General features: G+C 39.5%; 2 protein-coding genes across 2 annotated transcripts; one reads left to right on the plus strand and one right to left on the minus strand.

Moving 5' to 3' along the window:
- Nucleotides 1-5,898: 5,898 nt before the first annotated feature.
- Nucleotides 5,899-32,810, minus strand: FBXO15 (F-box protein 15). Its single transcript, XM_050313635.1, has 10 exons — nucleotides 32,713-32,810; nucleotides 29,116-29,235; nucleotides 27,061-27,165; nucleotides 22,652-22,894; nucleotides 22,172-22,381; nucleotides 19,912-20,041; nucleotides 17,531-17,613; nucleotides 16,239-16,384; nucleotides 10,639-10,763; nucleotides 5,899-7,307 (listed from the first exon to the last, which is right to left on the minus strand). Exons 1-10 carry the CDS (start codon nucleotides 32,730-32,732, stop codon nucleotides 7,038-7,040), a joined length of 1,452 nt encoding a protein of 483 aa, XP_050169592.1. The 5' UTR covers nucleotides 32,733-32,810; the 3' UTR covers nucleotides 5,899-7,037.
- A 1,334-nt stretch (nucleotides 32,811-34,144) lies between these two features.
- TIMM21 (translocase of inner mitochondrial membrane 21) lies at nucleotides 34,145-40,110 on the plus strand. The gene is made up of 6 exons (XM_050321310.1): nucleotides 34,145-34,590; nucleotides 35,849-35,911; nucleotides 36,011-36,108; nucleotides 37,544-37,617; nucleotides 39,418-39,523; nucleotides 39,616-40,110. Exons 1-6 carry the CDS (start codon nucleotides 34,317-34,319, stop codon nucleotides 39,706-39,708), a joined length of 708 nt encoding a protein of 235 aa, XP_050177267.1. The 5' UTR covers nucleotides 34,145-34,316; the 3' UTR covers nucleotides 39,709-40,110.
- The last annotated feature ends 31,979 nt before the right edge of the window (nucleotides 40,111-72,089 follow it).

The raw sequence follows: 72,089 nt of genomic DNA on the forward strand, positions 1-72,089 counted from the left end.
ACAAAAGCTTGGCAAAAATATTACACAAATATAATTACTAATTGGGGTAAATCAACTCCTGCTATTCTTATCTCTAAAAGGGAATAAATTATTTTTTCAAAGAAAATTGTCAGAAGAAACCACAATAGCTGCTACAACAGTCAAACGGTGTGCAATATTTTCAGTTGATTAAGCAGTCATAAATTTGGTGCAGTCTCATAATGTCTAAGGATTAGTTTCTATGTAAATTCTGGCACATAAAGTAAGAATCAAGACTTTTTATGTGACTACCCAAGAATTAGTTAGAAATGGGTCTTTTGCTTAAATTGGACTTTTAATAGTCAAGACAAAACCATCAATACAAATCAGAAAATCTAAAGTTCCTTCTTACTCACCGTAATTTTGTCCAGTTTCACTGCTAGATAATTTATTTCAGCTCTCACAGAGATATGAAATTATGGAGAACATCTACATTGGAAATCCTTACTGAATTAGTAGGAATAAACATAAAGAGCTGAGCTAAAGCACCAACTGAAACTCCAGTTCTAATAAATCCTAGAATAAATGTCCCATGTAATACAATTATGGATGTGCAGTCTGACTTGCAGATGGGACTCTCTTTGGAGTTCAAAATTTGCAGGCATTTTCCTCTTTGCAGTGGAATATTACAGTACACAATTTGCACAAAATTACTGCAGGTGCAAAATGAGGGACCAAGGCAGAGCAGAAGAAATAAAAGAGTGCTCTGTGACAGTAAATTAAAATTCCATACGTAAGTGCACTGAGTAGCTTAAATGGAAGGCTCCATGTACCCCAGAGATTAGAGTGTACTTTCAAATAGTGGTTGTGGAGAGATGCCACAACCACAATGGTTGTGAGGAGAAAAAAAGCCTCTATCTCTCAAAAGTGATAAATTTTGTAGGAGATTTTTTTTCCAGTTTGGTTTGCTGGCTAATGAAAATGAGGCAATCCATGAATGTACTTATTGGGAATGGATACATTCTGAATTCATATTTCTGAGGAAGAACCTATTGCAGGTTGAATTTTAATAGAATAGAGCTGCATAGAACAATGCAAACTTTTTCATGTGGTTCTTGGAGATGGCCCTGTGCAGAGCCAGGAGTTGGACTCGATGACCCTTGTGGGTCCCTTCCAACTCGGCATATTCTGTGATTTTGTGATATACAGTTCAACAACAAACAGGTTAATTAGCACTTCAGTTTGAAATAGTGCCCTAAACAGACCCACATGTAGAGATCTCCAACTGCTACTAGGGTCCCAATCCTTGCCTTTTGGTGCTTCAGGCATACTGAGTAAAATGGGCGAGAATACATGTTCTACACAAATTCCTACACAGTTACAAAAATTAATGAAAATTAAAGGCCAAAACAACTGCCTTCTACTCACGCTTCGAATATATAAGTTGTTAAAACTGAAATGCTGAGATTAAAAAAAGGATCAGGCTGTCAGTTACTTCTACTACTTCCTAAAGACAGTGTATTTCCAATTCAGTCTTTACCATATGTCCTACAATATGTGCAAGCAGATGCAGAACTTGAAATTAAAAAATCATTAAGTAATTGGATTATTCCATTAATTGTTCATTAAATGTCTTTTCAGGAACAGCAGAATGCCAGTGATACAAAGTTCTGTCCTTCCTCACACACAAATATTCCACTAAGTACTGTATAAAAGTGCACTTTTGAGATCCTTATATACGTATGTCATTTGAACAAAATACGATGGACATGAGGCATGTTTCCCATGATGAGGTTTTCTTGTCAAAATATTCTTTTACTTACCATTTCATACAGGTAGCACATGGAATAAAATTATTTACTGTCAGAATATTTTTCCTCTTTCAAGGTTTTTGTCAAATGTTTTCCCTAGGTACACACTCTTTGGACATTTTTATCAGAAAAGGTGAAGTTGTGAATCAACTTCAATCAACTGTTGTGTTAAAAAACAAATAAAAATGGTAATCACGAATAAGAATACTTGCTTTATTCATTCTTTCCAGATTTTTCCAAATATGGAGAGTTTTCAGTATACTTTCTAAGTTCTTGGGTTTTTTTTTTTAATCTTTAATCATTATTTCCAGATTTTTCTGAACATCAGGAGGGGTTTTTGCCCTATTTGTAAATATCTATTTTGTATCTTTGGTACAGAAAAGATACTTATGATACTGAACTCTGATGCGCTAAGCATTTATGTTAGTTTAAGGGGTTTGGTGGTGGGTTTTTTAATAGTTAAATACTTTACAATCCCTGCAGATTAAACTGATTTATAGTATTTCAGGGAATAAACAGGACATTACCTAGCTATGACATTCTTCCCTACCTTGCATTTTTTTTTGATAAGTTTTCACCAAAACAGTTGACTTTATGCGTGACTGATTCAGGAGGTAAAAAATCATTAACATGTATTCTAAGCAACCTTTATTCAGAACAAAAGTAATTCCACCTACCAAGAGATGATCAGTGTCTGACTAACACATGCATTTCCCTTCAAAAGGAGAAGTCTCTTCAAAGGAGATAAACAACTTAAACCCAGAAAGAGTACTCCCACTTTAGTTGTCTTTAATATTTTTAAAAGCCTTACAATTTTTAACTTCATTATAAACACTTCTACAACTGAAGCAGCATTAATACTAAGTAGTATTACTCCTTTTTCACAAACATTTTAAGAGCTACAGCATGAGAAATTCTCTTAAATGGCTTAGAATTTGAAGAAAGAACAGAATAAGCAATGCTTTGACATTCAATTCAATAAATTCCTCACCACACCCAACTCACCAGTTATCCTTGTTGCCACCATTTACCCTTCTGATTTATGATGAATGCAAGAGACAGGAAACAAGGACAGGATTTAGCTTTTCGTATTAATGTTCCTACAACTCACTACACACAGGCAGAGATTAAAACCCATAGCTTGTTCTCATTTTAACTTCTTGAAACACTGTTTTATCTGTGCAGTTCCTAATACAGTTATGTTTGAGCTCAGATTCAGTTATCACAACTCAATTAGACAATGTGTATCAGCTGAGCTGTTATAATATGCCAGAAACGCAGAGGAGAAAATGCTTTTACCTAAATCTCCTTCTAATTGTTTGAATATGTTGGAACATCTCATAAATACAAGGTAGGCTACCACATGGCTGCTGCTGGACAGTAACTCATTAAGACATACTGAAGATGTAAAACTTGCTCACTTGTCTAGATTGTTAATCTGAAACAGAATTAATCCATTTCAGCTCATTATATCCTTATACTATACCTATGTTTTTGTTAGGTACTCAATCATTAGTATCAAACAGCTATTTAGCTGAATAAAAAAAGAGGAAAAAATAAAAAAGGAAGACAGTCCTTGTCTCAAAAAGCAAGCACAAGACAATGAGACCAGTTTCAACCAAATCAAGACCACACCTACATATCTAATAGATGAATGCAAATCAAAACATACCTTCTAAATAGACAGAGACCAGACAGGGGAAAAAGAAAAATCTGTGATGAGGCTATACACCATACAACTACATACTGTATTAAACCCCGTGTATAAAAAGCACACTGGAACAGAAATGCATTATGAAAGCAAATGTTCTGCAATAGAGGTGGCTCTGTAATAGAAATTACAAAAAGGGAGGAAAAACCAAAACAACTGAAAGGCCAGTTTGAAGAAAAATACTGTGATTACTCACCTACACTACAAAGACTTCAGAAATATATAGCTGCTATCAGCTCCCCACTAAAGAAAGCCAATTGCAGTAAAGGGCAATGATTCCTCAGTGGCAGTGTTAAAATTAAAGACAATTTTCACATAACATAAACCAACACAGTTCCAGCTTGTATCAATGGAAGATCACATTAAGTGCCCAAAAATACTAATGAATTGCTCATTTATGACGTTCTCCCTTTAGAAATAACTCTTTAAAAAAATAAAAATCAAGAACACAGAATATGGAAGCATTTAGGTACACAGCAGACATCTGGCAAAACAAGGATAAGTGGCAGGATTAACATTTACATGTAGTTCTATTAGAAAGACAACTCCTCCACTGTTGGAATAATCTCATAAAAGCCCTTTCATTAAATCACTCTTTCATACTAACGGATTCCTTTTCAATGCAATTTAAACTCATTATGTTTAATGAGCACTATTATATTTGCAATAAAATAAACATAAGTACTGTTTTTATGCTTGCCTACCAGGTAAATCACCCTTTAAAAATATTACAGTTCTGTCTGTTGCAGACTGCTTAAACATACACATTCAGAAGTTGTTAGAGGCTGCTCTCATTTTAACTGGAGGAGCTGCTACCTGAAGCACACAAATACAAGTAAAACCTTTCATTTTTTTTCCCCCTTACAAGTGCTTATACTTTATCTCACTGAGGCATTAAAGGAAAAATGTGCTGTAAGGTTTAGTGTCACAATCAGTTCTGTATTTTGATGATCAGATTTCAACTGGTACCTCCACTTTTCCTGTTTGTCTTAATAATTGTCTTTTATACATAAGAATCTTTTATTGCAGAATGGGGCATGCAGCTCATCTTACTGCCTTTTGCAATAGGTGTATAAAAGGGGATTTAGAAGATTAGACGAAGATATTACCAAAACATAGCTTTTTGGAACACATCTTTCGTGAAATAGGCCAGTGAGTTACCTAACGTAATCCCTTTTCTTTGTGGAGGTTTAGTGTATCTACTTTTTTATACAAAGAAAGGCAGATGTTGAAGAAATGCAAATTTGAGTGACGGCACATGTAGATATCCAGATTTGATCATACAGGTGATCATTGCTGAGTTTACTTCTGCTGTGCAAGTTAAAAGCAACTGTCAGCTGAAATCAAAGGAGTATTCACATGGCATAAATACTAAAGCAGGTTTAGGTCCATCTAAGGCCTATCTCAAGACATAACCTTCGTATCTTCAGAAAAGACAAGATTACAGTCCTTCCCTTCAGCAAAGATGTGTGAAAACAGCTCTGCAACAGTTGGGTCCATTTCTTAAGGTCTTGGAACAGTTCGTTTGGGTTTACTGCCTACACATGTTGTTTATGAACAGCACAAGCTAACAATAGTCAGGGAACTCTTGCTATGCCTTGTATCACTTTTTAGGTTGATACTGCTGCTAAAGACTTACCCTCTTCCTCATCAATTCAGCTAGTAAACTTTCAGGCTACTACAGTGGCATATCAGGGGTAGGGATAGTATTACTCTCTGTTTCATTTCCAGCAGGGGCTGGTTTCTATAAAACATTCAATTGTATAAAACCATCAATACTTTAGAAACAGCAACTGCTTATTAAAAAAAAGGAAGTACTTTAACTTAAAAAAAAAATCCACAAACACTGGAAATGCAACAAAAATTCAGCTAGAATGAGCAGTGATAGATCTTTCACCATTTTACGGCTGCTGGGTGCCCACTGACTTGGGTAGCTTTACAGCAAGTCAGACAATATACTTGCACACATCGAAGGATCAGTGCAGCCAGAATAATTTTACATCTTCATTTAGAGGCTGAGCAGTGAGGCCAGCAACTGAGAGGCCTTTGGGACTGCACTCCCATTTCTTTGCAAATGGTGGTACCTCAAAGTCTAACTTCAGCCAGAAGAAAATCTTGACTGGCCACTTGTCTGTTCAGATAAATTTCAGTGTCTGTTGTTCTGGCATTCATCATGTCCAGTCCATTTGTCAAAACATTTATATCACTTCAAGGGATCACAGTCACCATCAGCAGTCAGTAAGAAAGGACGCAAAATGCAGCTGATTATGCTTGTTAGATTGGCTAATGACCAAACACAGAATCATTTCCACTTCTTCTTCAGGCAAAATTATACAAGGTGAACTGGAGCTGTACCAGCCTCAGCTTTATTATCTTGGAAAGTTGCAATACAAAACACCTTTACGGCTGTGGCATACACCTCCTGCTGTCTCTGCAGCACAGAACACAAGTATTTAGATATGAACATTGCTTGCACAAACCAATTAATGTATGTAAGCAAACAAAGAAAAGAGAGACTTTATTATTAAGGAAATCAGTACCATAAAAAAATCACAGCAGTCAACAATATAATTGTCCTTTTTTCTTAACAGAATTCTGTGAAACTCAATTTGCTGTGGTTTGTAACACAATAGGTAATGACACTGGAGTTCCAATATCATGTAATTTTTTTTTCTTTTTTAATACAATGAGTAAAAAATTTGGTCTTAAAGTTACTTCAAGGAACTAGAAAGATCAGGTAGACACATTCAATTTTTATATGAATATGTATTGTTAGACAAACAGTATCAGATATGCATTGTTTCCAAAGGACTGAGTGTTACATGCATTCAGTAAGAGCAGGTATCAGCTCACGTGAGCTGATAATTGGGATCCAGTCATAGGCCAACACGTGAGGCAAGTATTTAGGCTCAAGTCAGAGAGAAGGTTAGAATACAGAAAATAGAGCAAACAGGAATGTAAAGAAATGTCATAATGGATATTACAAGTGATTTTCTTGACAAATGTCTTGACTGCCATATTGTTCAGATCTGTGACTTCCTGTTTACCTTTTCAATCCTTTACTAGAATACATTTACATATTTTCTGGGGGAAAAAAAAAAAGAAGGAAATATTTCTGCATTTAACAAAACCTGTCATTTAGCAATAACACTCCAACAAACCTGAAGGCAACAGCACACATGCTGTTTTATTACTGTGCATAAAAGTCAATGTTCTCAAAAACTGCAGCTTACATCACATAAGGCATCTTCAAAGTATGGCTCTCAAAAGAAATTCTTTAACCATAGCAACAAGAGTCTATAAATATTCATAAAAGTAATTTCAACATACCTAGTATCAGAAACAGATTAACCATTTGATGTTCAACAGAGAAGAAAAACTATCATTTATATCGATATATCTCTTCGATGCCTCCAATACCAATTAAAACAAATTATGCAATTGCACTTTTTACTGAAAACCTTGCAGAAACAGTCTTGCTCATTGGTATCAAATGTTTAGTGTGTTTTTTGGTTTATTTTGGTTTTTAAAGCAAGGAAATTAGTGGGCCATTCAAGTCAGTAATTTGTTCCATACCAGTTATTTACTTTTTTGGTGCTTACATAAAGCACTAAATTGACTATAATATACTCCTTGGTTTCTTCCAGCCATATCAACTTAACACAAACTTTACCCTCTGAATCTGCATAGTTTGTGGTATAGATATGGCCCATGTAATCATAAAGGCCAGATGTCCTGGAGGACAGTTCCACGTGGACTGGGGCACTGAAACACCAGAAGGGCTCTCCTATTTCATCCAAGAGAGTAAGATTCATCATGTAGCAGTCCTACAAACACAAACAGAAGAGATTATTTCTTTATGCCATGGCACAGTAAGTAGATCTGTCCCCGATTTCAGGAGAAGTATCAAGGGTTCAGAGAGCAATTTTTTGTATGAAAACTAAAAATTCAAAATATAATTGACAGTGCTCCACTGATTACTGCAAAGCAACAAATACTTATTTAGGTTTCCTACAGAAATCAAGATTACAACATACAGACATCAAAAGCTGTGCTACAGAAGGTAGCACTGTCAACTCAAATCAGACATTATTTCTAGAACAGTTTTAAGCCTTTAACATCTGTGTTTCTCAATTATTAGTAACCTTACCACGCAAACAAATGACAGTCCTTTCAATATGAGAAAGCAACTTAAGTTTCAAATCAAGTTTGGAACTCGTGTGAATGCAACAATGTTTGCAGAGATACTCAGAGACCACCCCAAGGAAGTGTATAGACACTATTACCCTTAACATGTCAGCTGTAAAAGGAAGCTTTACAGCACTTTTTGAATGGCTCCAAGCTTTGGTTCCCAAAAATGTAATACTAATATATCTTTCCACCCTCCACATAATTCCTCCTTTTAAAAATTCTTGAAAATGTTGCTTTACAACATTACACAATTACATAATTTTATAATGCTAATGTCAGGAAGCCACTTCTTCAGCACTTGCAAACTGATAATTTCACATGTCCCTTAAAAGCACAGGAATTGTGTGTCATTGTTAGTATCAGCTGTTACTTATTCTCATGAGCTCTAAATCACTAAATGAATCAATTATCTTAATTATGTAGTACATATGCATTACTTCCAGGAGTAATGCTCCAAAAGTATAAAAAAAAGAAAACAACAACACGTATTCCATGCCAAGAAAAAAATAATTTGGAATGCTTTATTTCTCTGTGCTACATAGTTGTGTTTCTGTTGCTTTAACACTTTTTTTGCGATTACTTTACTTCAATCAAACAATAGAGAGCAGATGGCATAAATACAAGGCAATATGATACATACAATTTTCCTAAGCATTTTACTACAGACTATGCTAGAAATACAGAATTCAAATCAAACCTAATGATGATGTAATAAACTTACATGAGCTATAAAATCAGTTGAAACAAGAAAGAATTACTATTTTCCTGGTCTGACAACTTGCATATATAAAAGGCCCATTCTGAAAAGTAAAGCAGGGTGGTTTGGAGTGTTGGGATGTTTGAGTTCTTCCCATGTATTTCTGTCCTGGTTCCAGCCAGGACAGGGTTAATCTCTGCAGTAGCCAGGAGGGGGAATGGCTAGGACCCAGAGGTTATTCTATATAACCTCACACCATTTCCAGGGAGGGGGAAGAGCACACTTCCAGGTCAGGGCAGCTTGGCATAGTTGGGTCAGGTTCCATGGGAATCACTTGACTCTCTCTTGTACACTATTGTTATTAATACTGTTGCTGTTAGTGTTCGTTTTCTTATCTCATTGCTGTTTCCAGTAAATTGTTCTTATCCCAACCCGTGATGTTTAGCTTTTTTGACTCCAGTTCTCCTCTCCAGCCACTGCAGGGCAGAGGGAGGAGGACAGGCAGGGATGAGTGGGGTGTGGTTTGGAGTGTTTGCAGTGGGAAGACTAAATTTGAGAATACCATTCCTAAATCACAACAATTTCTAAACTATCTGTACTTCAGCAATTAATTTTTTATAAAAAATACCCAGATGTGAAAAAAAAAAAGCTTTTGGTTTGGTTTTTTTTTGTTTGTTTTCTTTAGAGCATTGAGCAAAATTCAAATAAATTCAAAGTAGTGGCACACTCTGCTTCTGTGGCTGTTATTTGGTCTCCACATGTTTTAAGAATTTTAGACATTTATGTTAAAATCTACATGGAATTCTACCCACAGCTTTCTGTTGACCTGTTCCATCTCTCACCACAAAATAGGAGGTTTAAAAAAAATATTGTACTCTTTATTTTTTCCTAAAAACAAATATTCAATATAACTGATGCTGCAAGCACACAGGACAGAGAGTAAAATTAAAAAAACTAAAAACTACAGCCATAGCTCTCTGTTTCCTCTGACAGTTAACTTCCCAAATTCTTTTGTGCTACTCATGAAAAAAAAAAAAAAAAATCTGCCAAGCAGCTGTTAATCCCATTCAATGGTTTGGGTTGGAAGATGCCTTTAATGATTACCTGGTTCCACCTCTACTGCTATGGGCAGGGACACCTTCCGCTACACCAGGTAGCTCCCAGACCCATCCAGCCTGGCCTTGAACTCTTACAGGGATGGGGCATCCACAGCACAGCTTCTCTGGGCAACCTCATCCTGTACCTCACCAACCTCAGTGTAAAAAAAAACCAAAAAATCTTTCTTATGTCCAATGTACATGTTCTTTACATGCTCTTTCAGTTTAAAAACACTGTCCCTTGTTCTGTCACTACAGGCCTTGGTAAACAAGCCTCCCTCAACTACGTTATCAAACAATATTCCACTGCACATTTATGCAGGATTAGCAGAAACAACAGCTTTATTAATTTTTAGGTTTTATTCAAAACAAGTGCCAAAATCAAAACCAAGTGTTGAACTAGATAAATTTTCATTAGTGTTTACATTACATTTATCAGAATTTTTGTAATTTCTGAAATATTCATGCAGCTGAAGTACATTTAAAAATATGTGCCTTCACCACTACTGCAAAATCTAGAGAACTGCTCTCAAACTTTCTTCGAAATAATGCTCTTAGGAATTTTATCCAATAGAATGAGTGAGCATTCCTCTAAAATACATACAGTTAAACCAGTTGACCAATGCACATGACTCAAGCTAGATGCTGACTGTGTGAACGTGGACTCTGCCTGTGTCTATTGGCATTTTAACATTCTCCAGCATTTCCAAACTTCCACTGCATATACATAGTAGCACAGAACTGCATAGTATTTCCCCAGGGGTTCAAGACTTATTGTCAGCAAAAAAACTCCAAACAAACAAACAAACAAAAAAAATCACCAGACCAAACCAAACAAACAAACCCACCAAAAAGTACATCTGCATTACAGTTTTTTTTTTGTCCAGCATTTCCAGGCAGGGCTGGTCAGTCACAGCACCCTGCTGAGTGGAAACCACTGAAGTCATCACTTATGCACAATGGTTCTTATCATGCAATCTAGACTCCAAGACAGAAAGGATAAAACTTTTTTTTCCAAAATTCACACCTTTTTTTGCAATATCTGAATGGAGGTCTTTTTCTAGTTAAAGACCTTTGACAAACAAAAGCATTTTAAAAATTAGCATATTTAGGATGCACAATCTTAATTCTGTTTTGAGATAAGGGTTTCCAGAAACAAAAAATATTTCTGACCTTTACATTGCCTTTAAACACATCTGTTTCCCAGGATAAGCCAAGTGTCCCAATAAGAGGCAAGTGCTTCCTATTATCCTTTAAGCTTACAACTGTGAGCCTCAAGTATCCATTTGCAATGTCACCTGAAAGTACAAACAATATATAACATTTTATCAGTACAAGTCAAGTACACTGTATATGTTCTCTTATTTTCTGTTCATGTCTTTATTTTCTTCCCACTCACCAATAAGGAACCCTGACATACTTCAATAGCTAGATATCATGCACATTATAGAGAAATTAAGCTGCAGTTCAGGGCTTCGAACCTGTGATCCCCAGTAGAAGCAGCAGCTAAATGGTCTTTTGTATTTTTTAGTATAAAAATATGAATGGCACCTAAAGAACTTACACAAGGATGCAATATTTCATTTTCATGCCACCAGTGCCTCCACCACTACCCACTCCCCAAAAGTCAAGCTCAACACATTACACATGAAACAAATTATGATATTTTCCCTGTCCTTTTTTAAAATTATTTAAATCTCTCAGCTCTGACTGGTAACTCAAATAACACAATGCAACAGGGTATAAGGATAACTATCAATCGTCCTTGGAAAGGATATTGCATCATTTAAATTGACACACAGTATGCTTTGATTTGAATCAAGTTTTTAAATTATGGATTTGTTCATTTTATAAACGGCTTTCCAAAGCCTCACTTTCATTTTTTTGACAGAATTATTATGATTAATGATTTTTTTATTACTACATATAACCACATTTCTTTGGTATCTCTTCCTCTCTTTTCCGAAGAGATCAACTGTTTTTAATTGTTCTTTTTCCCTTGTTATCAGAGAAGGAAAGTTAACCAGGGAGTCCAATGGTCTAACTATAACTTGGGGCACATCATAATGAACATGATCTCTGACTACAAAAAAAAAGTAAAAATAAAAGCATCACATCATGACACAAGCAGATTTCTCAGTAGGGCATCCCTTAAACAAATTTCCTTGAACAAGAGAGACTCTCTTAAAAGAGCAAACAAAAGTAGTAGAAACCTCAATATAAAAAAAGGAAGTAAGTATCTAGCACTTGGAGGAGGCAGATAGGAAGGTAAAGAAGGAATTCCTAAGAACATACTGCTTGTTCAGGATCCTGTAGCAGGTCCTGGATGTTAAGATAATAACTGAAGGGGCTTCTAGAGGTTTAAGATACAAGTGATGAAAGTGAAAAAGAGAAGCATTTTGCCTGGGATTCACCTTCAATCCAGCCCAAGTAGCAGCACGAGGCTGCAGACAGAAGAAGCAACATCAGAAAGGCGGGTTGTGAGTTAAACAGCTGTAGCCTGTGTGTAGAGGCAGCAAAACCTTTGTCTGGTGGCTGCTTTAAGCAGATAGCTGGAGGCAGTGACAGAGAAAGCCAGTCTAACAGAGAAGCCAGAAACTCCTCTGTATTGGTTCTGTGGGACCAAGCAACTCCCAAGAGATGCCTGGCCACAAACCAATGCAGGAAAGGCATCACTCACAAGTGAGCAGTCCAAAGAATATTTACTCTGGGGAGAAAGCAGCCCAGCATGACAGAGGACAGAAGCTGCAGGTTTTCAGGTATAGACACTATCAAGAATAGGAGCGTGAATACAGTAAAACCAACATGACTTTGTCCAGGAGATATTTTGTATTGTTGAAGGAATATGCAATGCTCCAGACAGTGACACCCACTGTCCTCGCAGAGAAGTCCCCAAAAACTCAGTGAGAAAAACATAAGCAGAGTTCATTTCCAGGATCTAGCTCAAAGTGTAAAAAAGATATTGATACCTACCCAAATAGTTCAGTTCCAAACCTCAATAAATCAAATCCAATTACATGATTTCATTCAAAGTAAAAATATCTTAGATAAACACTTTACCGAGTGAACACTTAAAGTTCACATTTAAAATTGAGCTTTTAGACAAGAGACTTGAAAACATCGGTTGACAAGCATTTCTTTCAAAGTTATCTGCAATTCTGATTTGAATGGAAACAGCTATTTCTCTTACTCATTCAAAACAAATTAAAATTTGAATGGAATAAAAACAGGCTGTAAAAAGCATACTGCTAATAAATTCGTGAAGTCCAGGACATCACTACTATAGCATGGCATTAATACAGCATTGCTAGATGGGTCACCTGGTTAAGGTTATAAAGCCTCGACTGCAGTTACTTCTTAATTTTAGCCAGAACAGAAATAGGCAACAGATCAGGAATCCGAAGGCTAATTATTCAAGGGTTAGTTAATCCAATCTTTGGATAATATTTTTTTAATATAAAAGCTTCATTGAAGTCCTCAAAACAAGAAAAAAGTCTGTCTAGAAATGAGCAAGAAGCTCAAGGCCAAGTACTAAAATCTCCCCTTCCTCACCCCAGTCAGATGAGAAAAGGAAATTAAGGGACAGAACAAGCTATGCTAAACATACCAAGAGAAACACAGAAGAAGCAAACTGGACAGGGCTTTCTTCAGCCTGATCTATACTTTGTTTCATTGCCTCCTTGTAATATCTAAAATCCAGGGTTTATGCAAGACATGTATAGCAGCAAAGCAGCAAAACAAGTTATAGGGAACAAATATTTTGAGATAAAGGTAATACCAATAAAAAGAACATATATCATGTAGACAAACCGCAAGGGAAAGAAATAAACAACCCAACAGTTCCAAGGCACTTATTTAAGCTAAAAGCCAAGAAAGTTTGTTTTGCTAACCAAGCCTTCAGTGCAAGTTGTAATTTGATTGGCATTTTCAGAGGAAAGGCTGTGCTTAACACTACTTCTGGTGCCAACAACCAGCCTTACCACACTGCAGTGGTCATTTAAACTTGCAAATCAATCTTCAAGGTCAAGCAAAACATTTCAAATACGTGATATGAAATTTTACAAACAAATCTTAACAGCTATCTAAACAAACCAAAATCACCCCTTATATTTTGCAAACACAAGACATCAATCTACATCACAACAAGAAATAACATTGAAAAGTCAAAGCTTAAACTACCATGTGGCTACAAAGCTCTGCTTAAAAGGTTGAAAATCTAGGGAAATACATTTCAAGAATGTTTATTAAGAAGCTAGATTCATGGCCCATCATATGAAAAGCCTGTCATAGCTTCCTGAAAACAAGGTAAGTTTTCTACATATTTTCAATTCAATTTTTAAGTACTTAGCCATATTCACTCTACAGTATCTGATAACAAGACCATATTACCAATGCTGTTTACATGAAAGGGAGTATAAAATAAAATGCTAAAACCTAACCAAAACAGAGTGACAAAACAGGTAGTCACTGCAGTGTAAGTATTAATAACAGAAAAAAAAATCTGAAGCCATATAAACTCCATTTGCTTGGTTTAATGAAGTGTGATATAATTTTTAAAATTTAATAGTAAGAATTCTGAAAAAGTAACTGAAAATAGAGCAGAAAAATGAAGCAAAACATTAATAAGCATTAACAAAAAGCAGACATAAAACTAAACTCAAATTAGTTATTTTGCAGAATAGAAATGGGTATTCTCTGGTAGCCTAGGAACGTACAGATTCCTGTTGGAAACCAATAAAAAGGAAAACACCAGTATAATAACTGACAACTGTGTCTCACGTTGTGGAAACTGCCATTGGCATGTCACATCCATAATTTAAAATAAATCTGGACTGAGCAGAGAATTTAAAGAAATAGCAAGACTTCTCAGCATGTCTGAGACCTCCATGCTTCAGAGTCCTCCCAGAGAATGGGACAAAGGGTATTATTAGAATGGAGCCTACAAACAAAGCACAAATCCTCAAATACAACCAGCTTGGACGAACCTACACTGTCAGCCACATTCAGAAACACCATGTTTACCAGAAAGAGCAAAACGAACTACAAATCACAATGAAAATACGTGAAAGCAGACAGCCCTAAGCTGCCTCACTACGTTTTTGTAGAAAGTCAAGCATTTTAAAAAAGTAATTATTGTGCAAGCACGGGGAAGGGACTAGATGACAAATAAGCTTTTTGTCTGCAGAACCACAGGTTCAAATGAGACCAGAACCTAGTGGCTGTCACACTGCTGAAGGTCACAAACCCAAAACAGTTCAGAAAACACTAGTGATCATAAAACAGATTCTGTAACATGCAAAACTATAGCTCATAGACATTTGCTACAATTTGCATAAACATCACCAGAATCTTTTAAGGAAGTAGATTCTAAGCAGCAAAAAAGTGAATTGTGCCACAATACTCCTTCTTTTTGTGCAACTGTATAAAATTTTAACTTCATAAAATAAAACATGATATTTGCCTCAAAAATTAAAACCAGAAACTAAACAGAAACCCAAAACCCCAACCATATGGCCAATTTAAAAACAGAATTTTCTCTTGTGGGTATAAAGAGGACTCCTGTATTGTACAACATTCAGGTAAGATTTCTTGCTACATGGATAGACTTTCACTGAAGTTTTAGCCTTAGAAATATTCCTTTATTTCAAGCTTGAAGCTTTTCTGGAATTTGAAAACATACATATTTCAGATTCAAGGACTACAACACTTCACACTATGCACAAGGTTGAAGGTTGAAGTCTAAATGACAGTTTTTGGAGTGACCAAGTGATCAAATACAAATTGGAAAAAAAAACAAAAACAAAAACAAAAACAAAAACAAAACAAAAACAAACAAGCAAACAAAAAAATACCTGAATCACAGGAAACTTGTTTTAACTCCATAAATGCACTGGAGCCTGACAACATCGCCCTCTACTGTCTCCAAAACGGCTCAGTAGTAACGTCATCACATAAAATACTGAGGAGCAATAATTAACTTTCTGTATTTAATTTTTAATTGCTCAATTTTAATATTTTAATCTGTATCTGCTGACAGAAAGACAGCCGTGTAGCTGTAGGAAGGGTTGTGCTAAAGTTCAGTCAAAGGAGAGATCACCTATATGTATGTGCAAAACCATAGTACAATTCTGAAGTTGGGCTGTACAAAAACAACACGTGTCTCATGAAAGAAAATACTGAGAACCAAAAGAAGCAGCAAAGTTAAAAACAATCACTGAAATTGTTTACTACACAATGAAAGGATGTCAGAGGAATCTGAACAACTTTAAACTGACTGAGATAAAAACTATACGTTTTAAAAGTTCACAGTAACTTCTACAAACGTATTTAAATATTTAATCTGTCAATGTACCTAAAGTATACTCAAACAGAATTCTATAGAAATAGGCCTCCAAAATGTGTGAGGACAAACCGTCTCTCCTTTATAGTATCCGAATGGAAGGAACAACAACATGTACCAATAGCTGTGCCACTGCATTATTAACACAGCACTGTTCCAAATGAAAACACCCTGACAATCTGCAGAACTTGTGTCTCAGGCCTGACACTGTGTCAGTGTAACAGCAGGCAGAGTTCACACAGAGCAGGCTTACTTATGATGCCACACAACACCCCATGTAGATATAAAGAAATCACACAAAGAACAGAAAGACAACTTGCTCTTAAAAATCCATCTCAGTTTCTGCCCTTAAAACAGAGACAACTGGATACAAGAAGGAAAGACATAACAGGGATTATTTTAAAACCAGACATTGCTGTTCTGTCAGCTATACCTTTTCTGCAGAAGAGGTTCCTGAATGTTCCACGCAGGTAGGTGCAGCTTCTACCATGCATTTCCAGATGCAGACTGTAGTCATGCAGTCCATATTCTGGGTCAATATCATCGAATGCAGGTTTATTAAGTGGAGGGGCATATTGACTTAAATAATAAAATAATAACAGTATGATTAAGCAAGGGGAAATTACTTAACAGAAGGAGATATAATACATAGCCCTACATTTAGACTATCATCTTCAGAGAGTTTTGAAATCAAACATCTCTAGTTTATCACACTTCTTTTAAGCTACCTTCTACAGCATCTAATACTTCTAATCAGCTGTTCAGCAAAGGCAGAAAATAATGGCAGTCAGCTTTAAAAGGTGAATCTGTTGAACTCCAAAATATGGACTTGTCTCCAGAAAAGAAAAAAGCATCAGCTTAAATGCAAATCTAAAAGCCCACATACTAGAGAGTTCTCTAAAAGAGCAATTACTGGGATAATGTTGTCTGTGCCTAATCAAAAGAAAAACTACTCCACACAAATTACCTGAAGAGACCAAATGCCAGAGGCAACTAAACTTCTACTTAGGATCCTATTTAGTACTATGGGAGATGGTGTTAAATCTTACCTTCTGTGCTAAAAAGAGCCACACTAAGTTACAGGGAGCACAGACTACCAGCAGATACAACAGTATCTGAACAGAAAGCTGAGGGGAAAATAAATTCTCCAAATATTGTTGTAAAGCTAACAAATTCCATCCTTTTAAACAGTTTACAGTGTATAAACAGGTATTGTATTATATTATACGCTACAATACACACATATACATAAATACCTCATAAGAAATCCAGCTAATTTCCCAAGAGGACTGAAAGATAAATGCAGGCACCTTACCAATTTATCAGAATTTTTTTCTCCCCTCTTACACAGCTAAAGATTACTTTCCTACTTCCTAAAATGTCTCTCTCTTTTCTCAGTCTTTTAGATTGGAAGAGGGAATAGAAAGACTGCTTGTGAAAAGGGAGGAAGTATTGGTAGTGTATTTCTAACCTTCTCAATACAGCAAGTACTAGCACACTTGTAAAATTAACTTATCTCCTTAGTAGTATAACAATTGCAACATTTTAGTATGAAAATGCTTCTACAGTCTTGTATATAGTTACTGTAACTTGTTTATATTAAACAAGAATAGTTAAATACTGCCTAAATATAAACCTCCTACCAGCAGCCCATTTTAACTGTAACAGTCAAAGCTTTATTCAAAAGGTTATCTTTATTACCCACAAAGAAGAAACCAAACTTACACAGTAGCAGAACCCAGAATGCTTCTCTCAAGAAGTTGATGATAATGAAGACTCACCATAACGAAAGCAATTTCATTTTTCTCCTGAAAAGTTAATTAAAGTAGATGTATTTTCATCTGAAAATGCTTTTTTTCCACAAGTCTTTCTGAGCATTAAAATTCATAGATAAATGCTGCTGCTTATTACTCTGCCTTTTACTGTAATAATGTTAATAATGGCTTGCTTTAACACTTGGCCTCCTACAACTGCTAGCGTCTTTTCACAAGAGCACAGAATATATGTAAAAGATTACAGCATTTCTATATTAGGGGGGAAGAGAGGGAAACTAGCTATATTAGGGCAAAAGTTATCAGAGAAATCCATGAATTGTACTCCTCTAGCCTCTACTTACCATTTCAAAATGGATACCTAAACAGAATCAAACAGGACTTACCCCCAGCTACTGAATACCTAAGCATCAAGTTTATTTTCATATGTAAGGAACTACTTGCAAAGAGAGCTAACATCACTGAGGAATATAGAATTATTCAACAGAAATAGTAAATTTCAAAGTAAAACCTCAGGTGTCTTCACCAGATTACATACTCCTGGGAGAATGTTAAGACATAACTCTCTATTGGGCTAACATTGCTCAAAGAAAACATCACAGCTCAATGTGAGAACTAAATACAGACAAAGGTATCTATTTACTCCGAGAATATAGAATGCTAGGATTTCAGCTCTTTCCTTTTTTTTGAAGTCCCACATTTGCAAACACCTAAGTCAATAGCAAAACTATTCAGAGCCAGCAGTCCATTACTGTCCTGAAATGTGGGTAACTATTATTTTTATCTCTGGGTTACCAGAAAATGACATCCTCTGTTTGAGCTTTTGGGTTCTTAACTACTTCTGTACTTTCGTAGGGCAAAATTACAGCTCTAAAAGATACAACAACTGAGATTTATCAGTAACAGTGTCTCTCACTCTTTCTCTATCCAAATATCAGAAGGCGCACATAACCTGTCCTAGGTTGCCAAAACTGCCAGCATCAACAGTTTCGGTGATGCAGCTGAGCTATGTGTGAAACGCTCAAGACATGAGGCCTCAAGACATGAGGCATTTGCAATTCCTACACCCATTTACAGTTAACCACCTACACAGAGGATAAGAACTGCTGTTCAGAAAAACTCCTGGAGTGAGGCACTTGAGGCTTAACAACTGTGTGGAACTTAGTTATGATTGAACCATTTCCAGGTGCTGAAAGAGTTGTCTTTCCAAGCATGGGAGGGGGCAATGCACTAGCAAGACTACAGGGACAACGACATGGGGACAACAGCCTAGTAAAGTTCTGAAGATACAAAAGAAATTGTTGTTCGCTTATCGGAGCTCTCCATAGATCAAGACAACCTGTAACAGGCTTATGCAGGTCAGCCAGTCTCAAGTTTTCTAGGAAATGGACTTCCACTCCTATCTCTATGTAAAAGAAATATTCCTACTCTGGTTTTAAATGCCTCTGGTGATTGTGCATATTTGAGGTAGCACATTTCCAGCTGGAAATTAGACACAGCTTTGAGCAACTGCTCACAGGTTCCCTTAGGGAATTTCCTTGCCAGTGCCAAGTAACATAAGTCCATGTCAGTAACATGGCTGAGGGAGGAAGAAAGGGCTGCCACCACTGAAATCAGACCAAGAGCAGAACCCCTGAGATAGGATTCCACAGCACCTAGCCCGATGCAACTTCAGTCACCAAGGTCCCAGCGTATTCTCTGCAGAGATACAGATTCCTTTCATGTACAAGTCTACTTCAGATGTTCTGCACTGCTCTCTAAAGACATTGATCTCTACACACAGCCTACAGAGACCAACTGCTTAACTTAGACCCTTAATAGCAAGAATTTAATACCCCCAAAAGGGCATGATTTACAGCATTCCTACTGCTGGTGCAGGATATGGCTACTTGGTGATGTAGATTAAAGCTAAGTTGCCTTGTGGGGACTCATCACTTTGAGTGATGGGGACAGGGCATGGCATGAATCAGGGGAAGAAGCACATCTCTCCTCAAATCATTCTATTTAAAATGACTCCAGGATACCAAACTTTGGCGTGTGAAGACTGCAAAGTAAATAAAACTGAACACAGTATCTAACAGAGTATGATACATAATTGATCTTTTAATTAGAGGTGGATTTTTTAAAAAATACAGATATTCCTGTGACAGCTCTTTAGAAAACAATAAATAATCAACTAGCTGTCCCTACCTGCATTTTGTTGTTACTACGTTAGACAAGATCTTCCAAAATGCAAAGGAAAAAACCCTAGAAATCTCCCCAAAACTACAAGGCAAAAATATATATTCCTTCAAGTCATAATATAATACTGAAACAAATGTAATGTTATCTTACCTTCCAAATTCCTACTAAGAGTCCTGGATTCAGACTGAAGAGCTGAACAAGGCTGTCACCACCAACTGCTACACTGCTTTCAGTCAGGTTAGCAAGATGGTATTCAGCAATTAAGGAACGTCTTCGAGGTCTTTGAACAGAACATAAATGTAGCAAAAAGGCTATGTCTCCTTATTTATGTTAAAGTTCAATCTAATTTCATTTTTAACTCTGAAATCTGACCAACAGCATACAATGAAAATGGTTTCAGCATACAGTCATAAACTGTATGTTCGAACAGCTACAGTGTAGTAGCAAGATCTCAACCCCTAACAGGAAAACAAACAAAAACACCACAAGATATTCTAATATCCTCTTAAAAATGAAGAAAAACTTAAGTGCTAGCCTGGTTTTACAAAATACCCAGAGAATTACTTTATAATTTGTTTTTAATACTATGATGGTAGTAAATGGAATCACTGAAGTTTTGTCAGTATGAAGACAGCTACTCATGCAAATTCTTCTTCCACAGAAGCAAAATTCAAAGGAAAGGATCAAACTGTACATATAACAAATTAAAAGCTTTTGTTAGAGCAAGCTTTTCTTTTTAAGCATTTTTTCTACATCTTTCCTGTAATTAAAGATATTTTACATATCTTTTTAAGTCTTCACTTCATATAAAATCTGTAACACCCTTTAACTAAAGCTCAGACTTCACAGACATTAACTAATGATGCACTAAAAAAAAAAAAAAGACCAGAAAGCAGAGTCTGTGTTACCTACTCAGAAAGGAGAAAAAAAGTCTTTCTAAAACCCTTTGTAGACTTGGGCTCTTATTATATTCAAAACAGTTCTTAGATTTACTAATAGAATCACTGTAGTATCACCTACCACACACTGCTGGGAAGACAGCAACCAACAGGAACTTCATCACATTACCTTGAACTGTAGTATCCGGGGCAGTGACAGGACATCACAGAATCACAGACAGAATGTTAAGGTGTTGGAATGGCCCTTAAAGATCATCTAGTCCCAAGCCTCCTGCAGTGGGTAAGGACACCTCCCACTAGACCAGGTCACCCAAGGCCTTATCCAGCCTGGCTTTGAACAGTGCCAGGGTTGAGGCATCCACAACTTCCCTGGGCAACCTCTCCCAGTGTCTTGCCACCCTCAGAGTAAATAATTTCTTCCTAATCAACATCAACACTTTTCATCTCTAAGTCAATCAGGCTCCTGCCGAAACAGGAACATTCCCAAAGTCCCTGTACTAGCTCCTTACAGTCTTAACACTGACATTCTGAAATTGGTAAAACCATTATCTTCATGTATATTCACAAGTTCTAAAAACTTAACCTGTGAAATAAATACACCAACTGCCTGCAAGTTTTCTTTTACTATTTTCTACATATGAATCACCATATTGGTAAATCAACTATATTTCCTGTATAATTTGACTGCAAGACTTGTTCAGTTGACGTTAAACAAAAGGTTTCTCTTCATTTATTTATTTCTTAAGCAAATACTTTGCTGTTGCTTGAGGAACTAGGTTTTTTGTGGGTGAACAATTCTCTCTTTTCAAAGCTCTTTTCATGGCAAGGGGCTTTCTGTAAGAGGCATGTAGCTGATACTGCACATACAATACACACAGACCCAGACATGTTCAAAACTCCTTGACAGCAAGCAAATACCTCAAATACTTTTCATTTAAATATCTTTTCTCAGAATATAATTCCAGAAAAACATTGTACAACTTAAGTTACAAAATAACAGGTATGCTGTGGACTGTTTTTTTAAAAGCATGTACTTAGATTGCACTCACAGTTACACACCAAGTTCCCTAAATTCACACACCTATCAGACAGAAAATAAATGTTAACATAGATTACCTGACTGTAGCCCTATAAATACTGATGAGCTGTTCCAAGCTAAAGGTCGCACATTAAATTCTTCTAGATTTACATGTTTCTTTCACACCCATTTGTATCTATGCCACAGATTCAGCTTTCCAAGGCAGGACCTATCAGTCTATATAACACGTGCCAATAGCTGCATTAACCTATGAATTAATGTCATAGCTTGTTGGATTATACTGTCTCTTGTTAAAAAGCTCTACTAATAAAGAAGAACATAGGCTTTGGAAGAAATGATACAGAGAGGTTTTCTAACAAAGAACTAACTTGTTGAGTCCAACCAAGGTCAGATAGCTCCTACAATATGTTATCAATTGGTTACACAAACAAAACAAAAAAAAAAAAATCACAAATCCTATGTTAAAACTCACCCATTCTTGTTGGGAGGTCTGCTTTGGTCAAGAAGCAGTGGTGTAACTCCAAATAGTTTTAGGGTTGACACGACATCTAAGCATGGCCAGTTTGTACTATACCAAAGTATGGTAACAGATGTGTCCTTAAATGACAGGCTTGCCTTCTCCACTATATGTTCTTTTCCATTTTTTTCCTTTAGAACAATTATCCAACTCAAGCCCGAGACTCTGTTATTTAGGTATTCAAAGGGGAGAGGGATATAAAAAAAAATAATAAGATTCCCCAAACTTAAACTATGCTTTCAAGAGAATTTTCAAATTTCTACTAGCTGCTGCTGCTTATGTTTCTCAGGCTTAGTAATTTATAGGCTATGATATCTTCTCATTATAACACATGTTATAGCCCTCTTTCCATACCCCCTCCCAGCATTTCCAAAGCCATTAATATTCTGTACACTGTTCTTGAGTAAACCACTTCTGTGACAAGGAATTGCTTACTTCATAGCTTCTTTGTTTTTAAATGGAAGACCTGTATAAGGATCTAGAGGTTTAGCAAGTCGCATTACTCTAGTTTTGACAGCAGCTGTTTGTTTCAAGATATATTCTTTCTTCCAGTACCCAGGCTTTTTATCATGCAGAGCAGCACAGCCCAAGGGAACAGCTTCTGTTTGTTCAGACTTCATTTTCCAAATTGTCCTTTTTGGCTGCAAACAACTGGAATAGATTTTCAGCCAAATTCCACTGAAAATAAAAATAGAATAAGAGGAAAACCACATACATTTCAAGAATAGTCAATTTTTTATACTCACATCTCGGCTATGCTTGAGCATAATGTTAGCAGAAAAACATGAAGTCCCAGATTATCAGCAAACTATATTCGATCTAAATCTAAGTTTCTAGAAGAGCAGAAACTGGAGCCTCCTAGCTATGAGTCAAAATACAAGGTCATGGTTGTACATTTTTTCCCATTTTGACCTTCCAAAAGCCCGTATAAGGTCAGGTTCCCAGGTGCAAACATGAAGGCTCAGGAACCCAAGGATGCTAAATGTCAGCATTTCTCATGGGCTTACTAGGCTACCTAAAAGACTGGAATCTCAGAACACATTTCTTGTTCTAGATTATACATACCAAATGAAATCCACTTAAAGCTTTCTGCTCTACCATAGAGGGAAAAAAAGAAAAAGTTATTCAGTTAATTCTTACTATGCTTCAATCAGGTTGATAAACATCTCAACTACATACACAGAAAATGTCTGACTAGTGCTCTAGAAAGCAGACTAATTGGATATTGAGAACTTCCCACTGGTTTACATCTCTCAGTAGCACACCAGAGCATGTGGTTTTCAAAAAGCCTTCCTTCCCCTTATGCTGCTACTTCCTTCACAGATACTCACTGAACAGATTTAAAAATAAAAATAAAAAAATTATAACACAAACAACAGCAAAATAAACAGATCTGAGATAAAGCTATCATAAGGAAACTATGAAAAGGTAAGTCTTGTTTGTCTTCCTGAAAATACAGGATCCAGGATGAAGCTCAGACTCAGCAACTGAGGGGAGAACTGATAAGGGTTAAGCAGTTACTTTTGAAAATTCCTCCACAAAACAACAATGCATCCTCCTCACACAGAATCAGCTAGTGGAAAAAGTGGTTTAATACCTCTTACTCAACAAAGATAACCTGTACCCCTCAAGTTTCTCACACAACTGAAAGTGGGGTGGAGGGGGGTAAGTAGAATCACCTATGTTTGGTGGTACCAGTGTCACATCAATCCCTTTTGCACTCTGTTTGGAAAACCTGAGAGAAGACATGACCTTCTGAAGACAAAGAAACATGTGACAGGAATAATGGCTTCATCTCTTCCACGTCAGAAAAACTCTGAGGTAACATTTTCAACCCTCATATCCCAGAATCTCTAGGACAATTCATGGAATATTGAGTACAAGAAGTTACAAGAATTCAAACAACAATCTGTGACTAAAGGTTTCCAACAAGTTTTCTAATTTTGAAGTGCTAGACACACAGTTTACATAACTGCACTAAAGAAAATTAATAGCAAGAGAAACAAATTCTCAAAAGACATTTTCTACCATTTATCAGCAAGATTACCTTTACCAGTCCTCACTTATCCCCAGGCAAACTTACATTAACGTGCTTTGTAATGCATTTTCCCCTCTCCTTAAAACATTAAAGCATTCAAGGACTGAATCCATCCCACACTGCCTCCTACCCATCAAAATCATTCTTAATTGATCAGCTGCTAAGAATAAGCCCCTACAACATGTTGAGAGTCAGGCTCTGGTTATTGATGCAAACATACTATGGAATTTTGTAAAAACCTTCCAGCCTGTTGCTGTACAGATATACACAGAATGCTTCACTGTCATTTTTTCAGACAAAGCTGTTCAAAACACACAGACCATGACTGGTAAAGGTGGGTTCACAGCCAACATGACCATCTGACTTTCATTTCTATGAAGTAGGGGCAGGGGAACATGAAGGACAATTCCACAAGTAAAATAAACATTTAAGATACTTCTTTTTTAAGACCAGAGAAAGCAACCAGGTTATTATATAGCATAAAATATTTCCAATAGAGGGAGAACCTTTTTATTTAATTCCAAAGCAGTTTAGAATTGTGGGGTAATGAAAACAGCGGAGAGAAGTCCCTGACATATCATCATCAGAGGAAACTGAGCTGTGTATCATCTGACTGGTCTTAATCACTCCAAATACTCCTCTTGCAACACTCTCCTGTTAACCAGAAACCCCTTCCCAAGAGAGACATCCTTTCTTTTACGGGGAGAGATACTCTACATCTGACTGCATGATGCTGAAAAGACAGGGCTTAGTAGTAGGCATTTCCGGCATTTTGAAGGTTCAGGCTCAGGCAATATAGGTGACAAAAGACAGACCTGCCACCAATACCTAGCAGACTTGTCCTCACTCTCAGTTACGTGTTGCTTCTTCCTTTTCCAAGAAAAGTGTTGTGCAAGCAGATGAGAAATCAGTTCAAGAAGCTCAAAAATTCAGTTTGGGCAGGGAGGTAGAGAAGAAAAAGAAGGACTTGGAATCACAAGTGTTTAGGAAGGTATCGCTGCCCCTTCATCCTCAAATTCTGAAGAAGTCAGGGCAGATATATCAAAAAGGCATCCTTTGCCTCTTTCACATGCACTTTTTGCCTCAAATATGAAGCTAATCTCAAGACCTCTTATTGGATGTTACTACCAGCCAAACAAAGCTCTTACTGCTAATTCAAGTGCCAGAATCAGACACAGTTCATCATCAATCATCACCTGACCACAAGATCAAAAAGATTCTTACCCCGTGCTCTGGCTATTCACTTCCTCTTCTGTGTGTACAACCTGCGGGTGATCAAAGTCCTCAGGGTTTCAGACAGACCATCTATGTGAGCTTCCCACATGGCACGACAAGAAGGCTGGAATAACACCACATGGGGCAAGGAGGGTGCAGAAAGAGGACTCAGAAACATTTCCTTGTCTTCAACAGTTATACTGAGTCACCAGTGCCAAGGAACTGTACAAGCGCAGACATAATTTGAAAAGCCCAAAGACAAAGCACTGCATTAGGCAGCACAGACACATCATAATGAAAAACTGATGGTCCTGTTGCACCAAGGACAGCACCCTGTACATCCAGGAAAGAAGAAAAAACCTAAAATAGATATTCTGCCTAAAGTACAAGATCAGATTTGTCAGAGAAATATGCAGGGACTTCAATTAAAACTTCAAAACAAGACTTGGGGTCTCAAGAAGGTCCATGAAAATCCAAGAGGAAAATGACGTGGTCCCACTGAACCAGTCAATCTCCTAGATAAGAGAAGTATCTGTTCCCCGAATCCCATTTGTTCAGATATAGTAATCTCTGTCGAGATTAGAAAATGGAATCAGACATTGCTGAGATGGAGACAGATGAATCAACCTTCCCTGTAGAGCCACAATGATTTTATCCTATCTTACTACCCTAAAGTGGAAAACACATACTAAGATATATAATTTGTCACCTATGCAATTTTTATCTACACTTACCTGCTGACACCTTCAAAACATAAATCTGGATTACAGTCTTCCCTTTAGATTAATCAGTTCTGAAGGTGCCAATGCCAATGTAAACCAATTCACTGCACAAGTTTTGGCAAATAAGGGAGAAATGGATTCATACCAGATGCAGCAACTTCCTATACAGGAAGACATTTTCTCACTCAAACAACACTAATGTAGCAGATTCCTAGAAAAAAAGGGATACCCAGACATCCCAATTATCACGTACCAAACCGGGTCTCTCCACTCTATACTTTCACAAAATTATCATGATATTGGTAGGAGCCACTCGTGAACTCTGTACAAGCAATCGCTTACAAAAAATGTGTCAGTATTTATCTTCATCTCTTTTGTTTTCATGCAGAAGTCACCAAAATTTGACAGAAAGAGCAACAGATAAAACCTACTAGTGGATCATTTGATTAAATCAATCCCTTTGCAAAATCCTGATGAAAGACTTGATAAGTAGAACTTCAAAATTATGAAAGCCACTGGCTACACATCACTGAGGATTGCCTGGTCCAAAAGGCTTGTGCAGGTGCATGAGAATACAAACAAACACATGCAAATTTTACAAGAAAACAAATGTAAATAGCAACATTTCAAAGCATTGTATTTAGTTTTCACCTCTTAACTCCCATTAAACAACAGGGCTTGCACAGCTAGAATTCCATACAATACATTGTACTGTGGGCTATGAAGTATACTGGCAGCAGAGTAACTGCTCATAGGTTCATGCATCAGTGCTCTGGCACCAGAGAAACTAAATTAAAAAGACTCATAACTCTGGTAAACTCAACAGCTGCCCAACTGAGACCAGCACTTACACCTTCCCTCTTCCTTACTTGTCATTAGCCAGATCATAGAAGAGTTTATTCACACAACCGACAGACAACAGGGACACAGCATCCAAATACGAAAATATCTTCAGCAGCATTTCTGATGGCATGCTGGAAAACAGGAGAAAGAGGAACATTGTTAGACTTGCCTGCAAACTCCAGAAATTACACAGGCAAAGAATTTGAAATCCAAACCAGAGTAAAACAAAAGAAGTGGAAACTATCAACTTGTAAACACACAAATCAAAAAAATCACCTGAAAAGTTAACCCAGAGTTTGGGTTCTGATTTAACTCTCTGATATATGGCATTTGAATAAAACAATTCATCACAGCTTTTTAAAGTGGTACAGAACAATTACATGAAAAGTTATGGTTTTGCATTTTCACTAACTTTGTAACTTTAATAGAGTTTGAAATTACACTACCTCATTCAATCTCAGTTTCTTACTGCTTGTACCACGACTTTAACATTTAGTCCATAACCACCAGTATTTGCCAAAACTGCAGATATCTTTCCTCCTGACTGTGGCATCAGGTCTCAGGATGCACCAGGACAGAAATGCCCTAGTCAAACAGTAAGATCATGCTCTACTTCATCATAATCTTCAAACTACATGCGCTCAGGGTTCTCACACAGTTTTCAACAGAAAAACATGAACATAAGAGCCAAGTGGCATCTTGCGATCATTAAAGTTTCTGTGCATCTGGAAGGCTGCCTGAAATGCAGGTGCCAGTCTAAGCATGATAAGCCCAAGATACCCTGGAGATAAGCCACCATGATTTTATTATTAACAGACAGAAACCTCATACCCTTCAAGTAGCGCCTCATAACTGCACAGAGTTTAAAATAGATGCATTTTATACCTTAAGTTTTTGGAGCATAGAGAATGGTCACATCAAAATCACCACTGAAAATACAAGGTGCTGTGAAAGTCAGTGCCCTAGCTGTGCCTTATCCTTTTACTACTGTGTCATTTACAACAGTTGTTGATTTATAATACTTTACTCCAAAAGCACAGGGTTGTCAAGGGGAGCATTATAATGCCAATACTCCAATGTTTGTATTAAAACTCAGAATCTTTGCTGTAATAACATTGAGGCAATGTGCCAAAACTTGCAACATGCCAAAACTTGCAACATGCCAAAACTTGCACGGTTATTATGCAAAATAACCCATAAACTGAAAGCCCATAGTAGTGCATTTATTCCAGAGAGAATTTAGAAATGATCCCTTAAAAATATGCAAATTAAATAAAATAATACACTTGATCCAGAATTCTCAACAGCAGTTTTCACAACCACATTACTTTTTATTTGCAGGAAGCTGAAAGGATTTTTTTTCCTTTTTTCTCTCATCTTTCACACCAGACTAGCAGCATAAAGGTATCGACCTGGCATTCCAGTGTAAAACAGAAATCATTACACAGGAAGCTACCAAATGAATAAACCAAGGAAAATTATTAATCTTTCAGGTAACATATTCTTAGATGGAGTTCTCTGTAAAAATGTAACTAATTTTCAAAAAGAAAACTCAGGTTTATATTGAAAGTGCCTTTTCACTCAGGATTATATTGAAAGTGTCTTTTAACTGTCAAACAGTAAGGGAAACATCTACCTTTCAGCAAATATGCAACAGTCATTTATTCCTCCCCCCTCATCTCACTCCACCATCCTCAGCCTCTCTATACAAAATAAAAACCAAGAATCAAGAGAAAAATACAAAGTTTGATTCCGAACTGGCTTTTATTGAAGTAATAAAATAATCATTTTTATTCTCAAGGAAGAACACTGCCCATGACATGCAAAGGAGTTGCTGAAGGCTTCACATGGCTTGGAAAAGCTACTTACTTCATATGAACTTAGAAAAGGAGGCAAAGGACAACCAAAGCAGTAAACATTAGAAGGTGAATACAGGATCACAAAGTAGGCCAGGAAAGTAAATCTTTTCAACTCAAAACATCTGACATAGAAATTTCTAGTATATGAACATAACGACTGTAAGCAGTCAAAAGATGGCTTAGAGTCTGCAAGGGGTCTTCCTAAACCAAGGACACACTCACCTCTCAATGCACACCCTTGGTTTCCATTTTACAGCAGGAGTCAAATGCAGACTTTTAATTCCAGCATTTACAGTTTCAGAGCACTCCCCAGGCCTGGCAGCAAAGGTCCTTAACCTATTTCTAAGAAAGAAAAGCTGTTAGGAGTCACATCTTCAAAAAATGAAGAAATATGCGTATTGCGCACACCTAGACACAACATTTCAATTGAGGTAGGATTCAAGGAATACATCATATGGCAACTCATTATTATCTGCTCACAGATTTGAAAAATTATCACCAAGTTAAAATACCTGATGCCAGGAAGATGTCAGATTTAAACTCATAGCTGTCTCTCGTGTGATTAATCCCTCACAGTAGTCAGAAGGGAGTAGTGTCACTCCACCAAACCAGTTTGAATTCAGTAGAGATTTATTAGGGTTATACAGCTGCATCACTGTGGTCACCACAACCAAGCCCCACAGAGGTCTCTGCAGTGAGTCGAACTCACTGATTAATCTTCTGGTTTGCAACATTACTCCAGAGACATTTTTGAGCCATCCAACTTTGGTAAGCTATTAAAAGACACTAAATAAAACAATTCCTTGAACCTTTCTCAAAAACTTTTGAGGTTCAAAAATAATTTCCCTGAACATACAACAGAATCAAATTTGAAAAAAAAAAATTATAGTCTTATTTCAGACCTTCTCGTGCTAAAATATTCACAAATCTGAGAGATAAGTGCTAGTTCAACAGGTAAGATGGGTATCAATGTTTTTATAGCTCATCAGTACATCACAATTTGGATAGAAATTAGTTTATTTTATTAAAGAAAGCAAATATGCATATGCAAATATGCAAATAAATTCTTAAAATCCAACTGGCTGCATATTTTTCCAAGTTTTCTGATAGCAAGGACTTTGTAAGCTGTAATTAATAAACTGAGATTGAAACTCTATCTTAATCAAGTCCTTGCACTTTATACCCACTAATGCCACCAAGCAGGCAGAGCTCCCCATTCACTGCATTAGTGATGTTTTAAATTCCCAGATGACTTTCTAACATGTCATCAAACCAGCTCTGGGTTTCTAGGCAACCAATTGATACTGGGGAAAAAAAATTTTAAGTATATGGGTACCATGTGCATTTCACACACGCTGTTCCTGATTTAGCATTGGTTTATGCTCAAAGAAAAATAAAAATAGAAAGTAAAGAACAATTCCACATTGTCAACTGGGCTACATGGAAAAAAAATCCAAGACATTTTACTGAGAATTGTTATAACACAAAAAGACATGCACATTTTAGCTTGGGTGCCAATCACTAACAGACCATCTACAACTATAACAGACAACTATAAAGAAATAACCAGGTAACAAATATGACCTGGAGGTCAAGCAAAGGTTTTACTCATGTATCAGGATCAAGAAGTACATTTGGATGATAAGCCACTAACAAACTCAATTTTTCAAGAGCCATTAAAGGGATTTAGGGACACAAGTCATGTTCAACAGCAGCAAAGCTATCACTTCTGTATGTTCCACGACAGCATGGCCCAGGCTATTCTGCCCTGAATCCAAGCTGAAAGCATGGACATAATTAGTTTGGGTATACTCTACAGAGACCCAAGTTCATAAACTCCAGGTACAGGAGTAATTCAGATAAGAAGCTAGGTCCTGGATTTTAAAACACACTTTTGTACAGCCATAACCTGAACTGCCTGTATTCAGTCCTTCCTGCTCATTTTAACCACTCCTTGCACCCCCCTCTTCTTCACCCTCTCTTATCTGAGAAATGTTGCCTACACATGCCTTGAAAACTTCAATGTAATATATACGCCTTTTGAAAGCTTCAGTTTAAAAATAATACAAATATGAACTTTGTTGAGTCTTCCAAAACAAAAATACTCTTAAGGCGTGAACAACAGCAAATCCAATCCATAAACTATTTTTCAAGTATTGTGCGTGCTAAGATTTTAAATTAATATTGACAAAACACTTTTACACCACATTGACAAAGCTTGGGCAGATAAGCACAAGTCAATGATGGCTGTTACGTCCCCTCTTTAGAGACTTCCAGAACAGCTGAGATGCTCTTACTTAGAGGTACAATAACTTCAACTGCTTTTTCATTAGCTTTCAACTTGTGGGACTTGGTTTTGTACCAGTATTTTCACTTTCATACCCTACAGTACTTGCAGTGTGACTTGGTTTTTTGATGGTCAGCAAACAAGTCCCTTTCAAGTAATGTATATTAAATGTTAAGTAATGAAAAACACCTGTCTCCTTCTCCAAATTTTAAAGCATAGCTGGGGATAAACAGAAATTAGCGCAATCATAGAATTAACTGGGTTGGAAGAGACCTCCGAGATCATCAAGTCCAACCCTTGATCCAACCCCACTGTGATTACTAGATCATGGCACTCAGTGCCACATCCAGCCTCGTCTTAAAAACCTCCAGGGACGGTGAATCCACCACCTCTCTGGGCAGGCCATTCCAATGCCTGATCACTCTCTCTATAAAGAACTTCTTTCTAATATCCAACCTAAACCTCCCCTGGCAGAGCTTAAGCCCATGCCCTCTTGTCCTACTGCTGATCGCCTGGGAGAAGAGACCGAACCCCCCCCTGGCTACAACCTCCTTTCAGGGAGTTGGAGAGAGTGATGAGGTTACCCCTGAGCCTCCTCTTCTCCAGACTAAACAATCCCAGCTCCCTCAGCCTCTCCTCACAGGACTTGTGTTCAAGTCCCTTCACCAGCCTGGTTGCTCTTCTCTGGACCTGCTCCAGCACCTCAATGTCTTTCCTGAACTGAGGGGCCCAGAGCTGAACACAATACTCAAGGTGTGGTCTCACCAGTGCTGAGTACAGGGGAAGGATCACTTCCCTCGTCCTGCTGGCAAAACGTTTTGACTTTTTTCTCTTCATCTAACAATTATGAAGTCTTTTTACAAGGTGGATATTATCCCACTCCATTTACAGGTTAAAGAGGAAACAAAAAGAAAAGAAACAACAGGGGAAATAAAACTGCTAATAAAATTCAAGGTTGCACAAATGGGGGAGCAGAAAAATCTGCTTTCTCAACATTGTTTCTAAAATTTAAATTCTTGGAGGCTGAACGTGTACTATAAAAATTAGGCTAATCACACCTTCCACAGTGAAAACTGCACATTTATTAGAAAGGCCTATCTACCCCGACTATATTATACGTTAGCCACTAGGATAACCAGTAGTTTGTAGCTAGGCTACTGCTTATTATAGTAGCTCCTCCAAACTCAAGGACACACCCAATCTTAAGCCCCCCTTCCCAGGCAGAAAAAAGGTGCATTAAACCCAGGACTCCGCGCACCTGGCAACACCTGCGTTTTCCCACTTCAAGGGGCAAGGAGGGGAGGGCACCATGGCCGTGAGGGCGTACATGGCCACAGCCCTGGCCGTGACAATTTCAGAGCTGTAAACCAGAGCCGTGAGACAGACAGGTGGAAAGGGTTTCCCAGAGGAGCAACGGGTGTCGAGGTTAAAACAACTACTCTGGCCGGGCAAGGTGACGGCGGCCAAACAGGCAGACCTGGGCCGGCAGAGCCCCGGGCCGGCAGAGCCCCGCTCGCCACGCCCCTCGTTACCTGACGCGGCCCGTCGCCATGGCCGCTCAGCAGCGCCACAGCGCCCCGGCTTCGCGCCGCCAGCGGGGAAGCAAGGAGGGAAGGAAGAGCGCTGCCTCCTCCCGCGGGCCGCCGCAGGGCGGGACGGCGCTCGCCCGAGGGAGGAGGAGCCCAGGCGTGCGGCCTCAGGGGAGGCGGCGCTGGTTTCCGAGCAGTCTCGTGTGGGGCACACGGAAAGCGTTGAAACCCCGGGGAGGGGCAGCGCCTGCCGCCCTGTCGCCGCCCCCTCCCCACGCCCCACAGTGAGCTCCGCGCCGGGCTCGGGAAGCCTGAGCGCGGTGTACTTGGCGGTCAGAATCACAGAATCGAGCGATTCCAACCTATGGCCAAACACCACCATGTCAATTAGACCACGGCACTAAGTGCAACATCCAGTCTTTTCTCGAAGACTTGCGGGGACGGTGACTCCACCACCTCCCTGGGGAGTCCCGTTTCAATGTCTAATAATCCTTTCTGTGAAGAACTTTTTTCTGATGTCCAACCTAAACCTCCCCTTGCACAGCTGGAGACTCTGTCTTCTTGTCCTATCACTGGTTGCCTGTGGGAGAAGAGGTCAATTTCACCTGGCTACAACCTCCTGTCAGGTAGTTGTGGAGAGCAATAGAGTTCCCCCCCACGGAGCCTTCCCTTCTACAGGCTGAATTACCCAGCTCCCTCAGCCACTCCTCATAGAACACGTACTCCAGACCCTTCACCAGCTCTGTTGCCCTTCTCTGCACACACTCCAGCACCCCAATGTCCTTCCTGAACTAGGGGGCCCAGAACTGGACACAGTACTCTACGTGAGGCTCATCGGTGCCAACTACAGAGGGGAAAAATCATTTCCCTAGTCCTGCTGGCCGCACTGTTTCTGATTCAAGCCAGGTGCTATTGGACACATGGCACACTGTTGGCTCATTTCAGTTGCCTGTTGACCAGCAATCCCCAATCATTTTCCGCTGGGCCGCTTTCCAGCTCACCCTGCCCTCAAACTCTAGCCCTGCCTGGGGTTGTTGTGACCCGGGCACTTGTTGTAGGACCCTGCACTTGGTCTTGAGGAACCACATAACGTCGGTCTCCTCCGGCCTCCATTCGTGCAAACGTCAACTGCAGCGCTTTTACACACTAGTATGTGCCAGACCAAGCAAAACATACACAAAAAGAACAGCTTTAAAAGGGTGACCGGGACAGCAGGTGCAGTGCGCTCCGAGCGGCGCCCCGCGCCCCCTTAAGCGAGACGGTGGGTCCCCGCCCCCGAGTGCGGGATGTGCTGTGGCCGCGGCGGCGCTGGGCATGGCGGGCGCTGTAGTGACCTCGCTGGGAGCCGCTCCCGGCGGCGGGCGGGAGAGGGAGCCCGCTCAAACTACCGCTCCCAGGGCTCGCCGCTGCCGCTCCCCGTCCCAAACATTTCCGCCGGGGCAATGGCGAGCGGCGGCTGTTGGCGGTAAAGGGTCAGTGGGGCTCCCGACCTGCCTGCTCGGGGCGGGAAGCTGCCCTGGCTCTTTCCCGAGGGTCCCCCGGGAGAGCGTGGCGAGCGGCACGAACTTTCCTTTCGGCCGTGAGGCCGGCGGGGAGCCGTGCCCGGGATGCTGCCCGCCTCCCTGGGGCGGACATGCCTGGGGAGGTGGCTGCTCGCCCCCCGCGGATGGGCGCTGCTGGGGACGGGGGCCGCGGCGGGAACGGGGGCCGGGTCCTGCCTGAGGTGGCGGCACCAGCCCCCGCTGCTGCTCCGGCCCGCCCGGCAGAGCATCGGGACGCAGGCGGGAGGGCTGAGAGCTGAAAAATCTGGCCATGATAGCAAAGATGTGTCCGTGCAAGGGGCGCGGAACGACGAAACGGTGCTGTCGGCTACTCAGAAAGGTAAGGCGGGCAGCAGTCACAGTGAGGGGGATGCTGTGTGCTGCTCAGAGAGGCTGCCGCGGAGACAGTTCGTGCTGCAGCTCTGGTTTTTTTTGTCACAAAACACAAGTGTTTGAAAAAAAAAACCACCACACACCGAATCTCTGAAAACTACCAAGCCAGTTGCTTTTACGTCGTACTATTTGAGCAATTGGTACGTTTCAATGTATGCATAGCGCAAGCAGAATAAACTTTGTGGCTTCTTCCAAACAGACTGTTGATTCAGTGTTCAAGTCAGATCAGGGACAAGGTGAAGTAACCTCTCGTATTCCTTTTCAAAAGGGAAACCTGTCGGTCGCAGTCTGTCTCACGGATTCTGAAACAAATTAACCTCCAGCAAAACTGTGGAAACTATGTGTGATACTAGTTTCTTCACGGGATTGCCGTCACTTTGGGCGGTCTCATTCACCTCAGTGAAAAGTGATTACTATGTAATTAGACTCAGAAATTCTAAGTGCTTTGAAATGGTTTATGAAAAATGCCTTCAACTGCGTAGGAGACTGCAGGAGAAATGGTTATTAAAGTTTCCTCGGTAACTTGTACTTAACTGAAAAGTACACTTTATCACTTTAAAAGGTTAGTAGTCTCTTTCCAAGTTCTCACAAATACTTTGAAACCGAGAATCTCTTATGACTTTTTGGATGTCTGTTTAGTTTTGCTAATGCTTTAGATCAAATCTGATAGATAAAAACTAATCGGATAAACAGCAGTTAACAATGTTAATAAATAAAACACATATTTTGGTCTAATATTCCTCCTTTTTATTGTTCTCTTGATTAGTAATTAATAAAATCAGTTATTTTCAGTGTGTGCAATTTATAAGCTTTTTAATTTTTACTTTTCCCTTTTTGTGTATAAGAATTGCAATAATTGTGGGTTTAGGGGCTAAATAACTCATTAGTTGTTAAAAGATCTAGCTCTCATGTGCCCAAAAAAATAGCAGTAAGTGATTTTTTTGGATCTTGAAGTCATCCAGTAGGAAAACAGAAAATAGTAAGGCTTAACACAGAGATATAAACATGCCTTGTAGCATATAAGAGATGTTCCATGGTCTTTTGTTTATAGTGATGAGACATTATGGAAACTGTTACTGGAATTTTTTCTCCTGCCGAAATGTTATTTGAGCTGCAGACTAATAGAAAAGTATTTACATAAGAAAGCTATGCAAGTTTTATTATCCAACGTTGTAACTTCTGTGTTGTTTTCTGTTTTATTTCAGTGAAAGAAGCTGGAAGAGACTTTACCTATTTTATTGTGGTGCTTGTTGGAATTAGTGTTACAGGTTATTTTTCATGATTACATTCTTTATCAGAAGACACTTTTTATAAACTTCGTCAGGTTTGGTAAGTTTTCATTTCATTTGCTGTTATTTCTTTTACAGGTGGTTTGTTCTACGTGATTTTTAAAGAGCTATTCTCTTCTTCTAGTCCAAATAAGATCTATGGAGATGCCTTGGAGAAATGCAGATCTCACCCTCAGGTTGGTTTGTGGGCTTTTAGTTGTAAGTTTATGTTTCTCAGTAGTTACTGTCTCTTTTCAAGTCAAAAGTTTGCGCAAGGAATGTCACAAGCCAAGCTACGGGAAAAGCCATGTGGTGCTTAGAAGATCTGCCAGTGCTTTTAGCTGGCCAGAGGTGGGTCAGCTCCAAACTGGAGCCTGTGTTAGGACAGGTCAGTGCAAGCATTGAGCCTGTGTGAATTAGCCTGCTGGAAGCCAAGTGTGTGTGCCACAGCACAAAACCTGATGCAAAAACAGTCTGCCCTTCAGAGCATGTACTTGTGCCTACATACAGAAAGTCTTACCAACATACCTGAGTTCCTGCTAAATGTAGTACTTAAGGAGTTCTGCAGGCCAGAGAGGCAACTGGTCCCACTTAAGTTTTGTAGATCTAGCCTGCTACCTTTTCTCAGCACAGTTATTGTGTTGTGACACTTCACTACGCTTCTGTCACTCTGTGAAACACTGAATAGATACCCAGAAATTTAAACTCTTCCTTTGCAACATGGTTAGCCTTCCTGTGGCTAACAGGAAAAGAGATGCAGAACAGTCGTGGGATCACACAGTCATCACAGCTAGGTGTAAACAAAAATCAATCTAAAATTAGATTCTAAAAACCACTACTTCAGGCAAAACAAGAAATGCATGCGAAAGATTTCAAGCAAGGTTGCCTCAGATGCCACCAAGGATAACCTAGAAATGAAGTGACAAGTTGTCACTAGAAAAATGATGACTGTTTTGGAACAAGTTTGTAGAATTAAAACTTCTCTCCAATACTTGCACAGTAAAACCTACCCTCCCTTTCTAACCAACTTTAAAATAAGTTTAAAACTAGGTTAATCTGCTATGGTTTTATGGATTTGAAAAAAAATACTGAATTTCTTCAACAGTAGTGTTTTTTAGATAATGTGAAGGGGAATGCATTTGCATTTTAAACTTTGAAATATTCTCTTGGAGGAGACATGAACAAGTATTTCATGCTTTTTTTTTCCTTTTTACCCAAATGTTGGTTTACACGTCTTCATCTCAGAGGACAGTAAAAGATCAGCTCAATTGCTTAGAGCATAGTGCTGATAACACCAAGGTCACGGATTTGATACCCATAATGGGCCATTCACTTAAGAATTGGACTCAATGATCCTTGTGTGTCCCTTTCAACTCAGAATAGTTTGTGAAATAGAAGATATTAGTAGGATTTATTTTAAATGTTCAATATTTGACTGTAAAGAAGAGGACTGGAATACAGAGGAATTTCCTTTAACAGTTTTCTTTCATAAACTCTTCTATTCTTGGACACACTAGACTCACAAAGGGCATTTTGTTAAAAAAAATGCATTCCCAGCAGGGGTGTGAGCTGATACTGGAATATTTGTTTGTATGTGGTACCTTCTGACAATTCTAGCCTCTTCTTTTGTAGATAATTGGTGCTTTCGGTGACTCTATTAAAGGTTATGGGGAGGCAACAAGAAGAGGAAGACGACAGCATGTCAGGTACCCTTTGGTGTTTACCCATTACAGACAGTAGTTTTTGCACAGTAAGGACGTTTTGGGTCACGAATTAGATCTAGATTGAAGAACTGTATGTGACATACCCTGTCACTTCTGACTGAACATACAAGTTTTTTGCATTACCTTTTGTGTGGCATATACCACTAAGTAGAATAAAATGCCAATTTTGAGTGCCTCAAAACAAGCAACGATCATCATAGTAAACGTAGAGCTGGTCTCTCCAAAAACCAGGAGGAGTCTGAAGAGAGTAGTAAAGAGGCCTAGACATGCATGTGGGGAACAGGAATCTGACTGAAATTTACAGTCTGAAACTGTTCTGAGCTGATACTCAGAACTGGCTACCCATTTCTTATATTGCTTTTTTGTACTTGAGGCCACATCTCTACTGTGTATTTAACAGAACATCTTTCACCTAAACCTTTAATCAGTGTGTCTATTTATTACACTCCTTTTGAGAAAAACAACAGAACTATTTCTTACAAAACATTAATCCTCAGTGCTTTGCCTTTTTTGAGTTCTTTGACTGGAATATGTTCAATGAGGTTTCATATAGGATGAGACATATAACCCCCAATACACAACTTGAATCATGACATTGAGGTTGGGGTTTTTTGACTTTTACTAGTTGAAGTTTTATCTCTTCACCAGACTCTGTGAAAAAGTGTTTAAAGCGGAGCTTCTAAATGAAATGAATATGCACAGACATTTTAAGCACCACTCTGTAAAATGAACTATGTAGATAAGTAAATGTATTATGAATCAGCTTTCCTGGTATTTCATTTCCATAATTTTGAATGTCTAGTATTTTAAGTAAATTTTTCAGCTGAGAACTGCATAAGATTGTAGACTTTGCACCTCCAGTATAAGGATGACCTTAAATGTCTCCAAAACGTACAGGGGTTTTTTTTGTGTGTGAACACTTTGAATGTGAATTTACCACAGTAAGGCTCTTCATTCATCTTTATTCTCTCTAACCCATCATGTCACCTTAACTGTATTTGCAGTGTGTACCTGGGTATGAGTGATGGAAATAAGAGCTTGGTAGTATGCAGCAGTTATTAATTTCAGTAAGAAACATAACTTGGCATCAGAACTCTCATTTGACCATTAGTTTCTGAAAGTGGTCACTTCAAAAGGAATGGGACCTTTCTATTTATCTAATATATGCACATAAACCAACTCCAGTCTAAATATCAGCATTTAGGCTGTAGATCTGATATCAGTACCAGTTATACAATTTCAACAGAATAAAATTATTGCCAAAGTAAGTAAAGCACATAATTAACTGTTTTGATGTGATTTAATCAGCCTAATAATGAAGTAAACAAGCATGCTTTGTGTATTTTGGCTTGTTAACTTAGTTTAAGTGCCTAAAAAAACCCCTGGTAGTCTTGGTGATGTGGGCATCACTTTCTAGATGTTGGGCTCCAAATCTCGGAGTTCTTTAGAAGAAATGCAAGGAAATTCCAGAGTCTTCAGCTACTGGATTGCTTTTGTGGTTTTAGGAGAGGATTGGGGTGAGGACATTTAAGCATTTCGTCTCTTAATCCTCAACAGCTAATTAGCTCTTCTAACTCCGCTAGTCCTTAGGCACTCAGAGTAAAGCTTGGGAAGAGCAGTAGAGAAGGAACCCATGGTAGCATAAGGACTCCATCGGAATACAATTTCTTACAAAATGAGTGAGCAACTCCTCTAAGTAAGTTTAAATTTGAAGTCTTAACTGGCATATAATATGTATCCTTGCTGGGTGGTTGGGTTTTTGTTGTGTTTTGCTGTTTTTAGTCACATTGAATACGTGAAGGACGGATTGAAACATAAGCGTTTGAAGTTCTATATTGAGGGCACTGAATCAGGGAAACAGGGAACAGTCCATGTGGAAGTCAAAGAGGTATGTACAATTGCTAGATATAGCTGACAAGCCTAATCTCGAACTTAAACTACCAAAGAGAAAAAAACAGCCTGAAATTGTTTTCCTTGCAGAATCCTGAAACAGGAAGATTTGAGGTCCGCTACATATTTGTGGACGTTGACACCTATCCGAGAAGAACCATTGTCATAGAAGACAACAGATAACCAACGATCAAAATCGTTGCTGCCTTGTCTCATTGAGTGTTGGATAATACTGGTGTAGCCAGTCTACGCATGAATTGTTTGATGTTCTCGATTGTGTCTCCCAGATTTGGGGGTGTGTTGCAGGAAGTAGCCTCTCAGGGCATCCATTAAGGACTTGGATAATAACTGATAACAGGATTTAAAGTGAAACCAATGAAATATAGTAGAGCTATGATTTATGGCAGATACTCTTGACATAGGAAAGCAATGGCTCATAATAAAGAGTTTAATGATGGATAATAGTTCTGCTTACCCAAATACTGAGTCTTCCAAGTTTTTAGGTTTCTATGGGGAGTTGTCTTCCTTGCTTGGATTTCCCACTACCACTGCAATAAAGAAAGTGGTATTTTAACTGTGGACAAACTCTACTGTTTTCATTCTGGATGCCTTTGTAGGTAAGAAGGTAAAATAAGAACGTTAGTGATGCAAAACAGATCTAGCCCAAAAGCATGTAATGACCCCCACAGAGAATAGAGAGAAAGACCCCAGTATCTATAACTTCTGATATTCACATACTTATAATTGATGACATGGGCTGTGCCCCTGGATGAATTGTGTAACACAGATCGTCTTTTTACCATGCAGTGCTCGTTACTCTCCTGTTGGCAATAAGCCACACTTATGGAAGTAACTTCTGTCTCTAAAAGAGTTCTCTTGTAATTTCAGGAGAACATTTGGTATTTGCTATAAAGCTGGCTTTTCTGTAGAGTAACTAATGTACTCAGGAAGTCGTGTACTTCACCATGCTTTGTTTTCAAGCCCTGAAACCAAAATGTAACACTAAGAGATAGAGGCACACACATATAAAATGTTCATGAAGCTAAATGGTAGTCAAGATCTTCACTGGTGTCTCTTTAGCAAAACTATCAAGCTCTAAGTACTGTTACCTTCAAAATGTTTTGAAAAACACAACATTCCATTTAAACTTCTCTCTTTCCCACCTTGTCTTGTGTCTAGAAGTGTCATTTATCAGGGTGTGTCCTTCATCCATGAGGGGCTGCTCATTATTTTCTTTTGCTGCTTGCATCACCTCACTAGCTAAGCAGATACACCAGGATGCTTTTCTTCTTATTTCTTGGATGGGGGACATGACTCTGAAGGACATCACTTGTCCTGCATCGTGAAAAAGCTGACAATATACTTGATAAAATGATGACAAAAGTAGCAGAAGAAATCCACTTTTACCCGAGATTAGATATATTAGTGTTCTTAATTTGAACAAATGAAAAATACAAGGCTTAAATGCTTTCCTATCTCACTGAAGGGAAGCTTTTGCTAATCCTTTTTCTAGGAACATCTCTTCAGTAAAGAAAAAAAAAGAACTTCATAACTTGATTTATTATTCTCCTTCTAGCTAGATACCTATCACCAGCAAGATTATTTAAGCCCCACGAGATTTTCAAGAGTATTAAATTTTTATACCTATGTAGTTCAGCTGCAGAAAAAGAAGTTAAACAGTTTTTGCTAACAGAATTCCTATGGGAACTTGTTACTTCTTTCCATATTCCTTCTGAGGCTGAAGTTCTCTTGGTCCCTATGAATCAGGCTGGCACCCATGCTTAAAATATTTCCTTAAATCCTGTTTCATGCAAGCAAATATATGGGGACATCATAATCAAAATTAGGTGAAGATGAGTCCAACAAGACATCTGAAATACAAAACATTGATCTCTTCTGCAGTACCAGTTTACCTGGTAGTTGTTTGCACTGGAGGGGAACAGCTACATTCACTGAGTTTAAACACCCGTCCTAATTCTCAAAACAGCCTCAATTGTTCCTTATAAAGCTACCCCTGCTTCAGTGGATTGCTGTGCTACCAGTAAGCCATGCAGAGATCCTTCTGTGTGGTAAGCAGGTCAGTGTTCCATCCTCTTGCTGGATGATGGAACAGGAGACAAGCAAAGTAACTGGAAGGTTCATCTTCACTTGTCAGTAAACACAAGCAGTAACCCTTTCAGTGTTTCCTTTTTAAAACTCTTTCTTCTTTTTCTCTGGGAAAACACAAAATTACAGTGTATGGTAGTTATTTCTGATGTAGAAGTGTCATGTTATTGTTACTAAAGTGGTGGGAAAAAAAAAATCACTTCCAGTAAATCAGAGCCAAAGCAATGACATTTTCATGGAAATTAAACACATTTTCCAGAGTTCAGTTTTGATTGTTGCAGAATTATTAAAAATATGTGTGCTCAAAACCCCCTTCTCCTTTAGGAAATGAAAATATGTCACTCATCAGTGAAATGTTGTTTTTCCAGAAATTGTGGCAGATTACTCAAAATGTATTTAAGGCATATGTACAATTTGGTCTTAACTTTCACATCTCTGCACTCATTTTTTTGGATACCAAAACTTGTGTATATATCATAGGAAGCCAACATCCTTAGAGCTGGTTTGTGAGAATAATAATATTACTATACCATCTATGTGACCTCTTTTTGAGTCTAGGTCCTGTACATACTTGCTGTATAGTGACAAAAAGAAATATCCCTTCAGGAGATTATTTTAATGAAAACTTTAAAATATCAAAAATTATTACTCTTTCACTAAGCTTCAGTAAACAGAAGATCTTGCAAAGAAAACGTAATCTTAGACTGGGAAGGAAAAGTGGTGTTGTGCACAACTGAGTTTAAAAATTACCTGAATACCTAAATATTTCCAGCATGGAATTCAAGTTAAACGATTGATTTAGCCAATAGAGTCATGATCTTGGAAATGGTTGCAAATAAATGCATGTCTGATAACAAGAAACTTCGACAAACTCACTTAACAAGCAGAGAAGACAAGAATGTGAGTAAGGCAATTATTCTATTGCATGCCAACTGAAGAAATAAAAAGCCAGAGAAGGTGTGCTGGGGGTTTTCGCAATTTCATTTCACTTTGCTCTCAGTCTCATTCACTATCACAAGGGGTGCTATCCATCCTAATACTCGTGGGATTGTTCCAGAGCGTAAATTATCAGCAACCTAACCTGTTACAGATTACACCAAAAAAACATTGAAGACGCATTTTGAGTCAAAGCCCACTTTTAGGATTCGTTGAGGCCTGTAAGCTGATGGAAATACATAAGGCAAGCACAGAGATTGAGGAAAAAGTTTAAAGGGAAAAAAGGTTGAAGGAGCAAGCTTAGACATGACAGTAAGGGCTCATAACTGGCCTCTGTATATCAGGTTGTGAAGTCTCCTTGGAGATCTGGAATACAATTGGCACTGGAAAAACGGAAATTTGAAAACAGAAAGATCTTTCCCCTCTTTTCGAGGGGGAAAAAGAAAAAGCTTAGTCCCTAGAGAGATGTTCACTTGCTCAGAATGCAGCATAATAGAACACTAGTAGAAATTCTCTTTAGGCAGCTGGGAATGGATATCATTATGATATACAGTTATTTGAAGCTGTACTATAAATAATTGAACAGCAGAAGTATTTTATTTTATAGTTCTTCTTCTGAAGTTTTCAGGGGTTTTTATTCTGTATGTGTTATGTAAAGTAATCTATAGGAATTATAGAAAACTGTGAATTAATACCATCCTGTATTCAAATTCAGTATATATTCAAAATTAACTGAAGTCTTTGCCTCTTGCTGCCATTGTTGCCCTGTGCAGCAGCATGGGCACTGTCCCACAGTGGTGGAGCACCTACTGGGGCTGGCAGCACTGGTATCTGTACTTCCAGATTATGCACAGGCTTCTCCCTCCACATCTTAAAACCTCCTGGTACTGTCCCGGGAAACCTTTCCAGGATAATCGTGTCTATCCAACCTCTGTTTAATTACAGTTCCCCGTTATCAGAATCACAATTACGTTCCCTAGCATGAGTTGCTGCCTTGTATTACTCCCCACAATTAACTCTATTAACCTTTTATCTAAGCACATTTTCACTCTTTATAGGAACAGGGTTGTTTTTTCAATTTCAATCCTGATTCTTTTTTTCCATTAAAAACATAACGATCTCTGCCATAACAACATTTTATTGGAGTTATATGCATAATAAATCATGGCTATATTCCCTGAGATGTGATTTGCTTCATTAGTACTACAACCTTCGTAGAGGAGCTGGAAGTGAATTGCTATATTGTACTCTGCCTGGGTCCATGCATTATCCTGTGTTTTAATAACATGAAGTCAAATCCCAGTGTTGGAGTGAAGATTTGCAGAATGCCACCAGTTGATTTTACTGTGATACCTGGCAAGATCTAGGTGTCCTCTCCTCCTCTGTCTGGCTGCAAAGCTACCCTGAATATGGTAGCTTCGTGCTAATTTTTTGTATTCTTCGCATCTATTTTCCCTAAATGTCTCTTAACACCTTCTGAGGGGTGGTGCCACTAGCCTCTGCATATATTTCTCTTTCCCTTCAAAATGTTAGGCCTAACTTCCATGTCTGCATGTCCCTTCTTTACCCATATTTAATTTTGCAGAATAAAAGTTAAACTCCCACAACCACTCATCTTTTCTGGACCCTTCACCAGCTTCATTGCCCTTATACATATATATGCCTATGCATAAAAATACTGTAAATATATAAAGTAGAGCATATACGTTTTATATTATGTATACATAATAATACCTATCTATGTACTTCACCTTGAAAACTTTTTATGTAACATCAAAATAAGTTAGCTTCTGAGGCCATTCAAAAGCAGACACCTACCATTACTGACCAAGTCATATTGCAGAGCTGATCTCCAGTGATGTTCCTGAAATCCCTGTGATCCACATAAGCCACATGGACCTAACAAGTGTTGAATTCTGGGTGGTGGGTCCGATTGACACCGTCATTTTTAACTGATATCCTGCACCCCATCCAAACCTTCAATGACTGACATGTATAAAAACTCCAGGCATGTCTCAGTAGCAAATATTTCAAGGTGAATTAAAAAGAAGAAATCAGATAAGCAAAAGGATGTGACTTGTGCTAACATTAGAACCAAGTTAACTCTAATCTCTTCTGTACTGAGTGAATCATAATGGCAGTTTTCTTCTTGATAATCTCTTGCTCCATCCTGCATTGCAATGTTAAAGGCCAGAAAAATAGTGGTGCATTCACTGGTGGTTGTCAGTCTTTGGGATGAGAACTGAAAGTGGAAGTGTGTGAATATGGGTTTTGTGGTTTTGTAAAAATATGCATTTTTCATGTTGAAAGCATTAATTGTAAACCAACTGCCAGTGTCACAGTCAGCCCCATTTACCCATAGGCTGGCCATCATGCTGTACCACCCACATAAGGGATGACAGAGTGACTTTCTCTTCCTGAAGGACTGGCTCCGTGCTTCCTAAGCAAAGTGTTCCTACATGACATCTCCAAAATAATTATCCACCACAACATAAATATCAACACATACACACACAATATCAAAGAAAAACTAATACTCTGAAAAATGGAGCTGTCCTAATGTCAAGAAAATTAGTATATATTCCATGGACTGAAGTCAATGCTTTTAGATTTAGCACACTTCAATGTACATTGGCAGGTAAAGCTATAACCAGTGAGCAATCTTGCTGTGTGAGAGCATTACATTCTTTTGTTGTGTGCCCAGTCGAATGGGGTTACATTGCTGTACCTTGTGATAGAGTTCAGGAGCAACCAGCACATAGAAATCCATGTTGAGGTCGTTGTGATGATTTATAAAGGGTTCTGCTGCTGTGCCTGCTTGTGTAGCAGTCAGGAGTCTCCACCTTTCAAATGCAGACATCTGATGGCTTTCTAAAAATACATGCTACTCAGTCTTAGAGCCCAGGGGAAGGTTGCTATCTCCAAATCAAGGGTCATTCATCTCTTCCCTGGGAATAAGAGGCTGTTTGCTGGAGGCCAGCTGCAGGCAGGTCTTTTAGACCTCTGCATACCTCACATGTTCCTCAGGCCATGCTTTCTGCAGCAACTCTGTGCAGATCTCACTGGTATTTTAAAGACAAGAAATAACATGGGTATTTTTGAAACTGCCTGTACATCACTGCCACATCATACAGGGTTACATGAAAAGCACACTTTGACACTGAAATAATCCTTAGTAGAAATAAGGACATGTTAGTAATGGTATAGATATTTTCTTCATCACAGAAATGGGTAACAAGCACAGGGCTGGGACTTAGGAAATACAGAATATGTGATAAATTCTATCACCCTTCTCTGGACCTGGAGTGAGAATTTTGTGTTTCTCTTTACAGTTATAATCACCTGTCCCAAATGAACATTGTGAGAATCAAATAAGGAACTGAAGCTGCAGACAGCCTGGGCAGGTAGGCAGGAGCCCTCAGAACAAAACAGTTTGTGGAATCCAGAGAGTTAGATTTTCAGAAACCCTTGGGCACATTTCCTAAATGCATTTCAAATCAGTACTCAAAAGCATTTTTCCAGGAAAAATATTTTATCACTTCTGTCTATTAAAGTGATGAGTAAAAAATTATTACATAATATGTCACGACATTAATGAAACAGACACTATTAACCTTTCTCTCAGGCCATTCCTCAAATCCATGATTATACAGGAAGTTTCATAGGAAACTGATAATATTAGCACTGATATAGAAGGGTAAAAGTATCCAAAGTAGCCCAAGCCTGGTAGCCAAAGGGCCAGAGTAGCCCAAGCCTGGCATTCCTACATATCCCACATGCCTGCACTGCAATTAACTTCTGGTTTTAGTGAAAAGATCTTCAGACTTGAAAAAGAATGTGCCAAGAAGCAGTAGCTCACTTTTAAGCTCTGATTAAAAAACAACAAACCAAAGAGTTTTATGCATAACAGAACAAAACCCATCCCCTGAGAACAGTATGAAATTATTTATGCATATAAAGAATAAAATACATTTCTCTGAGCTGGATGCAGCTTTTTATGATGCAAACAGCAGCCGAAGCACATCACAGTGTAGTGGGCTGTGTGGCTAAAAGCCACAAAGTGAAGAGCACATCTTGATTCTCCTCGCATGACAAAAGTAAGAGATGATACAGAAAGGAGGAACTTTATCAGGAGATGATAACAATACTATCCTAAACCTATTCACCATCTTTTTTGGCTCCCTACAGCATTCGTTCTACAGTCTTTGCAGATTTTAAGAGAAGCTAATAACCATCAGCAAGCCCTTAAGCTGCAGCAAATGCACACTCCCGAAGCTTTTACCATAGTTTGTAGTTTAGCACCACCTTCCTAGACAACAAAGAATGGCAGCTTTGCGCTGCCAGAACGTTTGGCTTGAAAGCCTTCGAACAAAAAGGAAACTGCAAAGAAAGGTGATTATTTCCCTATCTGTTTTACTTACTAGACATTTTTAATAAAAAGATGGCATTCTCTGTCCTTAGCAATTTTTTCCTCATCAGTTTTTAGAAACTGTCCCACAGACTAGTACTCCCTGTAGCACTTTGGTTACAGCTCTATAGCTGTGGATCTGTGCTGTCACAGTTTCAGGATGCATTGCTCATGTTTCCATGTCATGAAAACTGAAGTTTCTAATGTAAACTGTATATTGTGCTGAATATACTAAATTTTAGCATTTTAAAGGGAACCTGTGAATGGCTGATATGAACATGGTACTTTTACTCAACGTTCGTAGGTAACAAATTTCAAACTATTTTCTACACGTCATCTTAAGAGTTTCAGCTCCTTGTTGAAGAACAAACAGAACTGGCAATGATAGCCAGTACCCTCACAGTCCTAAAAATAAATATATTCTTCCATAATTCAAAGAATTGTTAAGAAAAATAGTAAAGGTGACAAACGTATGGGTAACTGACCTGCATTAGCATCACAGTAAACCCATACTTCGAAGAAAATTCAAGTGAAGCATGTAGATTTTTTTAATTAATTCTTCCTTTTTCCTCTTCTGTTTGTTCCCCAGCATGCCCTCACTTGTGTGGGGCCTGTCCAGGATCAGCTACCCAAGAATAAGCTTAATCACAAAATTACCTTACAGCCACTCTCTGCAAAACCTGCTTCCAGGCTGAGCTCCTTATCTTGTGACCCAGAAGCTGCAAATAGCCCCCATGACATGACCTGTTTTACAAAATTCTCACAAGCTGATACCTGAAGAAACCAAAGAGGTCGGTGTACTTGGGTGCTTGGCTTGGTGCTTCCCATCAGCACTGTATGAGGGAGTTCCAGGAGATGCTCCATAAGATGTGGTCACAAAATTCTGGTTGACACATGGCCATCCTGCCCATGTTTCTTATGACAATCTGGTGGCTAAGCCGCTCACTGCCATGTTGGATACTGAAGCTGCATTCCCTCTTGAGTCTTTGCTTCCTTCTCTGGTTGTGAAATTATTCTCCAGAATAGAAATCACTTTTAATATGGGGGAAACCTCTTAGGCATTTTGTTCCTTAATTTATTTGCCTATGAAATTACTCAAGTGTAGTCTGACTGCAAATATAAAACAACCCTTCATTTTTGTCTCTTGGGGGGAAGGAAAAAAAAAAGTCATATTGCATGCTAAGCAACCACTATTTTCTCTGCTGGATACCCACCCTTCTATCATATACTTCCTGCAAATCAGTATCTCAGTGACAAACGATGGCACTTTTAATTATGGTAGTGAGTTGAGGAATGGATACAAATTTTTTACATCTGCTAACTCTGGGCAGCAACAAAGAGAGAAAAGGTGGTGATAAAAAAAAAAGAAAAAAAGGAGCTGTAGGTGTCAGCCTTTAAAATCTTCCCTGAATTCCAAATGTGAATTAGGCATGGTTTCTGGAGTCAGCCTCAAGCAAATGCATGTGAATGAGTTCTTTTAAGGTGTATATTTAATTTCTTTACACTTTTGTCTGGATATTCTTATTCAGAATTAAAAAAACTAAAGTTGCCTTAATTTAATTTATTTAATTTCCAGGGAGAACTAAAGCAGACTGAATTAAGGACACTGACATTCTGGTTAAGAGTGGCCACATAATACTGTTTAATGCAGTTTAATTCTTGCCTTTTCAATTCACATCTTTAGGTTTTTCAGGCTGCTTTTCCAGTGTGGCCCTGAGAAGGCAAATATCAAATGCATTACTGTTTGAAGAATGCCATGACCGTGTGCAATGCTAAACAAATACATACTATTTTTCTGGTCCCAGTTAATCAATCATGCACATATTTCCATAGATATTGCTACTCAACAGAGGCAACTGCATAAATGCATGCAACTGCATGGTCACATGGCACGTATTTTTGATGCTTCTGTTAAAATTTGAATTCTACTAGAATTACACCTGGAGTTTGCATGGAAGACTTTTTATATCAGAGCATTCTTTCAACTGTATATGATATTTACCATTGCAGAAATTACAAACATGCCCAAACATGTTTGGAGATAAGCAGATTATCTCCTATTTAACAGGAGATGTCTCTCCTTCCTTGGCTCTCCAGACCTTCTCAGACACCAATCATTATCTCTTAAAACCTCTCTGAGATTCCCCAGTATCAGATCCAGACCAGCCACAGGGTAGGACAGGTAACTTAGTCAGAAAAGCCACAGGGAGGCCTCAATCACCATGGTATATTCCAGTCATAATGTTTATATCCCCAGTTCATTACAATGATTTTGGTAGGCCCTGATTTCTCTTTGTAAAACATTAGCCCTGCAAGTGAGCCAGCAGGTACCTCAGAGATGTTAGTACTGGTTTGCAAGCCCCTTACAGCTGTGGTCCATCAAAAGTTGCAGTCCTGGCAAGCACAGCGGGCTGAGCAGGCAGCTGCCCTGGGCTGGCAGTATTTCTCTGTCTTCATCCCCATCACCCATGGCATTGCTGGCAGTGGCAGAGGCCACACAACAGCAGTACCTGGGGACCCTGGGATACTATGAAAAAGGAGCCTGGAGAAGGATCTGTGGGCTGCCCACAAGCAGGAGTTATAGATTCAAGTCGCTTCAATGTAATGCTTTTCTGCAGTATAATCCATCTTCCCTCATGAATGGCAGATGAGTAAGTCAAAGTATTGTGGGCAGTGAGATATTTCTACCTCAAATGACTGGCCTGGTGAAGATGTTTGTTGGACAAGCGAGTTTTCAATCTTTCAGGTAAGTGAATTCCACGATTAGCTCCCAAGCATGGTATTTGCATTAAAATCTTTCCATTAACGGCATTCTCTTTGTCTCCAGATGCTGCACTTCAAATTCGATGGCATTGCTGTGTTGTTAGAAATTTGAACAGAACAAAGAGCATACAGAGAGAACAGAAGGCACACAGAATTAGCAATTATTGTTTGATGAATACAAAGTGATAGCACCAGCTATAAAAGCTGAAAAAGTTCTGCTTACAGTTCTTTAACAACTTGGAATTAAATTTTACACAATGAGCATCTGTTATCAGTTGATTGCCCCCACACACACACACTCCTTCACCAAAATCTTCAGTCAAGATAGTTTGCCCATTTCTGGGGCCAAGGCTGAACGAAAAATGCCTGTGGTTATTCCCCCAGCAACTGGGACAGGGCAGCCATGAAATGCCGTGGGATGCCCAAGCCCAGGCACTCCAGAGCGACCGTGCCAACGCAGCCATGACTGGGGCATATCCATGTGGGCATCCTGCTGGGCAGCAGGAGATCCCCTGGAGCCTTGCAAACAGCCTTTTCCCAGCATCTCACTCCTTCCTACAGCATTTATAGCAATCAATGGGGAACAGCTTTCTTGGGAAACTTTTTCATCTTATTTTTAAAAGCTAACATCTTACTTATTGGGTACCCGAGGGATGACTCCTGATTAAGCAGAGCTGTGAGATTCTGCTAATAGAGAAGAATACCTGTAAGTGAAAAAAAAAAAAAGCACAAAACCTTATTTAGAAAATTAATCTGACATGGATTTGTTCTTTTTTTATCATCCTGTATGTTGAGGGCACCAGCCACTTACTGTCCATACTGACAGCAGCCCTACCAGATGTCCCTGGCAGGAGCAGGAACAGATCTGGTTTAATTAGCACATCCCACCTCACTCTGGGGACCAGTGGCTCCTTTAGCTACCATGTCTCAGTTACACCCTGTCATATCCATAAGTCCTTAAGTTTTTCCTATTGCCATGGGAAAGATGATAAGCAGAGGCTGGAGCAGAGGACTGTAGAAAAACAAGGATGTTCTTCCCAAGGCATTTAGTAAGAGGTTATATAGAATGTTTGCAAACAACCATGCACTGTTGATTGAAAAGTTGAAAAAAATTATCAAATTGTCCTAGGTCACCTCTATAAACAGTTTAATTTCTACAAACTTCATTCTGTTGGTATGCTGGGGAGGAGGCTGCCAGTAGACAGCAGTGAGGACCCACTGGCATCCATCATCTCTTCCTTTGATACACTTGGGTCAGGAAAGGATTTATTTCCATGGGCTACTGACTGAAACTTCTTCCTTTTAAGCCCAGCTCAGACTCATTAAATCCACTCTTGATGCCTTTAACAAGTCTCTCTTTACACTTCAGAGTTCCCAATGTGGTAGCTGGATTAATCCGTGTTTACACAGAGCTTTGTGATGGAAAGTCTTGGTAAAATGTGGTCTGTAGATTTAGCACTTTTCAGACTACAGATTCAGAAATATGCAGTACAAAGTTATTTAAGGATCTGCATTCAGCAAAATACTTAAAAGCTTTTTAAAGTATTTGTGTTAAGAACTCCACTAATTTGAAGTCTAACTTTCTTAGTTTCTTGCACAAAATGAGCAGTTTTCGATGTTGGTATGTATGCCATATTTCAGTGATGTTTTATTTAAAGGTGTAAGCAAATCACATTTTTGTCAGACATCTGTAAATTATACTGAAAATTTATCTGAGTTATTTTGCATAAATAATTTATAAATGTATATTGGGAGATTTTAAGTGTTTGGAAACAGATGCCTCTTCTACAGATCCCTGAAGAAAAAGTGAGAATAAAAGTGCCTTGAATGTTTAGAACAGATTGTAGGGCTGTAAAAGTGCTAAACAACCATAAAGCAAGCATCAGAAAATTACATACTTCATGCTGTAAAAAGCATTATACGCATCTGCTGACATGTGGTGAGTGGTGGCAGAAAGTAGGATTATACTGTGGCTACACTGAACTAAACATTCATTTCAGAGTGATTCTAGGGACAGGAATAAGATGCCATAGTATTTCTAGGATACCTGACTAGACCTGATTCTTGCCTTAGTGTCATCTTTAACTCCATGACGTTCTGTGTCCACAGCAATTAGAGACAATATACGAATATTGCAAGATACACAATATCCCATTCCCCAAAGTGGAGCTAAATAAAGAAGAGAAGAACCCAAGGAATGCTGCATCTATTTGAATGCAGGGGACCCCAGAAGAGAGGACCCACAGTGATCCATTTCCCCTCAGTGAATGACTCCTTTAAGGAATTCAAGGAATCAGGTAAGTTCAGTCACCAGAACTACACACTGTGCTCTCCCCTGCTATGTTTCCACTGATGGCAGGCAGAAGAGCAACTTTCCTACTCCTAATGGTCATTCTCCACTTGCAAAGCATGCAGGATACAGTCTGGGGCAGCTCCCTGCCACACAGCATTGGAAAGCATTGCCTGGAGTGGATGGGCCTTTGGTTTTGGGGAACAAAAAAAACCCCAACCCCTGGAAAGCATCTGAATGTTTTCTGAAGGCAGGCTCACTGCAGCGCTCCCAGGCTGCAGCTGGGGCTGGGCCTCCTCTGTGCGCCTGGTGCTGTGGCAGTGGTCAGACGAGGGGGCCATGTACTCCTTGTAGTGGTTTCCCGCTTGCAGAGAGCACAGGAGCAGGTGGAAAGGCTGCTTGCAGAGTTGGCACTTGGCGCTCTCTCTGGCCCAGTGCTCCATGCAGGCAGAGAGGATTCCATGGAAGTAGAAGAATTTCCTTGACATCCCCCAGGCAGGTGGGGCATTGTGCTGCCTCCTCCAGCCCTGCCTGCAGCAGCTGGCTCGTGCTGCTGTCCTTTGCAGCAGAGCTGCTCTCCTGGAGGTCAGGCTCGATGGTGCCCAATGCCATGTCCTGCCAAGAGAGACTTGCAAAGTGCTGGAGATTTCCTGGCACAGGGAGGGAAAGAGCAGAGAAAGGCCCAGAGAGCTGTGGGAGCGGGAAGATAAGGTTATCCTGAAGGATCTGCCAATGGGCTGGAAAACAGCAGCAGGAGTGGACCTGTGGGTTGGCCAGCCCCAGGGTCTGCCCTGTGCTCAAGCCTGCCTTCCCCCGGGGCCTGGGCAGGAGCTTCCCTCGGCACCTCTCCAAGGTACAGCCTGCCTGGGGAAGGTAGGGGTGCAGGGCCATGGTGAGAGAGGCTCTGTGTAGTGCTTGGCAGGATCTGGGGCAGAGCAGAGAGATGTGGGGCCAGCCCAGGTTGTGCAGCTCTCTCTGTACCCCCTTGGAGGTGGGCTTCAGGGAGGGAGGGATGGAGAGCAGGAGAGGAAGCCCACTCAGACCTGGGAAAACAGGGAGCCCCTCAATGCAGTGGGGAAGGCCTGGTGTGCTGCTAAGTGCCAGTGAAGGGAGTATCCCAACTCATCTCCTGCAAGGACTCCTCTCAGGAGAAAAGTTCCTTCCCTTTCTCACTGGAGAGAGTGGCTCTGAGATGACAGCTGAGGTTGGAAGGGACCTCTGGAGGTCAGCATGTCCAAGGTCCCCACTTGGGCATGGGGACAAGATGCAAAAGTACAGATATTAGAGAGAAGTTACTTAAGAGTAGAGAATGAGACCTTTTTATCCCACATGTCATATTCTGTCAGGCTTTGTCTTTTTGGTCCTCCTGAGGCCAGTCTGCAGTTGAGTGATGAACAAAAAATGCGGTTAATTGCTTTACTAGAAACAGTCACAGCTATACTCAGCATTTATCCTTCATTAGCAGCAGCAGTTGTATGCTGTATGTTAACTGAATTCTTCACCCACCAATGCTGAAAGCCATTAAGATTTTCAGTGTAAATTTGAAGTAGCCTATCACACACCCTGAGAAACTGGTTTTCCCACTCTTCACTGTCTTCTGCTCTGACTTACCCTTTTACCACTTCCACACAGAACTGGAAAGAGACAACTCTGACTGGTTGGTCACTGGCAATATTCAGCACCTGATGTACACACATACATGTTCATTAATGATTTTGGTGATACAACTGTTTGTCTTTCTGCTACTGCCTGACCTTCTGTGTCCTGTGACAACTTATTTTCAGACTTCTGTAAATAGTATTCTGAGTAGCTATTAAAATGATTAATAATTACATTATTATTTTTAAAGCTATTACCTCTAGCACCTCCAGCTTAGTGAAGAGCTGTGAAATATAACACTTCTGAACTTTTCTATTATGTTTCTACTCTGAAAGACAAGTAATTCAGTAACCTGTTTGAAAAAGTAAATGGTTTCAGGATCTCTTATTATCTGCTGTCCTCAGACTTTGAAAGTGTCAGTAGAATCCTTAGGTCAAGCCTTATCTATTCTAAAAAAGCCATGTGTTCCTGTATGTCTTCCCGTGTTCTTTGGGGCTTTGGTGTGTCTTCAAGTTCCTCATGATGCACATAAGAACTCTTCTTCAGTTATTTCACTGAAAACTCCAAAAAAGGAAGATTCTCCTTGAGGAGTAAATGTTATATTTCAAAGAACATTTCTAGATTTTGCAACCCTAGAATTTAGGACTTTGAAAAAATATTATACTTTTAAGAAAATGGAGCTTTATCAGCCATAGCTTTTATGAAGTGGTTGCTTTGTTTTTTCACAACCAAACACTGCCTATTCACACATCATGAATCAAGCACCTTGAAAAACATTTCTTATCCTTTTATTTTCCTTATTTATCTCCTTGGGCTTTGAACTACATGTCAATATGCTTTGATTTTCATCACAGTCACAGAGCCTACAAACCCATAAATTGAGAATCTTGGATAAATCAGTTGACTCCAGGAATTAAAAATTTATGCACATCTGTTCAAAAAAAGAGTCACAATGCAAGTAAAAGCCTATAAACTAAAGGGAAAGAAAAGTTCATTTTTTTTACCCATTCTTAATCAAATTCAAGGACTATACAAGAAAATAAAATAGGTAAACTAGATTAGATACTTTAAGCTGTTATTTTTGCTCTACGACCTCTTGGTAGGTAAGATGAGGATTATTTTTAACTGAAAATGTAATTTAATTATTTAGTCTTCTTCTCTAGAAATGGGAAAAAAATCTCTCTAAGGTTTCTTTAGAATTTATGACATGTGGAAGAAGGCTTGAAGTTTATTGACAGCAGGAGGAATCACATCAACTCTAAACATTGATGTCTGCTGCCTCAGATCTGCTGATGTTCCAGTTTTGGGGGGATTGATCACCACATAAAAATCAGACCTGTGAATTATGTCTTTGCTTCAAAACTTTTTTGTGATTATCTAATGTATCCCACTACATTGCAGTGTTGCAATGACAGGCATTTTATCCTGAATAAAAAATAGATGAAAGGTAGCTGGAAATGTAGTTTCTTTGGGGTTTTTTTCTGAACAAGACCAGAGTTCTTCTCTGTTCATAACCTAACTTGTTCATCTGACCTTTAAAAAGAGCAGGTATAGAATTTCATAGTGTGCTTTTGTCTACATCATGCACTGTCACTTTTTACATAGCTACAATGGCATACTATAAAATGGGAGAACAGCTTCCAAACAATGCTTACAAGTTTACAAACTTTTCCTGAAAACCAGCCAACTTGGCTCGACCTTTAGTGATTTTCTTTTCATGATGTATGTCAGCAAACTATGACTCATACCAAATTCACATAGCCCCTAAGAGGATATGCAGTGATCCATTTTTTCAACTATTTAATACTTTATTAAAGCTAGAGTATTTTTACCAGCACAATTCTATTTCTCACCCACAGGTTTTACTGTTATTATTTCCCACAATGGAGCCACACAGTCAGCAGTCACTTGCCCTTACCTGTGATGCTGTGTACCTCTGTGTGGAAGAGGGGAGAGGGAGTTTGCACACAGGCAAGTGAAGTGTTTGTTTTACTGCTACTGTTTATGTTGCCCCTGGCACCGGTATCATTGGAGGCTGACCGGTGTGTACAGCTCAATCCTCTTCCTTCTTTCAAAATAAAGAGCAAAGGAAAATGATTAAATTCAAACTCCTATTGTCCTCTTAGATGGACATTGCATAAATACATAGGGATTGAGGGTTATTAGATTGCAGCCTTATAAGAAAGAATATTGTAATGAGGGTTGATTACTAAGGGGCTCACTCAGATAAACCTTTTCACCTCAGCTCCTGCCTGGCAGTCATAATAAATGAAAGCACTACACTACCACTTGCTGAACAGGCATCTGGTGAGTTTTATACCATAAAGCTCAATATTTTATTTACAATTGTGGCTCATGTGCTGTGCCTGTTTTCCAAAGCATTAGCTGGGAATACCCTACCCCTCTATGATTAAATGCTTGTAAAAATTGCTTAGCTTTGCTACTAGAACACAGGAGCAAAGTGTTTGGCAAATGTAAATTGATGTTTCACTGAAACTTTTGTGCAGAAAGTTGCAGCAAGCAGGTACTGGAACCAGTCAGCCCCACTGCTGTGCATCCAAATGGGTTTAGAAAAAACAGAAGACAGAGATATGCTGAAGGCCTAAACCTCCAGGAGTATTGTGGCAGCATGAAAACCTAAGAATATATCTTCAGTGTACAACACTGAAGTTGTGCACAACACAGTGTACAACTGAGGAGGTATCTGCAACACCTGAGACAGCTGAAGCAGTGTGTTAGCATCATGTTGATTCATACTGTGGTTTGGGCCAGATATCACGCTTTCTCAGCCCACAAACATTTTGTATGGTATAGACAAAGCCTCTGATAAAATCAAAATTGGCTTTAGTTTAAGAAGTCATCAGCACCCACAGAAACTATGTTCAGCAGCTTTTCTCCAGCTTTGCCCAGAAGCCCATGCTGACCCATGTGTGCGACCTGTCACTTTTGTGTGGTACAGGGAGGACACCTGGCAATGTTTTCTGAATACATAGGCCAGATGACCTGAATGTCCGTGATTCAAATCCCCACAGTTACAACCTCTCTTTGTTTCACTGAATACTTTTGCTGGACTGTGTTGTTCATACTGCTTTTGACCTTAATGCTTAGACCGCCATTTGCTAAACTCATAGGTAAAGTACCCATAGGACAGCACAAGGTCAGTGCAACAGAACTGTGTCAGAGAAACATATGCAAAACTACCCGACAGTCTTTGCACTCACTGGGATATGTAGCCCCACCACAAAACCTGGAAATGCATTTAACCTACCCACTCATACATCAGGTTATCATAGACTGTGCAGTGCCCCAGGAAGGTAACAGTGATGTCCTTGCCCCTGCCACCTCACTAAGGTTTTCCTTCTGCTTTGCAGGTAGCAGCCACATCAATTACTCAGTCTCTTCTGAGCAGTTGTTCTCAATGTGTATTTAGCTTCACAAGTCACCAAGAATTTAAAATCCAGAGACCTTTTGCTGCACTTGCACAACGGAGTTTTTGTTGTGGAAAGCCTTTGCGTGCATACCCACCCTTTCAGCTTCAACTGTACCCTGTGATTGCAAACTGTGCTTTTGGACCTGAGAAGTCACGGAAGAGACAGACTACTCTTATGAAAGTAATCTGGAGCTAACAGATCTCACACCCATGGCCAATACCAAACAAATGGTAAATGGCGATAAATTAAAGGGAAACATGTTTTAACTGAAATATTCGCAGGCTGTTTATAAACAACAGCCAGGGACTTTCCAGAAATGCAAAACAGGTCATCTTTTTCCTGAAGAAACTAATAAACAGGGTCATAGAAAGGCTAGGGGATTCTTATGCACAAGATACAGTAGAAAGTCACCAGAAGTTATTTAATTATAATTTAAAGAAAAATTATTTTTTATAAGCAGAGGGAAAGTTCTTGAACAACCTCTGAATACAAGTGAATTATCTTTCACCCAAAGTTACCCTTACAAAAGTTTTCGTCACAGACCATAACTTTGAAAAAATGGCTGAACAGTACTGTCACAAAAAAAAAATAATAAAAAAAAAAAGCGCCATGTTACTGTCACAAAAAAGTAAAAAAAAAAAATAATAAAAAAGTCATGTAGGATCACAGCATAATTCCAGCTGGATGAGAGCTCAGGGCACCTCAGTGGAACCTTGTACTCACAGCGGGACCAGTTCTGAGGTCAGACTTGGTTGCTCAAGGCTTTGTCCTCTTCATGTGCTTGTTACCATCATGGATTTTTTTCCCCTTCAAAGTAAGGGAAAGAAAAACAAGAGAAGAAGCTGTACTGATTCAAACAGAGGAACCATCTAGGCCAGGATCCTGTCTCCAGCAGCACTCCACCAGCTGGAGCATCAAGAGCTGCCTTCATTGATATCCTTCATGCAGGGTCCCAGACATCATCACCTGATGCCCCAGTGCTGTACTGGGAGAGAGAGGGATCAGTCCCTCTGTAACCTGTCATACCAGCCATGATTATACTACTGAGGTAGCACAACACCAGAATTTCCTCCTTTTCCTTCCTGGATTGTTCCATTCCTTCTTTTGATTAATTAAAAAACATACTGTACTGAGCCTATAGACCAATGGTACCTGGTGTCTGATTTTTAGATTTCAAATGTGACAAAAAGAACATATTCAAACATGAGTGGATAAGGAGCAGACACATCATTACCTAACAGATAATAACACAGGCCTTGCAAAATACAGGTTCTTGTCTGACCTTCAGAGAGAGAAGTTTTCATAAAAGAACAACTTCAAATAAATATATTTTTCACAAAAATAAGATTCTATGAGGGAATAAACGTTCATACTTGTCCCAGTTTAAATGAGACAAGGGTCTTTTGCTGAGGATGGATTAGGAGGAAAAGACCCAAACTTCTCTTTCCAAGTAATTATAAATCCAAAATTAAGAGGCTTCGATTGAAGGAAAACAAATTATGGAAAAGGGAAAATAACAGCCCTTTATTAAAAGGTATGTGTGTATTAACAGGAACACGAAAAAAACCAAGTAAAATAACTAAGTAATACTCCTATACCCACCAATAATCCCCTTCAAGAACAAAACCGATAAACCGGCAAAAGGAAAATACTTCGATTTCTTGCACCCTTTGGTGCGGTTCCAACCACAGTCAGCAGGGGGCGCCGTCGGGTCACTGGAGATGCAAAATTTGTAGTGTCCTGTACCATTCACCAGGTGGCGCTGTTGGATCACTGAAGGAGTAGAACTTGTAATGTCCAGTGCCCGTCACCAGGCGGCGCTGTGAGATCCTTGGCTGCCGCCAGGTGGGGGGGGGTTTGGAAGGGGAAGGAAAAACAACAACAATAAAACAGAAAGTTCTCCCAATGGAAGAAAACTCACAAACTTCAGCTGGTTAGGGTCCGTTGTAAGCAGGGCCTGCAGCCAGCCACAGCTGAGCCAAGAGCAGCAGCAAAAACTCCCCTCCGACAGGAAAGAGACAAACCCGGCAGTGTCTGCAGCCCGCAGCAGGCTCCCCTCAGGGCAGAGAGAGAGACTCTGCTCCCCACCCAGCCTCCACCCCCTTCCAGTCACACACCCCAGTAGCCCCCCCCAAGTCCTCCCCCTTCGTTGCTAGGAGACTAAATTCGGCCATTAGTGGGCTCGGGTGATTTCTTTGTTCACCTGATGGCTCATCCACAGAGCACACACGCAGGGGGGAAGGGAAAGAAAAATTCTTTGCTGAAATCAGAACTATGACAATACTACAGAAACTTTATGTGATCTTACAATAGATTTGATCCTCCAGAAAATATTAACTTCCACATTTAACAGGGAAAGAAGAACTTCTAGCTTTAAAATGCTACTAATTTAAAATTAATTGGTAGATTATCAATTGCAGTAGCAAAGGCCCCAGCAATGCTGTAAAATAAGTACTTTCCAAGGCTGCAAGAGAGATTTCCTGCAGAAACCTGAAGGGAACTGCACACAGTGGTACTGTTCAGTACCTTCTCTAGGACATACACAATGAGGAACACACATCAGAATCTGTCTTGTGCAAATGTCAGCAACCTCACTGCTTGCCTTGGTTTCATGTAGGATATCAACTTCTGATGTGGTAAAAACCTTTACAGAAACACTTTTTATTTATGAAAATTAGGTCCCAGGATTAAGGGCAACTCATTCTGGCTGCAAAAAAACCATGTATTTTTATAGCTGTTACCTTAAATTTTTTTGATCTGCAGTTACAGACTGTTTTGCCCCTGGGTTTGAGAGAAAATGCTCTCTCAAAATCACCATTAACTCATATTGATCAGCAGCTTATAGATAGGCAACTTTTGTGAGTGCAGTGCTGCCATATGTGCTGCCATATTGTAAAGAAATTTTGATAGCATTTTTCTCATCTGTGTCCTTGGCAGGTAATGGGTTGTCCTGGTTCACTCTGAGCTCCTGCCGAGGCCTAGGATGGCAGTCTGCTGTCTGCAAGTAACAGAAGAGAATAAATCTCAAAGAAAAAGAATTGCTGGGCTCTTTTTATATGTGATTGATTTGATAGTTTGGAGCATAGAAACATATTATTCCTTTGTGTAAAAATTAATAGCCCCTTTCTTTTGCCACAGGAGTGGTAGCTGTTTGCCTCGTGGATTCTGCCCACTTTTTCAGCTTATTTGTCAGGAGTGAATTTAGATGAGGAGCACTTTGGATCCTAAACTTTAGCTGAATAAATCACGATTAATGCTTTTGGGACGTTTCATCATGGTTGTATTTTATAGCCTCCTCTAAAACACACAGGGTATGTTCACCCTTCTCCAAAACATGTCTGATTCCATCATATGCAGTGACATGCCACTCATCCCTGGAGTTGCTTATTTTTATAGTTTTGTATGCCTTGCCTTACCTCTGACAGAGGTAAATATCCACTGAAATGCATTTGACAGATTTCTTCTCCTTGTATTTATCTAAAGCTTGTGTGGTCTGTTCTTCTTGTTCCCTGATACAGGAGTTAATCAACATGCCAAGCAAAGCTGCTTTGGCATCTTGCTGCTAAAATGTAAAGCTGGAAAGCACTTAGGAGTTGATCCAGCTTTCCTGATTTAAGGAAGGCTATTGCATGCCTAAAGTTAAAATGGTTATAAGAGAACAATTCTTGCCTTAAAGAAACTGAAATCATGCAACATGGCATAAATGTAGTTAAAGAAAAGTACTGACACAGAATAGGTATTTTGGTTATTGTTCAGTTAAAAAAATAATTTGGCCAAAATCTACTTAGATAATTTTTTTTAATGAAGTTTTAAATATACGTGAAGATGTCAGTTTGTTTTGAACAGACAGGTTTTGAGCAAGTGTGAGAATGAGGCTTCGTACCTACCCTGTCTCTCTGATGCATTTTGAATCTGCTGAGTTTACAAGGTCGAATAGTTCTTACATAGCCAGCCCTGCAAAGCCTGCCAGAGAGCTGTCAAATTAGGGGTTTTTTCTTGGCTTTTTTTAATCTTCATTAATTAAGCTTCCACAGGAGAGAAGGCTTCCACGATCCAGCAGCAGCAATTGTGTCCTACTCTTTATTAAGCCATTTAAACTGCACTGAAAACTGTGAAGTGGCTTGAGAGTTTTTGACTGGCTTCCTGATTGCAAATAACATCGATTCTCGTCCCAAGTGCACTTGCAGGAGAAAAATAATTTGTTGTGAGCGCTTAGTTTATGGGTCTTGCCTACGTTAGGGATTTTTTAGACAGAAATCCCCGGTTGTTGCAAGTAAAGCTGAGAACATAACACAGCTAATATGTTACTGGAAAAAAACTGTGAGATGCCCTTAAGTTTTGTACGGTAATATATCCAAAATTAACATTTGGAGATGTAATCTCATTAGAGGGAATGTAAAAGATCTAATTACAGATGAGTTTCTTTACATCAGTATTGTGATGTAAACAACTCTAAAACACAGAAATAATTTATTTTAATTTCTAAAATATGCTTAATTGACTTTGCATATAGCCTGGATGCAAATTTACTAACACAGAAGACACAATAATTCTTGTCATGTGCAAAAGAATAATTACTCTCTAAATATAATTAAAATTCTCAGAGAAACTAGTTCAAATATTTAATGATTTTCAGGTCTTGCTAAAGCGATGCTGATTATTTTTCAGATTCTGCAGTCTTCCAGCTTTGGGAGCTGTTTTTGCTGTGACTATTGCATGTTTGCATAGAAATCTCATGACTGCTGAGACTGAAATCTACAATTAACGGGGCAGTGGGTTTTTTTTCTAATTGTAATGACCACAGTGCTCAGGATGTGCATAGTGTCTGAAAACTATAATGCCGCTCCTTCTTCTACCTCCCCTTAGTGGGTTTGCAGAAAATACATTTCAAATACATTTTCAAAATACATTTTCAAAAATCAATGGAAGCTCTTTAATATTTGTTAGCACTGTCTTTCTGCACATGCTGAATATTCCGTGAATAAAACAACATTAAATAATAAGAGTATAAGGTGCAGAGAGATAGATGAGAGCTGAGTGAGAGTCAAATGACTGTAGGAGCAAGCTGGAGTGAAGAAATGAGGTGATGTATAATGTCTTCAGGTAGACAGCTGCTGCCTGCCCCAAGCTGATGTCATCTATCTCAGCAGGACTTGGAGAAATTGCTGGAGGTGAGAGGTGACATTGGGAGAAACTGGGTTTCACGGTGGGCTTAGGGGAAAGTGTGTGAGCAAGGGGCAGAAAACACAGCTGAAGGTTGCATTCTGGACTTCTGGCTACATTGTACCTTGCAAAGACAAGAAAGTCTGGAGTCCCACTTGTGGTAATGTCCTCCAAGGTTGAGAGTAACACCAACAGCAAAACTGAGATGGGATTCCGTGAGGAAAAAGTGATTCGAGTCAGGCTGTTTATCTGAGTGAAAGTAGGGAGAGGTGGGGAAAGAGGATATAAAAGGGAAGCTAAAAAGGTGATCCAGAAAGGAAAACAATAGAACAGAGGAAGATAAGGCATAGAAATGATGTGATCTGGAGGCAGATGCAGAGCAGCCCAGCGCTTGGCCCATGGCTCACAGAACTGTTCAAGAAGTCTCAGCCCAACCCCCTGCCCACAGCCCTGAGGTCAGGCCTAGTGGCTGAGGGCTTTGTCCAGCTGGGTCTTGAAAAACTGGGGACTGCCAAAACCAGGGTGCTTAAACTACTTTGTCTCACCCACAGCACATCTCATCTGTGCTTCCACAGCCCAGATAGCCAGAGGCAGTGCGATGCTTCCCCCCACAAGCAGCTGGTGGTCCCAGAGGGCACATTGGACATGGACCTCCCTTAGCAAAGCTGCCTGCATGTTATGACAATGCAACCCTCTAAAACTGTATTTGGCATGTCCCCAGTAACTATTTGTAAGCATGTTAATCCCTTCTGCCCTGCCTTGCCTCCTCTCTCTGGTCATCTGATGGACACAGACACAGGGCACAGTTTAACCAGAAGTGAGTGACTGTACAAGTCAGGATCAACCAAAAGTTTTCCACATCTCAACTCACTTTAGCACTTTGCATTAAGCCTTTCCTACAGAACTAAGAATAGTATACAACAAAGTGGTTTTAACCAAGGTACAAGCCATTTATGCAAATCAGGCTGTCTATCCAGTGTTTCAACACTTAGTAACTTGTGACTAACTTATGATTTAACTCATTAAAAATTTTGGTACCTAATCATTTAATCACTCACTTCTATGCATTTGTCAAATTAACCAGGACTAGAGAGGTCCCATTTCCTTACTTTTCATTTGTGATTGACTCTTTACATAAAAAACTCTGGAACTGGAATGCCAACACCTCATCCTCAGGCAGCAAACTTTATGATTTAAGCACAAGAAATATAAATGTAGCCATAAGGCAGTAAAAGACCAAAAGAGGTCATCAAGTCCAGGTCCTCTTTCAAGGCCAGGGAAAATTACACCTAAAAAAAAAACTATCTAACCTGAAGACCTTTGGCTGTTGCAGCTCCATAACCACCGATGCAGCCTCTTCCACCACCTCCTATCCTTGGGATGTTACTGCAGCACTGTTGGACCTGCAATCCCCAAATGTCCTCTGATCCTTTCCTGTGCAGTCATGGTACTCAGTGATTCCTGCCCAGCTATACCACCTTTCTTCTGCCCTTCTCAAATCTTCGTTCGCGAAGCCTAGCCATGATGATGATGATACCACCTTTCTTTTATCACTGTGATAAAAATCATGCCTATCTCAAATTTCTCAATATTTTTTGAATTCTCTCCTTGTTCCCCTCTATTCACACCTTCTTGTAACCAAGAAAATCCTCTCAAGAGATGCCTTGAGCCAGGTGTAAATTACCTGCTCTCTAATCTGGCATAAGACACTAGTGAAGGTGTGGCTGGGTTATCTCCATGTCAGCCTCCCACAGGCACTCTATGTCCACACAGACTGATCCTGCACTACTGCCCTTCAAGGCATGCATTAATGACTCTTCCTTTGTAGCTCTCTAGCTATTTTTGCAAGTAGTGTCAAACCTAATAACTCCAAAACATTTTTCCTGCTGCCAAATTTATTTGGCAGGCTTGAAGAAGATGAGATATTTTCTAAACCCTAAGAAAACAACTGATGAGTTACTTGTTCCACCAAAAATACATTATGATATTCAGTTTGGTTTAAGAAGTAGTGGTTTTCTACTCAGAATAACAAATTAAATGTGGAGGTATATTTAGTAAAAACTTTGTTTTTAATTTTAAAAGGTTGCTTTGGGGGTTTTTGGTGGTGCAGATTTTTTGTTGGTTTCTCTGGGGTGTTTTGGTTTTGTTTCAGGTTTTTTAGTTTGTTTGGTTTTTTGGGGGTTTTTTTGCTCGATTGGTTGGTTTTGTTTGGTTTTCGTTTGGTTGACTGGTTTTTGGGTTTTTCGTAGTAGAGAGTGCACTTAGACTTCATAATATTCCAGACACAATAAACTTCTGATTCTCTTTTCTTCCCTTCTTAAAATGTCTGTTTGAAAGGAAGGGAGACATAACTATTCTTACTGTGCCAGTACTTCAGATATGTAGAATAATCTGTAGTTTACATATTTCATCACTAGAGGGAAATCCATTACAGTGCTCTTCTCAGTAAGGCTGGTAAGCTCACTGTTCTCTAGAGTTGCACAATGTGCTACAGGTTTGAGATTGAATGCAAAAGCCAGCACCTTCCCCTGGCCTGGCTCCAACTCTCACATCCCTGAGGGTGACCTCCATTGCTAAGAGAGAGAAAGAAACAAAACAGAAGTGCTAGTGAGGGAGCAAACCTGATTTTCAGTACTGGCTGTTAGGGATTTTATAGTTCATTTTACCTTTGACCTCATTTGGTAGCAGTGAAAGTGAGTCAATGAGAATAGAAAAGGATTGCATGAGCCACTGCCATTTTGCATGACAGTTTGTCCATTTCTAGTTCAAACATTTAATTTCAACGTAATAAATTGCACTTGTCTCCAGAAACACCATTTAATGCTATTTTTACCATGACCTTCTGAGGTGGAGCACTACAGAAATAGGTATTGCATGTGTATCTGACATTAATTATTCTTTTAATCAAAAACTCATTTTTAATGAAACAGAGTTACCACAATTCAATTCTTACTAATTTTTTTCCCCTTTTTAGACAGTGTTATGTTCCTTACCCTTCAAATATTTCTTCTAAATATCAGGACATTTTAAACCATGAACTTCATGCTATGAATAAAAGAAATAATAAAAAAATTTCTGAGTGATTTCTTGACAGACAAATCCTCACTTTTCCATCCATGCTTTCTGGGTTTTTGTTTTGCTTTGTTTTCCTCTCCATTGCAATACTACGTACTAATAACTACTTCACTGCTCAGGCATCCTACTCACAGGTGCCGAAAGACAGAGTAAATCTTTGCATTGACAGAGGGTTACATTCACTTATACCAGGAACAACCTAAGCTCTGATCAAGCTTCTATATAATTTCCCAATTATATTGTTCCTTTAACACATTTCAAAGTGATTTTCATCTTCTTACACAACTTTCTTTGAATGCAGGTGAGTATTAGATTCCAAAATTTTCAGGCTTCACAGATGACTGCCTGAACCTAAGCCTCATTAAACCCTCAGAGATCAGACTGAAGAAACACTTGCTATAAATCTAGTTTCAAAAAGCTGTCAAAATCCATCCAATTTTCAAAGTTTCTTATTCTGTTTCAAAAACTGGAGTAGCTCTGTGTTTGCATATTGAAAAAACAACACACAGTAATACCTCATGTGTCCTAGGAGGCTTTTTTCTCCTAACAGCATTTCATCTCCTATGCACAAATATTTTAATGCACATATTTTGGCCATTTAAAAGGGACTTAGATGGGATTTAAGTGCTATTCCTAGATAGCAGCAACTATCAGAGAAAAGAAGAAGATGAAGGATAGCAGGAATAGAGGGAGGAAAAGAAAAAACTAGGGAAATCACAAACAGGTTATCAGCAAAGGTTGATCAAGTCATGCTGGTGAAGACTTCAATAACCTCCCTTCACACTCTCTTAGGCCACCACTCTGTTGTGTTGCTGCAGGTCATTTTTGTTGTGCAAGCAGGCAGGACTTCTAGATTTGCCTGCTTTGGAGTGAGAAATGCCAAAATACCAATAATTCAGGACTGTTTCTAAATTATGTTTTTTCCTCCAGGAAACAAATCTCTAGGGAAAAAGAAATTTATCTTGCAGAAACCTGTAAGTAATGGCCCCTTACTCACATGTGCTGGCTACTCTATAGCTGATTTTCCATATTAAAATGCTTTAGAATAGCAAGATAAATTACAATCATTTTCTCTACTCAGTGATTTAGCCAAAATTCCCTATGACAAGTTTAATACTGATGCTTTCAGTATGAAAATTATATCCTTAGCCTGGAGCCAAGAAGTAACCTCTGTCATATACATACACATATACAAACTCTCAGAAAAACCTCAGTCAGAAGGATTCTCCTGATCTCTTCTAGTCTGATCCCTGCTCAAAGCAGGACCAACCTTGAAGTCAGAGGCGATGTTAAAATTAGATGGGATGGTTCAGGGTCATGTCTAGTCAAGTTCTGATTATCTCCAAGGATGGAGATATATGCTCTTTCCGTAATAAACCCATGGCTTAGATCTAGAGCACAGGCAGCTCAAGGACTTAACCTTTTGGAGTTTATCTGCAAAATAAATTAAGAACCCTAATGGAAGGAATCATGTAAAAGTAAAGACACTTCATCCCATTTGCTAGACCCAGATCTGCATTTGGGTTATGATCTACTGTTCTGTGATTAATTTTGCTTTTCCAATTCCAGTGTTTTATCTCATCCTAATACCACAAAAATCATGGATATTTTTCCCCCCCGGGATGAAAATTAATTACATTATATACGGATATGCAATTTAAGGGTTAAAATTAAAATTGTATCAAGATATTTCCTTTTAGGTTCTCTCTCAGTCACAGGCTCTGAAAACTGCTTTTACTGATTAATAGACTTCTGGCAATCAAACAGTCCAAAGTTTTACTGGCAGGACTGAACTCTTTTGCTCTTTAGCAATGATGAACCTTTTCAAAGAGCTGTAAAGGTAATTAGTAAAGCTTTTTAATAAATTACCTGGGGGAAAAAAAATCTTTTTCACCAGCTCAGTGTTGTCAGCAAGCAAAATGATAAAATTAATTGGTGAAAATACAGGTTCATGTCAAGATAAGATTTAAAATGTGGCATTTGATCCACTTTTAGTTTGGAAGGCTATGCAAAATGTTGATATTTTGCATTATAAAATATAATTACTTAAAAATATGAAATGTTTTGAGAAAAAAAGAGCACAAACAATGTTTTAAATACACAAAATACTGAATAGCTACATGAAATTTTTCAGATAGGCAGGACCCAAGACTAGAAAACAGGAGCTGCTGTACATTATGCCAAAGTAATTTCAGATGTTCTTGACCCTGCTAAAGGTCTCTCTCTTCACCACTGAAGGTTGCTGAGGCCATGGAGACATTGCTCTGTCTCCATCTGGCCCATGGCTCTGTATCCATCACAGCCATGGGCCACTGCAGAACTCTCACTTACAAAGGTGGGCTTGTACAAATATGCTGACTTGTAAACTGGGTTTTATACCCGCTGCCATTGGCACAAAGATGACACCTGCAGCAGAAGGGGGCTAAATCCACCAGTACCTGTCTGTCACAGCTATTAGCATTAGCAGCACACATTAGAGCATTTTTCCCCAAATGAGAAGATTCTAGATTCCTTCTGCCTTTACCTACCTTTCATCTCTTAGAAGAAAAGTTTAGTCCCACCTGTGTAGTACGCTGAGCCTCAGCCTGTCCATGTTCTCAGAAGATACCAAAGCCATTCCTCCCAGATCAAGCCCTCAGGGACTTTACACAGAAGGACATTTGTATTATGGTTCATATAATCAAGGTATCAATTTTCTTACCCTGGCTAATATCTTGAAATTCTCTGGATACACATACAGACACTACCGCAGTCATTCGAGAAACTTAAAGCAGATGGGAAGTTGGTTTTTTTTGAGAATACTGAGAGAATCCAGGGTCAAGCAACACCTAGGCATGGTTTACAGGACCTTTAGTTTTGGATATTGGTCAACACTTTTGTCTGACTTCTGACATCTTCAGCAACAGTACCTCAGCAGTAGGTAATAAAACAGGACCAAGGCCCAGGTCCCCACTGCACAGACCGAGCCCAAGCAGCTCTACACATGTCAGGGATCGTGGGTGGCACAACATGCACAGCAGCAGCCACACTTTCTGCAGAGGATAAGCATGTCCAAGGAGGTTGGTCACTGCTTGCTGATGCAGCACCTCTTCTCCACGGAGCAATAGGCAAGTGAGATAGCTTCATACAGAGATGGCCATAAACCAGGGAAGTCAACTGTTGTAACCCCAGCTGAATTCTCTCCGATAGCCTGGGCCTCTTGTGAATTGGGATTGCAACCAGCTCCTGTTGCCCTCACATCCTGGCAGAGCATCCAGCACATCAACCCATCAGTAAATTGAGAAAGATGATCCTAAATCTGTCCTTTGACAGGGCCTCATTTCTCATTGCTTGTGTAAAGGTAGCCCGTAATCTGAATCTAACCCAAGCCCTAGTTCAGCCTGTGCCATACTGTCCTCAAGTTGTTTGTGTTCTGTTTTCCTGCTGGGACATCAGAAGGTAGCCACAGCCCATCAGAGCATTTGTCCTGTACTCAGTCTCCAGCCTCCAAAAGCTAAAACCACAAACGCAGCATCAGTCATAATCTTACCAAATTAGAAATTGGATTACCACAGAGAAATTGGATTGATGAGGGACTGAGACTGGGGATAAATTTAAGAATACAAATTACCAAAGCAATAGCCCAGATTGTTATATGTTCATTATGAAATGAATTCATCTTTCCCTCTTGGCCAACAATATTAAAAATTAGTGTCTGCAGAAACTTGGCCACCAAAACCATAAAGGATCCCACGCTTCTTTACAAAGTTGACACTGCCAGGGGATCCTGGCACACAATCCATGCTGAAGCTAGACCAAAACTGAGAGAAAACAGTATCATCTGATATCGCCAAACCAAAATTCATCTTCCCACCTCTGAAATTTTCCAAACACTTCCAGCCCTCTCTTTGAGGACACTGTGAGTCAGTGGCTCCTGACACAGTAGAGCCAAAAGCACTGAGGCTTCAGGTATGGAGCTCTGGCTGAGGTGAAGGTATGCCTTCAGGCAGGATCTCCACCACTGTGGGAGGCCACTGCCCCAGTGCCAGACACAGGGCAATGAGAATACAGTGCCATAACTCCAGGGATGGAGAAAGCACCAGAGGTCGACCAGCAGGCCAACACCTACACAGGTCTCTGGACAAGCCTGAACTTGCTTACTTGCAAGAACTCTGACACCAACCATCCCATGCGGGACCCATGCTGGGTCATGGGCTCATCCCAAGAATATGGTGGAGGTCCAGGGAGAACTCTGAGCCCATGTGCATGTGGAACTATGGGCTTAAGTTCGTGTTTCAGACTCTGCAAAGCCCAGTGTAGGAAGGTGATGGAGATGCCTGGGGTTCACTGGGCTGAACTGAGGGCTGCTCTCCGTAATTGGCATCACAGCATTTCAGCACTTAAGGCTACACAGGATCCCTAGGACAGGATTAGGTTTGGGGTAATTTTTCAGGACAGCATGAATATCCAGGGTTAGAAAAATTAGTTGTCCAGGACACCCTGGAGGCTGCAGCCTCAGAAAGCCAGTACAACTCCTAAAGGTAATAGGAATAGGACACAGGCTTTGCTTTGGCTTTGCAGAGCCTTCAGATGGAAGCTTATCAGTCTTGCTTGGCCTGAATTTGCCCAGACCTGCTTGAAGCTTTCCTTTTACTTGGTTTGATTTGTTGCTGTAAGAGCCATTTTTCTAATGACCAAGTAGCTACACCTAACTTTCTTCGCTTACCTTTGTGCAGTATAAGCATGACTTTTATACAGATGGCTGTAACACACAGTTCCTGTGTGTAGCATGACATATTTACAACCATAGCACAGTGATGTAATGCAGGCTTGTATGAGAGAAAAGGCTCTAAAGGTGGGCTCCTAAGCGGTGCTGTAGAGAAGTACAGGCACAGGATGTTGGAGATGGGGCATAGGCTGATGCTGAGGGCTGAAGGGTTATAACTAGCCTGCCAGTGGTTAGCAGAAGTGCTGACCTGGAAGCTGAACAAAACCCATCTTAGGAGTAACAAAAAGTAGGAGGAAAAAAAAAAAAAAAGGAACAAGTTTCCAACATAGGTAAAATGCATCATACGTAGTAAATTCAGATATAACATAAAATTGCAGACCAATGAAGAAAGTAAAAAAGCACAAAAGGTTTGGGAAATATGAATATGACTTTAAGTGGGTCCTAGCCAAGGAGGAGGAAGAAACCACCACCACCACCACCACAGTCATCCCACTGAAGGACCCAGAACACTATTACCCAGCCATACCTGCTCCCCACAGGCTGTAGCCACTGGCCCAAAAGAGCAGTGAAAGGGTGAGCAGGACACCATGGAAATGGGGTAGAGCATACAGTGTGTGCATAACAGCTTTGACTGTATTATTATTACTAATGCTTTCCATAAATAATAATATTCCTAAATTTTTTTCCCTCCTTCTTCCTGTTTCAAAAAACAAATGAACAAAAAAATCCATCTGCAGAGTAACATTTTTTTTTTATTAGACTGCTAAGGCTTCAATTATACTAACACTAAATTCTTGGCGTCCTCTCCCCATAAGAAGATTTTGAATGGCACAAAGCTTGTAAAAGCACTTATTACAGCAAAGTCCAACAAGCACTGCCAGACTCTGGATAAAGCTAGAGTCAGAGTTTGGTTTAAGGTTGGGTTCATAGCTCAGGTTTGGAGGATTTTTCCAGAAAGCACAGAGCTTGGGCTCCAAAAGGGCTGTCAAGTGTGACTGAGCTAAACCAATGTCATTCACTGTGATCCTTTCACATCTGCAGCTACATTTTTTCAGGTACCCCTAACTCTAACAAAAGTGTCAATCCCTGTTCAGTGACCCTGTGCAGAGCCAAAGCTCAGTGACCCCTGCAGGCAGGCATCAGCTGACAGCTTAACCAGCCAGCACCTTTTTTAACTTATCAGTTACCTTCATATTTCCCAAATCTCAGCTGCAGCCAGGTTGTCAGGGAGGATGATGGCTCAGGCTTGCACATGTCTGTCAGTAGCAGTAGGCTGGAATTTGACTGGTACCACCAGCACTCCTGCAGCTTCCCAGCTCCTCTGCTGCTGCTGCTGCCTAAATCTGGGGGCCTGAAGCTTGGTAAAGGCTCATGCTGTGCCAACAGATAGGGAAACAGAGAGAGGCTGCCTGTGCAGAGCCCAAATCTGTTCACTATCTCCAAGACAGTATTCTCTTGGGCTTTCTGTCTCTAGTGTCTCTGGACTTGGCTTTGGTCTCAGGGAATAAGAGTATTCTGAACATTTTTCCTTCCAATTTGGATACTGGACCATGACAATGGCTCTTAGGCAAGAGAAATGGTTAATTAAGCAGAAAAACTCTGAATGGAGTTGTCATGTAACAGGGTCAATTTAACTCTTTTGCCTTGGACTCTGTCCTGGGACCGTTGCCTTCACATAGTCCAGAAGGACATAAAGTTCAAGTAAACAAAAGATTATTGGTTGGCTTGGGCAACTGTGAAGGAGAGGAAAGATAAATTAAACTGCCTGGATAACCATAAAATGATTTATTGTTATTACTATATTGTAAGGGCAAGGATAGAGAAAGGATAAGAGGTTTATCCAAGTTCTGCAGTGACAAAAGATAGTAAAGGCACCAAGAGCAAGCCTTTCCCACTTATTTCAAAATTATTCTACACAGAGACACCAAGTTAAAAAAAATTGGTGAATGAGTAGGAAGATAAAAGTTTTTTATAATTTATCCCATTTTTTAAAAGAAAACCAAATATGAAGACCACACTTACTTAAAATCAAAGTCCTCGTTCTTTTCTGTTATTACACTTCATATTTACAAATAATTTCCTAAG

This window comes from Myiozetetes cayanensis, unplaced genomic scaffold (assembly GCF_022539395.1).
Source record: "Myiozetetes cayanensis isolate MyiCay16 unplaced genomic scaffold, myiCay2020 scf1, whole genome shotgun sequence".
Taxonomy (NCBI): domain Eukaryota; kingdom Metazoa; phylum Chordata; class Aves; order Passeriformes; family Tyrannidae; genus Myiozetetes; species Myiozetetes cayanensis.

Coding starts and splice junctions, on each gene's coding strand:
- FBXO15 (XM_050313635.1), bottom strand. CDS start 32,732: ATGGCGACGGGCCGCGTCAG. Junction 17,614..19,911: donor TCTTAGTAGGAATTTGGAAG/GTAAGATAACAT, acceptor TTAACTTTTCAG/GAGAAAAATGAAATTGCTTT. Junction 16,385..17,530: donor ATTCTGGGTTCTGCTACTGT/GTAAGTTTGGTT, acceptor TTATTATTTAAG/TCAATATGCCCCTCCACTTA.
- TIMM21 (XM_050321310.1), top strand. CDS start 34,317: ATGCTGCCCGCCTCCCTGGGGCGGACATGCCTGGGGAGGTGGCTGCTC. Junction 36,109..37,543: donor AATGCAGATCTCACCCTCAG/GTTGGTTTGTGG, acceptor CTTCTTTTGTAG/ATAATTGGTGCTTTCGGTGA. Junction 37,618..39,417: donor GGAAGACGACAGCATGTCAG/GTACCCTTTGGT, acceptor TGCTGTTTTTAG/TCACATTGAATACGTGAAGG.